Source organism: Triticum aestivum, chromosome 6A (genome assembly GCF_018294505.1).
Source record: "Triticum aestivum cultivar Chinese Spring chromosome 6A, IWGSC CS RefSeq v2.1, whole genome shotgun sequence".
NCBI lineage: Eukaryota > Viridiplantae > Streptophyta > Magnoliopsida > Poales > Poaceae > Triticum > Triticum aestivum.
This window is the reverse complement of record NC_057809.1, coordinates 438,243,707-438,315,795: the sequence shown is the minus strand read 5'-3', so window position 1 is coordinate 438,315,795 and position 72,089 is coordinate 438,243,707. Positions and strand designations below refer to the sequence as shown.

The 72,089-nt window shown below is 42.8% G+C and overlaps 2 protein-coding genes, 1 long non-coding RNA gene and 1 pseudogene across 5 annotated transcripts; 3 read left to right on the top strand and 1 right to left on the bottom strand.

Moving 5' to 3' along the window:
* Window positions 1–40,393: 40,393 nt before the first annotated feature.
* On the top strand, window positions 40,394–44,571 carry LOC123127790 (uncharacterized). Of its 2 annotated transcripts, XR_006462794.1 has the most exons (3): window positions 40,412–41,952; window positions 43,614–43,822; window positions 43,920–44,571. It is a non-coding gene; the product is annotated as an uncharacterized lncRNA (long non-coding RNA). The 2 variants fall into 2 exon arrangements; XR_006462793.1 differs by having other exon boundaries at window positions 40,394–43,822.
* A 748-nt stretch (window positions 44,572–45,319) lies between these two features.
* Window positions 45,320–50,482, top strand: LOC123127789 (calcium uptake protein, mitochondrial). 2 transcript variants are annotated; one of them, XR_006462792.1, is made up of 9 exons: window positions 45,437–45,750; window positions 46,103–46,170; window positions 46,245–46,468; window positions 47,368–47,451; window positions 48,604–48,817; window positions 49,338–49,514; window positions 49,602–49,721; window positions 49,920–50,195; window positions 50,298–50,482. XR_006462792.1 is itself a non-coding variant. In XM_044547634.1 (8 exons), exons 1-8 carry the CDS (start codon window positions 45,456–45,458, stop codon window positions 50,133–50,135), a joined length of 1,398 nt encoding a protein of 465 aa, XP_044403569.1. In that variant the 5' UTR covers window positions 45,320–45,455; the 3' UTR covers window positions 50,136–50,482. The 2 variants fall into 2 exon arrangements, 1 of the variants encoding a protein (XP_044403569.1); XM_044547634.1 differs by having other exon boundaries at window positions 45,320–45,750; window positions 49,920–50,482.
* Window positions 50,483–51,258: 776 nt separating this feature from the next.
* Window positions 51,259–53,984, bottom strand: LOC123127788 (probable glycosyltransferase At5g20260; annotated as a pseudogene).
* A 244-nt stretch (window positions 53,985–54,228) lies between these two features.
* LOC123127787 (uncharacterized) lies at window positions 54,229–57,030 on the top strand. Its single transcript, XM_044547632.1, has 3 exons — window positions 54,229–56,089; window positions 56,200–56,318; window positions 56,414–57,030. The coding sequence occupies exons 1-3, from the start codon at window positions 54,229–54,231 to the stop codon at window positions 56,972–56,974; spliced, it is 2,541 nt and encodes an 846-aa protein (XP_044403567.1). The 3' UTR covers window positions 56,975–57,030.
* Window positions 57,031–72,089: the final 15,059 nt, after the last annotated feature.

Sequence of the window (72,089 nt, the reverse complement as noted above, 5' to 3'; positions counted from 1 at the left end):
TCTCAGATGTAAGAAAATATAATCCATTACGTTGTCTTCCTTGTCCAACGTCAACTCTTTAGCATGTCATACTTCAATGAGTGCTCACAATCATAAAAGATGTCCAAGATAGTATATTTATATGTGAAGACCTCTCTTTATTTATTACTTCTTATTAATTGCAACGATGGCCAAAACTATGTTTGTCAACTCTCAACAACTTTTATTCATCATACTCTTTCTATGTGAGCTCATTACTCTCCATAAGATCCATATGATCTCTTTTATTTCTTTTTATTATTTTTCTCTTTTATTTTATTCACTCAAGATCATGGCAAAATAATCAAGCCCTTGACTCAACACTAATCTTTATTATATATAGCTCACGGACTCGATTATATAGAAGGATCATAAAGCAAAACTCACAACTAGATCATACTAAGAACTTTTATTCTACTAGATCAAAATATTATCAAAAAGATCAAACTAAGAAAAACGGTAAAGATAAAAGTGATGGTGATACAATACCGGGGCACTCCCCCATGCTTGGTGGTTGCCAAGGGGAGTGCCCATACCAGATACTCAGTTCTTCTTTGTTGGTGAAGAAGGTGATGGTTTTGTTGATGGCGTAGGCTTCTTCCTTAATTTGCGCTTGAGTATAGAATTTTGGTCCCTTAGGTCCTCGATCTCCTACTCCAGGCTCAGTATCTTTTTACATAGTTCCTGCTTGTTTTCCTGCAAGATGCGAAAAGGGATAAACTCGATCTTAGGTTTCTTTACTCTATTAGGGATGCATGTCCCCAGGTTGAGGTAGTGGGACTTCATCTTCATCTGAGCTCGTCTCCTCCTTTCCCTTAGGTTCATAGTCCTCTTCTTCTTCCATAGTCCAACCACAATACTCCACATCCCCGTAGACTTTAGGATCCGCAAGGTAGTCAGCCACATAGCTCTCTCCTTTCGAATCCTGGGACGACATGTTGCTCAAATCTGCAGCATGACAGCTCAAAACAAAGACAGGAGATATTTGTGTGATACGGTGGTCAAAACCTTCGGGAGATTATATAATGAATTTTTACTGACCAAAATACGTGTCGTGTAAGAAAACGGAGTCCGGAGAGCACACGAGGTGCCCACGAGGAAGGGGGCGCACCCAGGGGGGAAGGGGGTGGAGGGCCCTCCACCCTCGTGGAGCCCTCGTGTCCTTCTAGGACTGCTTCTTATTTTTCTATTTTTCTAAATATTCCAAAACGGAAGAAAATTTCCATTAGAACTGTTTTGGAATCGGATTACTTACCGTACCACATACCTATTCCTTTTCGGAGTCTGAAACGTTCCGGAAAGTGTCCCTTATGTATTCCTCGGGGTTACGGTTTCAATAACATTGGTTTCAACATTTATAGGATTACCTGAGATATAATGTTTAATTCTTGGACCGTTGATGACCCACAAGTATAGGGGATCTATCGTAGTCCTTTTGATAAGTAAGAGTGTCGAACCCAACGAGGAGCACAAGGAAATGATAAGCGGTTTTCAGCAAGGTATTCTCTGCAAGTACTGAAATAAGTGGTAACAGATGGTTTTGTGATAAGATAATTTGTAACGAGCAACAAGTAACAAAAGTAAATAAAGTGCAGCAAGGTGGCCCAATCCTTTTTGTAGCAAAGGACAAGTCTGGACAAACTCTTATATAAGGAAAAGTGCTCCCGAGGACACATGGGAATATCGTCAAGCTAGTTTTCATCACGTTCATATGATTCGCGTTCGGTACTTTGATAATTTGACATGTGGGTGGACCAGTGCTTGGGTGTTGTTCTTACTCGAACAAGCATCCCACTTATGATTAACCTCTATTGCAAGCATCCACAACTACAACAAAAGTATTAAGGTAAACCTAACCATAGCATGAAGCATATGGATCCAAATCAGCCCCTTACGAAGCAATGCATAAACTAGGGTTTAAGCTTCTGTCACTCTAGCAACCCATCATCTACTTATTACTTCCCAATGCCTTCCTCTAGGCCCAAATAATGGTGAAGTGTTATGTAGTCGACGTTCACATAACACCACTAGAGGCTAGACAACATACATCTCATCAAAATATCGAACGAATACCAAATTCACATGAGTACTAATAGCAAGACTTCTCCCTTGTCCTCAGGAACAAACGCAACTACTCACAAAGCATATTCATGTTCATAATCAGAGGGGTAATAATATGCATAAGGGATTTGAACATATGATCTTCCACCAATTAAACCAACTAGCATCAACTACAAGGAGTAAATAACACTACTAGCAACCTACTAGCACCAATCTCAGACTTGGAGACAAGAATTGGATACAAGAGATGAACTAGGGTTTTGAGATGAGATGGTGCTGATGAAGATGTTGATGGAGATTGCCCTCTCCCGATGAGAGGAGCGTTGGTGATTACGATGGCGATGATTTCCCCCTTCGGGAGGGAAGTTTCCCGGCAGAACAGCTCTACTGGAGCCCTAGATTGGTTCCGCCTCGTGGCGGCAGAGTTTCGTCCCGAAAGGTTGCTTCTGGTTTTTTTCTCGACGAAAGACTTCATATAGCAGAAGATGGTCATCAGAGAGCCACCAGGGGGTCCACGAGGTAGGGGGGCGCGCCCTAGGGGGGGCGTGCCCCCCACCCTCGTGGAAAGGGTGTGGGCCCCCTGGTCTTCATCTTTGGCGAGGATTTTTCATTATTTATTATAAGGTATTCCGTGGAGTTTCAGGACTTTGGAGTTGTGCAGAATAGGTCTCTAATATTTGCTCCTTTTCTAGCCCAGAATTCCAGCTGTCGGCATTCTCCCTCCTTATGTAAACCTTGACATAATGTGAAATAACAACCCATAATGCAATAAATATCGATATAAAAACATGATGCAAAATGGACGTATCAACTCCCCCAAGCTTAGACCTCGCTTGTCCTTAAGCGAAATCCGATAACAATAAATATGTCCCCATGTTTAGAGGTAGAGGCGTCGATAAAAATAAAATACAGACATGAGGGCATCATGATTATTCTCATAACAGCAACATAGATATAGATATTGTCATATGATTACTTATGTTCAAGTGATGATCTATTCACAATGCAAAAGTATGAATCAGAAACCTTATTGAGAACCAACAAACTATAACCTCAGTCATTGAAGCAATTGCAATTTATCATAACATCAGAAAGAGTCTATGTCAGAGCTAAAAAGCAAGTCCACATACTCAACTATCATCTAGTCATTCATAGTTGCTAACACTCACGCAATACTTGTGGTTACGGAGTTTTAATCGGACACAGAGAAAGATAGGGGCTTATAGTTTCGCCCCACAACCTTTTACCTCGAGGGTAATTTCAACAATAATAACTCATGCCCCCTACATCCAATTAGATATATATATCAGGTTCTTTCCAACATGCTGGGCTTGCCAAAGGATAAAATGAAAAGGGGAGAGGTGAAGATCACCATGACACTTGCATAAGGTAGAAGATAATAATAAAAGATAGGCCCTTCGCAGAGGGAAGCAGAGGTTTCCATGCGCTTTTATGGTTGGATGCACAAAATCTTAATGCGAAAGAACGTCACTTTATATTGCCCCTTGTGATATGAACCTTTATTATGCAGTCTGTCGCTTTTATTACTTCCACATCACAAGATCGTATAAAGCTTATTTCTCCCACACTAATCATACATATTTAGAGCAATTATTATTGCTTTGCATCGATGACAACTTACTTGAAGGATCTTACTCAATCCATAGGTAGATATGGTGGACTCTCATGGCAAAACTGGTTTAAGGGTATTCAGAAGCACAAGTAGTATCTCTACTTGGTGCTGAGAATTTGGGTAGCATGAGGGGGGAAGGCAAGCTCAACATGTTGGATGATCCATGAAAACATAGTTTATCTCAGATATAAGAAAACATAACTCATTACGTTGTCTTCCTTATCCAACATCAACTCTTTAGCATGTCATTGTTAACGCTCAAAAGTGGCAAATCATAAAAGTTGCTTAAAGCTACGTCAAGATTAATTCAAAGTTATGATTGGAAGTCATCGTGGTATAGCTCTATTCGAGAAGATTAAGATGGATTTGAAGATGGTCTAAAACGGAGCTCAGATGCAAAAGTTATGACAAGTTCGGAGATGCGCATATTGACATCAGGTTATAAAATGGCCATAAAATCGATTGAGATGGCCTCTGATGGAAAATGTTTCAACATGAAAGTTGTGCGTCTCGTCGAATTGGTTGATTTTGATATAAAAATGGTCTTAATCCGAGGTCGTATGCAACCTGTGGAGGCAAAATAAGGTCAAAAACAGAAACTGCAGAGTCATTTCGGACCGACCGAATTGATTTGATCGGTGAGACCGAGTTTGTCCAAAAATTTACCAAAAAGTTGGCAATGTTGACTCGGTAGGACTGAAGCAAACCAATCAGTGAGACTGAGATTGATCCGGAAATTACAGAAGGTTACAGAGAATTGGCCACGTTCACTCGGTGGGACCGAAGCAAACCAATCGGTGAGACCGAGATTGGTCCGGAAATTGCCAAAGATTCCTATCCGAGTTAGGTTAGGGTTTTTGATGTTTTGGACGGAATTTTTAGTCCTTTTCTTGTAGGGAAAGTTCAGCCACCTCATAAATAGACGGGAGGTGACAGTCGATTGAACAACACACAATTGAACAAATATATATACATCTTTTACCTTTACTTTTCCTTCTCCCTTGTTCTTCTTCTTCCTCGTTCTTCGTCCGTTCTTCATTTGCAGGGCAGCGAACCTCGAGGCCCTAGGGGCGATCAGGTCGACCTAGGGCAGCCCATAGCCGCCGCCCGCCCTGACGGGGTCCCTCCCGGGCGTGTGGGGTTTCGGGTCCTCAAAAGCGCCCGCCGGATTGTTTTGCGTACCGCGCTTCCGGCGGGTCTCCTTCGACGTGAGATGCGGTGCATCACCCCCGGCGTCGAGGGTGCGCGGTGATGTGTCCGTGTGTGAACACACTTTTTGGCGACTCCGCTGGGGACGAAGCTTTGAACGGTCTCCAGCCCGTTCTTGCTACGAAGAGATCGTCATCAAGTTGTTGTAATCTACAAAGGTAATATGAATACCCAATTCCGCTTTGTAGATGCAAATAATCCATGTGTTGTTGCTGGATCATCTAATAAGCATAATGTATCGGCTAGCCCTAGTTTTATCAATCATGCATCTAATTATGCGCAAGGGCCGATGCAAAGCAATCTTCATGCTTCAAATTCTTATGATTTTAGCAACGTACAACATATGTATCCAAACTCTCATGCATCGGCAACCCACAAATCCATATGCCGATGAACAACATGATGGGTTTGGTTAATCAATTTGAAACACCTCATGTTAAAATTTCCAATAGCATACAAGAAAGTGTTTCATCTTTTTATTCATCGGCAACTAATTTGCAATATGTGAATTCAACCTTGCCGATGGATGGGAGAATTGGCCATGCTACTACTAGTTATTCGGCCAGTTACTCTCAACCATCATATGCTACACATCATGTTAGTAATTTGTCAGCACCATATGCAACTGTAGATGTTCATAATTCGGCCTCGCATCTTCATGGTCATAGCCGAATAAGTGAAAATTTTACAGGAACACATGTGCCATCATCAAATATTGTAGCATATAATGCATACTCCATGCAATTCAAGAATTTTGGCAACACTCACGAATCATTGCCGAAAGAATCTGGAAGTATTGTGGAGCAATCCCTTCCAGAAGCGGTTGTGGCTGCATTAAAAAGAGCTTGACACAAAACAAGAGAATTAGTGCTCTTTGCCTTGAACAATATGAAAAGGGGTTGTTTCCTGATTGTGCCGCAATAAAAGCTAGAGTTTTGCAAGAAGATGAATCTTTGCCAATTGATAAAATTGGCGAGAAAAAATATATTTTTACAACACACTACTGCAAAATTTCGGCAACACCCGTGTGTCATTGCCGAAAGAATCTAAAAACATCGGGGGGCAATTGTATCCGGAGTGGGCTGAAATTGAGAAAAAGCTTAAAGCCAACTTTGCCGCTCGCCGCCACAAACAAATAGAAAAAGAATTGGCTCAGATAAAGAAGCATTGCCAATGGGTAGTATCAATGAAAAGAAGGATGATTCGGAACTTGAAAGTGCTTCGGTTGAAAGCCGAATCAAGTAGTATATATTCTGAATCCATCAAATCCAAAGAGGCAAGTATTATTGAGAAAGGGCATGGCAAGCATAGCAAAACAACCATGCTTGATTTTTCTGAAGTTAATGGAACCTACTTCCTGCCCTATGAGTTTCGTGCCACAGAAATTGACAAGCTTCAAGGACAAGAACAAGTACCCGAACAACGTTCGATTGACAAAGATCTTCAAATTTATGATGCACGAAATCAAGAAGAAAATTGTGACATGGTGTTGGGAAGTCATTCAGAAGCAAAGCACAATATTATTCATCATATGCAATCATCATGCTCTCCCAACATATTTGAAGAGGTATGTCTAGCAAGTAATTTACCTATTTTTAGATTTGGTCACAACTTTATTGTTGATGCATCTATTAGAAAAATTCTAGTAAGTAATTTCCAAAGACCAATGAAGAAGGGAAATTTACTTGTTAGCAATAAAATTGTTACTAAGCATATCGGCCAATATATTGTACCATTCAAAGAGACCGATAATGACTTATTACTGCGGCCAAAGCTTTTCCCATTGCTTTATTTAAAGTTCATATCTAATTGGGTAGATTTTCTTGCTTCATGCTTCGCTTATGCATGGTCTCAATTGAGACATGTATGTTCTAACTACTTTGATTTCAGAAATTTAAAGCCAAGGTTAAAATCTTTTGGGAAAACCGATGCTAGTATAGTTTCTTATTTAATGACATCGGAAAAAGTATGCGAAAGAGAATTCATAGCCGAATGGGAAGATGCCAAATCTGAACCATTCGTTTGCTTAACTCCAAAGTCGTTCTCACAACAAGATCGGCTAGAAAACAAAAAGTATACCTTCAATTCAAACATGTGTGATCAAATCTTTGCTTTGTTGTTGAAAAATAATTACATTAGAATTCTTGATCACCATGTCAAGCCATCTATCCAAGGACGAATGTATTGTAAGTTGCATGATTCGTCCAAGCATAATTTTGAGGACTGCCACATGTTTCGTCAAATAGTTAAATCGGCCATTGAAAAAGGACAATTGAAATTTTTTGAAACACCAAAGGATGACCAGTCTATTCTGATTGGTCTTGATGGCAAAAAGTTTTGCATCGGCTACTTCAAGCTGATCCATCTAAAGAGAAGGTAAAAACTGCAGGTGATGGGATCAAGCTTTCAAGTAAAGAAGTAGTTGAAGATCACAATGAACATGAACTTGAGGGTGAGAATTCCATCGAAGCTACAATGAAGACGCTAAGGACTGGGAGGCAACAAGGAAATCCAATGATCGATGAAAGCAAACCAAAAGAAAACAAAAGCCGAAATAAGCGCAAGTGTAAGAGATCAAAAATCACCTTCGCTGAACTATTGGATAAATATCAAAAAAAGAATGGAGAGAAGAATGCTTATCGGCCAAATCATGCAAAGAAACCAAGATCACCCCCAAGGCGCAAATATGAGGATCGGTATTGGCAAAGTGAGTATTTTAGTGCAACATATTCATATCCTTATTTTGGGCCGCCAGTGCCAATGTCGTGGATGCATCCCTATGCTCATGTAGATCCATATCCATCATGGGACAGGTATGATACAAGGGCACACTCTCCATCTTATTTTAGACCATCTAACCAATATTATGCATCTCCGAGAATATCAACATTTGAACATCATATGTTAAAGGCCGTTTCAATCATAAGGAATCGGTCCGGAGCTCAAAGAAGAAGAAAGACGTGGTCAAGAAAGTGTACCATGTTAAAAGAGATGGTCGTAAGAGTGCAACTTCAGATTTGATCTCAAATGAAAAAGAGCCAATTAACGTGTTGACATTGGCTACTAAAGGCAATGAGACGAAGCAACCAATTATCAAGAGTCAAAGTGCCAAATCTGAAGAAAAAAAGAAGTTGACAGTGCACAAGGTAAAACAAGAATTGCCATTGCTTCAAACAAAATCACAGCCAGGGTGCCCACTCGGCTTATCGTATTGGCGAAAGAAGAAATTACAAAAACTTAGTGCACAAGAGCTGAAAAAGAAGAACATGGCATGGGTTCCCAAGAGGAGCAGTCAAAATAAAAATGATGTGCAACCTTCTATTGCAACAAGTGTTATAAAAGTGAAGAAAGAGAAGGATGGGAACCAGAAACAATTAAGCCGAAGGTTTGCATCACCCCATCAAAATCTTTGGTTAGCACATCATCCATGTTTTTCAAACATACCATTGATGCCTTTGCCATGGAATTCATCATCAGGTATGATAAATTACCCTCCCTGGATTTATTTTGATCCATGGAAGCGACATAATTTTCTGCATCATGAGAGGGTATTACAAAATCTCTATACAATTTATTAGCTACCTTTTTTCTTGCTAATCCAAAGGGCCGAAATATTTGATTGCTATTTCATATGTTTATTTCGGCTATACATGATTTGGTGAATGAATTCTACATGGACCTCATGGTAATGGCCGATACTTATCTATCGCCCTTAGAATATATGTAAGAATGGCCGGTGTGGTACTCTAGCACCGTCTTTAGTTTGAGTAGAGATTGAGATAAGTGCTTGCAAAGGAATTTGTCAAATTGATGCCATTGAGGATATTATGCATAGACCAATTCACCAAAATTGCAAAGTGAACTTATGTTTTTATTGGGTGTGCTTTCGCTTGTTAGTTTTCAGAACTTACGTAAGGCCAAATCATGGTTGATTTTATTATTGAGCATCATGTTGACATCATGCATAATATTGATTTTAGCTTGATCTCTTTAGTACCATGGAGATTATATATTGATGGTTAAATTTGTATCAATGGCCAAAGTGTTGGTGTTGTTTATATATCTCCTTATGGTGCTATTTTGTGAAGTCTCATGCCGCTTAAAATATTTTTGCACAATGATCAAAGCCGAATATGCATTGTCATTCGGATTGGAGCTTTGCCTTGCTATAGGTGTTGTACATATTGAGGCTTCTGGTGATTCGTTATTAGTAGTGCAACAAATATCTAAGGGTTATCAATGTTTTGACGAATCACTTATAATTTATCTTTTGGTATCTCTAGATATAAATTTACCTTGGGTTGCTTTAATATTTCTCATATATCTAGACATGAAAATTGAAGAGCAAATGAGTTGGCGCAACAAGCATTCGGCTACCATGTAGATCATGGTGTATTGCACATCTATCAATAGCCGATGCTTGATCTCACCGACATAGGTAAGGCCGAACCAAAGCCCATTGCTTCGGCCACTAATGAAATTTGTATGCAGGTGAAAGAAAGGATTAGAGGGAGCTCATTCTTGATTATCTGCAAAATCCTAGCAAAAGGGTTAACGATATGGTTCGGATGATGGTTTTGATCTATGGAACCATATCACCGGATTGTTATAGAAGTTGAGAAGCTTTTCACCCAAGTTTGCATCAAGAGGTTCAAACAAGCAATGGCCGATATAGAAGTATCGCCCTAAGCATGAACATGGCCGATATATATTTATTGCCCTAAGCATATATAAATGACCGATGGAGTGTTGACATCGTCCTTAGAGCCAACACGGTACAAATTATTTTTCGGCACGCTAGCTTTGCCGAAAAACAGGGGGGCATGTGTTGACGCTCAAAACTGGCAAATCATAAAAGTTGCTTAAAGATATGTCAAGATTAATTTAAAGTTATGATTGGAAGTCACCATGGTATAGCTCTATTCAAGAAGATCAAGATGGATTTGAAGATGCTCTAAAACGGAGCTCGGATGCAAAAGTTATGACAAGTTCAGAGATGCGCATATTGACATCAGATTATAAAGTGGCCATAAACTCTATTTTTATGGCCTCTGATGGAAAATGTTTCAACATGAAAGTTGTGCGTCTCGTCGAATCGATTGATTTTGATACAAAAATCGTCTTAATCCGAGCTCGTATGCAACCTGTGGAGGCAAAACAAGGTCAGAAACAGAATCTGCAGAGTCATTTCGGACCGACCGAGTTGATTTCATCGGTGAGACCGAGTTTATCCAAAAATTTACCAGAAAGTTGGCAATGTTGACTCGGTAGGACCAAAGCAAACCAATTGGTGAGACCGATATTGATCCGGAAATTACAGAAGGTTACAGAAAATTGGCCACGTTCACTCGGTGGGACCGAAGCAAACCAATCGGTGAGACCGAGATTGGTCCGGAAATTGCCAAAGATTCCTATCCGAGTTAGGTTAGGGTTTTTGATGTTTTGGACGGAATTTTTAGTTCTTCTCTTGTAGGGAAAGTCCAGCCGCCTCATAAATAGACGGGAGGTGACAAACAATTGAACAACACACAATCGAACAAATCTATATACATTTTTTACCTTTACTTTTCCTTCTCCCTTGTTCTTCTTCTTCCTCGTTCTTCGTTTGCAGGGCGGCGAACCTCGAGGCTCTAGGGGCGATCAAGTCGACCTAGGGCAGCCCATAGCCGTTGCGCGCCCTGACTGGGTCCCTCCCGGGCGTGTGGGGTTTCGGGTCCTCAAAAGCGCCCGCCGAATTGTCTTGCGTACCGCGCTTCCGGCGGGTCTCCTTCGACGTGAGCTACGGTGCATCATCCCCGGCGTCGAGGGTACGCAGTGACGTGTTCGTGTGCGAACAGTCATATTTTGATGAGTGCTCCCAATCATAAAAGATGTCAATAATAGTATATTTATATGTGAAACCTCTCTTTCCTTATTACTTCCTATTAATTGAAAATATGACCAAAGCTATGTCTGCCAACTTCCAGCAACTTTTAATCATCACACTCTTTCTATGTGAAGTCATTACTATCAATAAGATCAATATGAACTTTTGTTTCTTCTTATTCTTTTTCTCTTTTCTTTTATTCACCCAAGATCATAGCGAGAAAATCAAGCCCTTGACTCAACACTAATATTTATTATATAGCTCACGGACTCGATTACATAGAGAGATCATAAGGCAAAACTCAAAACTAGATCATGCCATCAACTTTATTCTACTAGATCAAAATACTACTAATAGGATCGAACTAAGGAAAACGGTAAAGATAGGAGTTGTGATTGTGATACGATACCGGGGCACCTCCCCCAAGCTTGGCGGTTGCCAAGGGGAGTGCCCATACCCATGTGATTATATCTCCTTGGTTGGTGAAGAAGGTGGAGGTGTTGTTGACTTAGTTGATGGCTTAGACTTCTCCTTTAATTTACGCTTGAGGACGGCATTTTGATCCCTCAGATCATCAATCTCCCACTCCAGGGTTAATATCTTTTTGCATAGGTCCTGCTTATTTTCCTGCAAGAGACGAAAAGGGATAAACTCAAATTTTGGTTTCTTTACCCTATCAGGGAGACTTGACTTTTTGAATTCCACGTGCATATCCCCAGGTTGAGGTAATGGGGCTTCATCTTCATCTGAGCTCGTCTCCTCCTTCCCATTGGGTTCATAGTCCTCTTCTTCCTCCGTGGTCCAACCATCGTGCTCCACATCTCCATAGACCTTAGGATTAGCTAAGTAATCATCCACATAGCTTTCTCCTTCCGAATCCTAGGAAGACATGTTGATCTAATCTGCAGCGGGACAACTCGAAACAAAAACAGAGGATAATTGCGTGATACGGGAGTCAAAACCTTTGGGAGAATATATAGTGAATTTTTACCGACCAAAATACGTATCGTGCAAGAAAACGGAGTCCGGAAGGCACACGAGGTGCTCACGAGGTAAGGGGGCGCCCAGGGGGGTAGGGCGCGCCCTCCACCCTCGTGGGGCCCTCGTGTCCTTCTCGGACTGCTACTTAATTTTCTATTTTTCTAAATATTCCAAAACGGAGAAATATTGCCTTAAAAATTGTTTTGGAGTCGGTTTACTTACCGTACCACATACCTATTCCTTTTTGGAGTCTGAAACATTCTGGAAAGTGTCCCTTATGTATTCCTCCGGGGTTACGGTTTCAATAATATTGGTTTCAATATTTATGGGATTACCTGAGATATAAGTTTAATTCTCTGACCGTTTACCACCTTCGGATTTGTGCCTTCGAAGTTGTTGTTTTTTATGGCACGGGAACGATAGACCTCCTCGATAACATAGGGGCCTTCCCATTTAGAGAGAAGTTTCCTGCAAAAAATCTTAAACGAGAGTTGTATAGCAATACATAATCACCTACATTAAACTCACGCTTTTGTATCCTTTTGTCATGCCATCTTTTAACCTTTTCTTTAAACAACTTGGCATTTTCATAAGCATGGGTTCTCCATTCATCAAGTGAGGTAGTTTAAATAACCTCTTTTCACCGGCGAGTTTGAAATCATAGTTGAGCTCTTTAATAGCCCAATATGCCTTATGTTCTAGTTCGAGAGGTAAGTGACATGCTTTTCCATATACCATTTTATACGGAGACATACCCATAGGATTTTTATATGCAGTTCTATAGGCCCATAATGCATCATCAAGTTTCTTGGACCAATTCTTTCTAGACCTATTGACAGTCTTTTGCAAAATTAATTTGAGTTCTCTATTACTCAATTCTACTTGACCACTAGACTGTGGGTGATATGGAGATGCAATTCTATGATTGACGTCATATTTAGCAAGCATATTACGGAAAGCACCATGAATAAAATGTGAACCACCATCAGTCATTAAATATCTAGGGACTCCAAACCTCGGAAAAATAACTTCTTTAAGCATTTTAATAGAAGTGTTATGATCAGCACTACTAGTTGGAATAGCTTCTACCCACTTAGTAACGTAATCAACAACAACTAAAATATGTGTATATCCATTAGAGGCAGGAAAAGGTCCCATATAATCAAAGCCCCAAACATCAAACGGTTCAATAACAAGTGAATAATTCATAGGCATTTCTTTATGTCTACTAATATTACCAATTCTTTGACATTCATCACAAGATAGGACAAACTTACAGGCATCCTTGAAGAGAGTAGGCCAATAAAAACCGGATTGCAATACCTTATGTGCAGTTCTATCTCCCGTGTGGTGTCCTCCTTAAGTTTCGGAGTGGCACTTGCGTAGGATCTGTTCCTGTTCATGCTTAGGTACACAATGTCTAATAACACCATCTACTCCTTCTTTATAAAGATGTGGGTCATCCCAAAAGTAATGTCTCAAATCATAGAAGAACTTTTTCTTTTGTTGGTATGTGAAGCTAGGTGGTATGAATTTAGCAACAGTGTAATTAGCATAATCAGCATACCAAGGGGTACTACGAGAAGTACTTATGACATTTAATTGTTCATCAGGAAAGCTATCATCAATAGGTAGTGGGTCATCAAGAACATTCTCTAACCTAGATAAGTTGTCTGCAATAGGGTTCTCAACTCCTCTTCTATCAACAATATGCAAATCAAATTCTTGTAGCAAGAAAACCCATCTAATAAGTCTAGGTTTAACATCTTTCTTCTCCATAAGATATTTAATAGCAGCATGATCAGTGTGGATAGTTACTTTAGAATCAACAATATAAGGTCTGAACTTATCACAAGCAAATACAACTGCTAAAAATTCTTTTACAATAGTAGGATAATTTCTTTGAGCATTGTCTAGAGTCTTACTAGCATAATGGATAACATTTAATTTCTTATCAACTCTTTGACCTAGAACAGCACCTACAGCATAATTGCTAGCATCACACATAATTTCAAAGGGTAAATTCCAATCAGGTGGCTGAACAATAGGTGCAGAGACTAATGCTTTCTTAAGTATTTCAAATGCTTCTACACAACCATCATCAAAGACAAATGGTATATCTTTTTGTAATAAATTAGTCAGAGGCCGAGAAATTTTTGAGAAGTCCTTAATGAACCTCCTATAAAATCTGGCGTGACCAAGGAAACTTCTTATACCTTTGATGTCCTTGGGACATGGCATCTTTTCAATAGCATCAACCTTGGCTTTATCAACTTCAATACCTCTTTCAAAAACTTTATGCCCCAAGACAATACCCTCATTAACCATAAAGTAGCACTTTTCCCAATTCAAGACAAGATTAGTTTCTTCACATCTCTGCAAGACTCGATCAAGATTGCTCAAGCAATCATCAAAAGAAGATCCATAGACGGAAAAGTCGTCCATGAAAACCTCACAAATCTTTTCACAAAAGTCAGAGAATATAGCCATCATGCATCTTTGAAAGGTAGCAGGTGCATTACATAAACCAAAAGGCATACGTCTATAAGCAAAAGTACCAAAAGGGCATGTAAAAGTAGTCTTTGATTGATCTTTAGCCGACACAGGTATTTGAGAGAACCAGAATAACCATCTAGACAGCAGTAATGCATATGCTTGCATAATCTTTCTAGCATTTGATTGATAAAAGGTAAGGGGTAATGATCTTTCTTAGTAGCCTCATTTAATTTGCGGAAATCAATTACCATCCTATAACCTATAATAATTCTTTGTGGAATCAATTCATCTTTATCATTAGGAACAACAGTAATACCTCCCTTCTTAGGGACACAATGAACAGGACTTACCCACTGACTATCAGCAATGGGGTAAATTATACCTGCCTCCAGAAGCTTTAGTATTTCTTTTCTTACCACTTCTTTCATTTTAGGATTCAGACGTCGTTGAGGATCACGAACTGGTTTGGCATCTGCTTCCAAATTTATTTTATGTTGACATAGAGTGGGACTAATGCCCTTAAGATCATCAAGAGTATATCCAATAGCAGCATGGTGCTTCTTCAGAGTTTTCAATAATCTTTCTTCTTCATGCTCTGAAAGGTTAGCACTAATAATAACAGGATATATCTTCTTTTCATCAAGATAAGCATATTTAAGATTATCAGGCAACGGTTTAAGCTCAAACACGGGATCACCCTTAGGTGGAGGGGGATCCCCTAGGATTTCAACAGGCAAATTGTGTTTCAGAATAGGTTCCTATTTAAAGAATACTTCATCTATTTCCCTTCTTTCATTCATAAACATATCATTCTCATGGTCTAGCAAATATTGTTCTAAAGGATCGCTAGGAGGTACGGCAATAGAAGCAAGCCCAATAATTTCATCCTTACTAGGCAATTCTTCTTCACGATGTTGTTTACTAAATTTAGAGAAATTAAACTCATGAGTCATATCATCTAAGCCGACAGTAACAACATCCCTTGTGCAATCTATGGTAGCATTAACAATATTTAAGAAGGGTCTACCAAATATAATGGGACAAAAGCTATCTTGTGGGGAACCAAGAACAAGAAAATCAGCAGGATATTTAGTTTTCCCACACAAGACTTCAACATCTCTAACAATTCCCATTGGTGAAATAGTATCTCTATTAGCAAGTTTAATAGTAACATCAATTTCTTCTAACTCAACAGGTGCAATGTCATGCATAATTTCTTTGTATAAGTCAATAGGTATTGCACTAGCACTAGCACCCATATCACATAAGCCATGATAACAATGATCTCCTATTTTAACAGATATAACAGGCACGCCTACCACAGGTCTATTTTTATCTTTAGCACAAGGTTTAGCAATTCTAGCAGTTTCACCGCAAAACTGAATAACATGCCCATCAATATTATCAGACAAGAGATCTTTAACAATAGCAATATTAGGTTCTACTTTAACTTTCTCATGAGGTGTATATGTTTTAATATTGCTTTTACGAACCACAGTTGAAGCTTTAGCATGATCCTTTATCCTAACAGGGAAAGGTGGTTTCTCAACATAACAAGTAGGAACAATAGGATCATTATAAGTGACAGTATTTTCTTCAATTTTATAGGTGCAACTACTTTTACTTCTATGGGAGGATGATATTTAAACCACTTCTCCTTAGGGAGATCAACATAAGTAGCAAAAGATTCATAGAAAGAAACTACTATCTCAGAATCAAGTCCATATTTAGTGCTAAACTTACGGAAAATATCAGTATCCATAAAAGATTTAACACAATCAAACTTAGGTGTCATACCTCACTCCTTACCTTCTCGAGACCCCAATCTTCAGAGTTGCGTTTAATTCTATCCAATAAATCCCATCTAGATCCAATAGTCTTCATCATAAAAGAGCCAGCACAAGAAGTATCGAGCATGGTGCGATTATTTTCAGAAAGCCGAGCATAAATTTTTTGAAGAATTGTTTCTCTTGGGAGCTCATGATTGGGGCATGAATATAACATTGATTTAAGCCTCCCCCAAGCTTGAGCGATGCTTTCTCCTTCGCGAGGCCAAAAATTATATATATAATTGCGGTCACGATGAACAAGGTGCATAGGGTAATACTTTTGATGAAATTCCAATTTCAATCTTCTATAGTTCCATGATCTCGTATCATCACATAGCCTATACCATGTCAATGTGTCTCCCTTCAAAGATAAAGGGGAGACCTTCTTCTTAGCAACATCATCGGGTATACCTGCAAGCTTAAATAATCCATAAACTTCATCCACATATATTAGGTGTTCATCAGGTGCTTTGTTCCATCTCCTATAAAAGGATTAGCTAGCAGTTTTTCTATCATACCCGAAGGATACTCATAAGGAATTTCATTTTCAATAGGTTCAGTAGGTTGAGGAGCAACTCTTTGCTCTACTGGTTAGGGTGAAGATACCCCGAACAAGCCCCTCAGGGATTACTTTCCATAGTAACAAGTGACAGTAAATTTCAGCACACTATATAAATTTTCCTTACCAAATTCCACCTACCAAAGGTGCTTCACTCCCCGGCAACGGCGCCAGAAAAGAGTCTTGATGACCCACAAGTATAGGGGATCTATCGCAGTCCTTTCGATAAGTAAGAGTGTCGAACCCAACGAGGAGCAGAAGGAAATGATAAGCGGTTTTCAGCAAGGTATTCTCTGCAAGTACTGAAATAAGTGGTAACAGATGGTTTTGTGATAAGATAATTTGTAACGAGCAACAAGTAACAAAAGTAAATAAAGTGCAGAAAGGTGGCCCAATCCTTTTTGTAGCAAAGGACAAGCCTGGACAAACTCTTATATAAGGAAAAGCCCTCCCGAGGACACATGGGAATATCGTCAAGCTAGTTTTCATCACGTTCATATGATTCGCGTTCGGTACTTCGATAATTTGACATGTGGGTGGATCGGTGCTTGGGCGCTGTTCTTACTTGAACAAGCATCCCACTTATGATTAACCTCTATTGCAAGCATCCGCAACTACAACAAAAGTATTAAGGTAAACCTAACCATAGCATGAGACATATGGATCCAATACAGCCCCTTACGAAGCAACGCATAAACTAGGGTTTAAGCTTCTATCACTCTAGCAACCCAGCATCTACTTATTACTTCCCAATGCCTTCCTCTAGGCCCAAATAATGGTGAAGTGTTATGTAGTCGACGTTCACATAACACCACTAGATGCTAGACAACATACATCTCATCAAAATATCGAACGAATACCAAATTCACATGACTACTAATAGCAAGACTTCTCCCTTGTCCTCGGGAACAAACATAACTACTCACAAAGCATATTCATGTTCATAATAAGAGGGGTAATAATATGCATAAAGGATATGAACATATGATCTTCCACCAATAAAACCAACTAGCATCAACTACAAGGAGTAATTAACACTACTAGCAACCTACTAGCACCAATCCCAGACTTGGAGACAAGAATTGGATACAAGAGATGAACTAGGGTTTTGAGATGAGATGGTGCTGATGAAAATGTTGATGGAGATTGCCCTCTCCCGATGAGAGGAGCGTTGGTGATGACGATGGCGATGATTTCCCCCTCCGGGAGGGAAGTTTCCCCGGCAGAACAGCTCTGCCGGAGCCCTAGGTTGGTTCCGCCTCGTCGCGGCAGAGTTTCGTCCCGAAAGGTTGCTTCTGGTTTTTTTCTCAACGAAAGACTTCATATAGCAAAAGATGGTCATCGGAGAGCCACCAGGGGGACCACGAGGTAGGGGGCGCACCCTGGGGGGCGCCCCCACCCTCGTGGAAAGGGCGTGGGCCCCCTGGTCTTCATCTTTGGCGAGGATTTTTCATTATTTATTATAAGGTATTTCGTGGAGTTTCAAGACTTTTGGAGTTGTGCAGAATAGGTCTCTAATATTTGCTCCTTTTCTAGCCCAGAATTCCAACTGCCGGCATTCTCCCTCTGTAACGCCCTCGATGCGGCTATATCTCCCACATGTCGAAGCACGACTTAGAGGCATAACCGCATTGAAAGCAATGTCGCAAGTGAGGTAATCTTCACACAACCCATGTAATACATAAGGGAAAGAGATACATAGATGGCTTACAATCGCCACTTCACACAATCACATGAATAAAGCATTACATCAACCAGATACAATCAAGGTCCGACTACAGAACCAAAATAAAAGAAGACTACCCCAAATGCTACACAGATCCCCGATCGTCCCAACTAGGCTCCACTACTGATCGACTAGAACGAAACAACACAAAGGACAAGATCTTCATAGAGCTCCTCCTTGAGCTTGGTTGCGTCACCTGCACGATATCATCGGCACATGCAAAATGGTTTTGGAAGTATCTGTGAGTCACAGGGACTCAGCAATCTCACACCCTCGCGATCAAGACTATTTAAGCTTATGGGTAAGGTAAAGGTATGAAGTGGAGCTGCAGCAAGCGACTAGCATATTTGGTGGCTAACATATTCGCAAAAGAGAGCGAGAAGAGAAGGAAAAAGCACGGTCGAACAACTATGATCATGAAGTGATCCTAGAACAACCTACATCAAGCATAACTCCAACACCGTGTTCACTTCTCGGACTCCCCCGAGAAGAGACCATCACGGTTACACACGTGGTTGGTGTATTTTAATTAAGGTCAACTTCAGGTTTTCTACAACCAGACATTAACAAATTCCCATCTGCCCATAACCGCGGGCACGGCTTTCGAAAGTTCAAATCCCTGCAGGGGTGTCCCAACTTAGCCCATCACAAGCTCTCACGGTCAACGAAGGATATTCCTTCTCCCAAGACAATCCGATCAGACTCGGCATCCCAGTTACAAGACATCCTCGACAATGGTAAAACATGTCCAGCAACACCGCCCTAATGTGCCGACAAATCCCGATAGTAGTTGCACATATCTCATTCTCAGGGCACACTCAGATGAGCGCTCCATACAACTAAAACCAAACCTTGAGTTTCCCTGCGGGGGCGCTGCACAGGGCTCTAGTTTGGACCAACACTCAGAGGAGCACTAGCCCGGGGGGGTTTAAATAAAGATGACCCTTAAGTCTGCAGAACCCAAGGGAAAGAAAAGGCTAGGTGGCAAATGGTAAAACCAAGGTTGGGCATTGTTGGAGGAGTTTTATTCAAGGCGAACTGTCAAGGGGTTCCCATTATAACCCAACCGTGTAAGGAACACAAAATCCGGGAACATAACACCGATATGACGGAAACTAGGGCGGCAAGAGTGGAACAAAACACCAGGCATAAGGCCGAGCCTTCCACCCTTTACCCAGTATATAGATGCATTAATTAAATAAGAGATATTGTGATATCCCAACAAAATGTCCATGTTCCAATAAGGAACAAACTCCAATCTTCACCTGCAACTAACAATGCTATAAGAGGGGCTGAGCAAAGCGGTAACATAGCCAAACAACGGTTTGCTGGGACAAGGTGGGTTAGAGGCTTGGCTCAACAATATGGGAGGCATGATAAGCAAGTAGTAGGTATCGCATCATAGGCATAGCAAAAGAGCGAGCAACTAGCAAAGCAAAGATAGAAGTGATTTCGAGGGTATGGTCATCTTGCCTGAGATCCCGCAAGGAAGAAGAACGAGTCCATGAGGAAGACAAACGGACGAAGTCGAACGGTTCCTCACAAACGCGACGTTATCGGAACCAACCCAAAGAAGCAACACCGTAAAAAAGTACACAATATAGTAAACAACCAACACATGAACATGGCATGATTTGCGGGATGCGGAATGCGATGCATATGCATGATTTGGAAATGAATGATTGAACCTGGCCTCAACTTGGAAATCCAAGAGTGCCACTGGAAAGGTGAGGTGATTTCGGTCGAAATCGATATAAAGATCACCGGAATCAGATGCACGGTTTGAAAATGGCAAGCAAAACAAATATGGCACCGGTCTGCGATAAACAACAAGTAGCCATCTAAATGCAACAAGATAAATATGCTACAGCACTCAAACATGGCAACAAAATACATGGCAGGTATCCACTCATGATGCTTGACAAAATATGAACACTGAGCTACGTCTAATTCACTCATTAACAGGCTCAAACAAGCATGGCAAAAGTGCAAACGATAACATGTTACAGACTTGGTGAAATTATCAACAAGTCAGGAATTTATCATCAGGAAGCAATGTTTAGAGCATAAAAACTACATGCTATAGGAACATATCATGGCAAAGCAAGGCATGGCATGAAGCTACTCAAAGCAATTAACAAAAGTCCCTTAGTGACCATGAGCCAAAAGGGGTCAGAAAATACAATTGCAAGCATGTGAACATAGCAAAAACATAAACAGATACAGACTTGGTGAAAAACTGGAGCATGCAAAACAGATTAACGAGTAGGCATGTTTACGAGCTCGATGCACTCACTCCGAGGCATTGCATAACAAACTAAGCATACACCCATGAAGAAAACATGGCATAGAAGCTAGACATGGCAAGAACAACAACATGTCATGCATGGATCAACAACAACAAGCTCGGCAAAATTGCTAAACATGTTAACAATCTGCCAGGAACAATTTATAGCAAAAGTAGAGCTCGATTGACTCAAGCTAGGGTGCTCCATAAATGCAAACAAAGACATGGATGGATAGAGCACCACAATATTAACAAAACATCCTTACTGATCATCCCCAAAAGAGGCATAGATCACTAGGAAACAACATGAACATATGGCATAACAACAAAATCAGGACAAGGACTTAGTGAAATTCTAAGTCTCTGAAATCAGCATCAACGATTACGCTATTTTGCATGCTTGTGCTAGTCACCACATAGATCACAAAAATATATGGCAAGCACCTCTGTAAAGATAACATGGCATATAACAAAACACATGTAGAGCTTAGGATCATAGTATGCACACATTAATCATGGCAAAAATGACAAAAGGCCATTTGCTGAAACAGATCTGACATAATCATCACATAGCCCTCTTCCAATAGCATTTCGGGCATCAAGATGAGCTCAAATGAAAATGATGGAATGAGATGAAATGATGTACTCGTCGAGACGAACATTTTGATATGCTACACATGAATCGGAGCAACGGATGATGAGTTATGAGCTGACCAAGAATGCATAAAATAATTGGGAGTTGGGGAGAAAATCAACCGAGATCTAGGGTTCTTCGGCACGTGGACCGAGGCGGCGGTAGATCTCGCCGGAGTTGAACCGGAGCTCGCTGGAGTTGCAGCGGGGAGGCGCGGGGAGGTCATCCCGGCCCGGATCTGACCGGATCCGGCCGGCGGCGAGCTAGGGCGACGCCGAAGGGGCGACGCCGGCGACATGGCGAGGCGGGGAGGCGCGGCCGGCGATGGGAGGAGCTGCGGCGGCGGAGATCCGGCGGGCTCGCATCACGGCGGCGAGGTGGCGGAGCAGGGCAGAGGCGGCGGCCACTGGGCGAGGCGGCGACGGAGCGCGGCGCCGTCGAGCGGACGCGGGCGGCGGGGCGCTCAGGCGGCGGCGGGCGAAGCGGGCCGCGGGGGCCGGAGGCAGGGCCGGCGGCGCGGGGGCGGCGGACGCGCCAACGGGGCGGCGACACGTTGCGGCGACGGAGCAAGCCGGACACGTTCGGCCCAAATCGGACGTGTCCGGCGGCGAGAGGTGGGAGGAGACTAGGCTAGGGTTGGAAATGACCTAAAATTTCGGGGAGAGCCACATATTTATAGGTAGAGGGAGCTAGGAAGCTCCAAATGAGGTGCGGTTTGCGGCCACGCAATCTTGATCGAACGCTCTAGATGATGGAGGAGGTTTAGGTGAGTTTTGGGCCACTTTGGAGGGGTGTTGGGCTGCAACACACACGAGGCCTTTTCGGTCCCTCGGTTAACCGTTGGAGTATCAAACGAAGTCTAAATGGCATGAAACTTAACAGGCGGTCTACGGGTAGTAAACCAAGGCCGCAAGACAAGTCTCGGTCCAATCCGAAAACGTTTAACACCCGCACACGAAAAGAAGTAGAAAGGGACACCGGGTGACATAGGAGCGCCGGATTGCAAAACGGACAACGGGGAAAATGCTCGGATGCATGAGACGAACATGTATGCAAATGAAATACACATGATGACATGATATGCCATGCATGACACGCAAGCAATGACAAGGCAACAACAGCGAATAACTAGAGGACACCTGACACATCGGTCTCGGGGCGTTACAACACTCCACCACTATGAGAGGATCTCGTCCCAAGATCTAGGATGGCACCGGAGGGAAACGGAAGAGGAAGAGAAGAGGTAAAACTAAGTTGCTTCTTTGACAAACGAGTGAAACCAAAGAACCTTTAGAGGTTGAACAAATTGAAAGAAAGAATACAACGAAGAAGAACAAAGTTGAAAGCACTCCGTGAGGAAAGAGGAACAAGGAAGAACAAATTCGGACAACACTCTGGTTGACAAGAGATGCAAGACTTGAAAAGGCGAAAAGAACTTGAGCAGAGGACACAACACTCTGGTTAAATGGATAAGCAAGAAAAGAACAAGGTCCTGACAAGAACAAGAAGAAGGGTAGCAGAGAGTAACATCACAATGCCTCCGGAAGAAAAGAGAGAATGGAATGGAATGAACGAAGTAGAAAACAAGATCTTGGCAGCGCACGCTTACAACAAATGCTAGAACGGAGTTGTTGGAAAACCAACAACGAAAAGAATAAGCTTGATATGGTCTTATGGAATACATCTCAAAATATGAGGTGACAACCTGCCACTCATGGGAAAAAGAATTGGATTGATAAGAACAAGGAGATGAGAAACTTATTTCACCGCGAGGATAAAGAAGAACTTGGGTCCTTTATAAGCATCATAAATAGCAACAATCCTTAGGGAAAGCTTTAGGTGAAATATAAACCAAGATAACTCGAATGAAGAGATTGGTGGATTTAAAATATCTCATTCTTAACAACATGTGGATCATGAAACATGAGCTCAAATTATCAAGAATGACATAATACCACCTCCACTAATACGGAAGAAAGAATTGCACTCCGGATTGCAAGATGAAGAATGCTTGAACTCCTTAGAAAAGAATCTTGATGAACACTTCGAGAAGGAAATTAAATCCTTGATGAACCATCATGTAGAACCTTGATGAAGAACTCCGGTAAACAAAAGAATGATCAAACGAAAAGAAAGATGAAAAGAGTAAGGTTGAATCCTTGCAATGATTTAGATGGAGCTTCGCAGCGAGATAATGCGGAAAAAAACTTGGAACTCCAGAAAAGAAAGATGAATAAAAGAAATCAAGAATTTTGATGAACCTCCGGAATAAGGAATTAATCACTTGGATGAAACAAGAATAAGAATTACATTATGCTTATCCTTCATCAATTAAATTGATGACAATCAACGGATTTGGCATACTACTTATTCTCGTGGAAAGGATTAAAGAGAGGTATAACTTAAGCTTGAGAAGGTCTTCAACGATCCACCGGTAGAATTTGGAAAACACGAATGCATTTATATGATAAACGAAGGAAGAAGAAACTTGGAAGAACCACCGTAAGAATTGAACATGAAAATAGCAAGAGCACAAATTCACCAGGAAGAATTGGAAAACAAAAGAAGATACTTGAAGGAATTTAGATACGAGAAAACGAATAGATCACGAGCTGATTAGAGGATATTTGAGCGATGCACCGGTAATATTTGGAGAATGATAGCTGAAAGCTAAGAAAGAATAAATCTAAGATGATGGGATCTGGATGATCAAACTGAAAATACTCCTGAATTTGCTCCGGATAGGTGAAAAGAATTCTCACAATCCAAAAACAACTATGAGAGGATGGCAACAAGCTAGAATGATGAATCTTTGAGAGAACGGATAAGTGGTATATGGATAGTAGATAATAGTTTTTGTAATCTGAAAATATCAAAACAGCAAGGTAACTAATGATAAAAGTGAGCGTAAACGGTATTGCAATGTGTGGAAATAAGGCCTAGGGTTCATACTTTCGCTAGTGTAAGTTCCCTCAACAATAATATCATAATTGGATCACATAACTATCCCTCAACATGCAACAAAGAGTCACTCCAATGTCACTAATAGCGGAGAACGAACGAAGAGATTATGGTAGGGTACGAAACCACCTCAAAGTTATTCTTTCCAATCAATCCGTTGGGCTATTCCTATAAGTGTCACAAACAGCCCTAGAGTTCGTACTAGAATAACACCTTAAGACACAAATCAACCAAAACCCTAATGTCACCTAGATACTCCAATGTCACCTCAAGTATCCGTGGGTATGATTATACGATATGCATCACACAATCTCAGATTCATCTATTCAACCAACACATAGAACCTCAAAGAGTGCCCCAAAGTTTCTATCGGAGAATCGCGACGAAAACATGTGCCAACCCCTATGCATAGGTTCATGGGCGGAACCCGCAAGTTGATCACCAAAACATACATCAAGTGAATCACGTGGTATCCCATTGTCACCACAGATACATACGGCAAGACATACATCAAGTGTTCTCAAATCTTTAAAGACTCAATCCGATAAAATTAATTCAAAGGGGAAACTCAATTCATTACAAGAGAGTAGAGGCGGAGGAGAAACATAAGATCCAACTATAATAGCAAAGCTCGTGATACATCAAGATCGTACCAAATCAAGAACACAAGAGAGAGAGAGAGAGATCAAACACATAGCTACTGGTACATACCCTCAGCCCCGAGGGAGAACTACTCCTTCCTCGTCATGGAGAGCACTGGGATGATGAAGATGGCCACCGGAGAGGGATTGCCCCCTCCGGCAGGGTGCCGGAACGGGTCTAGATTGGCTTTCGGTGGCTACGGAGGCTTTTGGCGGCGGAACTCCCGATCTATTGTCTGTTCTGGAAGTTTAAGGATACGTAGGTATATATGGGTGCAGGAAGTACGTCGGTGGAGCTTTGGGGGCCCCACGAGGCAGGGGGCGCGCCCTAGGGGGGTGGGCGCGCCCCCCACCCTCGTGGGAACCTCCCTTCTCTCCTGACATGGGGTCCAAGTCCATCCGGTAGCTTTCCTTCCAAAAATAACTTCTCAAGTTGATTTCATTCCGTTTCAACTCCGTTTGATATTCCTTTTCTTCGAAACACTGAAATAGGCAAAAAAACAGCAAATCTGGGCTGGGCCTCCGGTTAATAGGTTAGTCCCAAAAATAATATAAAAGTGGATAATAAAGCCCAATATTGCCCAAAACAGTAGATAACATAGCATGGAGCAATCAAAAATTATAGATACGTTGGAGACGTATCAAGCATCCCCAAGCTTAATTCCTGCTCGTCCTCGAGTAGGTAAATGATAAAAGAAAGATTTTGATGTGGAATGCTAGTTGGCATAATTTCAATGCAATTCTTCTTAATTGTGGTATGAATATTTAGATCCAAAAGATTCAAGAAAAAAGTTCATATTGACATAAAAATGATAATACTTCAAGCATACTAACTAAGCAATTATGTCTTCTCAAAATAACATGGCCAAAGAAAGTTCATCACTACAAAATCATATAGTTTAGTCATGTTTCATTTTTGTCACACAAGAATGCTCTCATCATGCACAACCCCGATGACAAGCCAAGCAATTGTTTCATACTTTAGTAATCTCAAACTCATAAACTTTCACGCAATACATGAGCGCGAGCCATGGACATAGCACTATGGGTGGAATAGAATATAATGAGGGGGTTATGTGGAGAAAACAAAAAAGGAGAAAGTCTCACATCAACAAGGCTAATCAATGGGCTATGGAGATGCCCATCGGTTGATGTTAATGCAAGGAGTAGGGATTGCCATGCAACGGATGCACTAGAGCTATAAATGTATGAAAGCTCAACAAAAGAAACTAGTGGGTGTGCATCCAACTTGCTTGCTCACAAAGACCTAGGGCACTTGAGGAGGCCCATTGTTGGAATATACAAGCCAAGTTCTATAATGAAAAATTCCCACTAGTATATGAAAGTGATAACATGAGAGACTCTCTACTATGAAGATCATGGTGCTACTTTGAAGCACAAGTGTGGTAAAAGGATAGTAACATTGTCCCTTCTCTCTTTTTCTCTCATTTTTTTGGGCCTTCTCTTTTTTTATATGGCCTTTCTCTTTTTGGGGGGGCCTTCTTTTTTTATGGCCTTTCTCTTTTTATGGCCTTTCTCTTTTTTATTTTTTTATTCCTCACTTGGGACAATGCTCTAGAAAATGATGATCATCACACTTCTATTTATTTACAACTCAATGATTACAACTCGATACTAGAACAAAGATGACTCTATATGAAGGCCTCCGGCGGTGTACCGGGATTGCGATGAATCAAGTGTGACATGTATGAAAAATTATGGACGGTGGCTTTGCCACAAATACGATGTCAACTACATGATCATGCAAAGCAATATGACAATGATGATGCGTGTCATAATAAACGGAATGGTGGAAAGTTGCATGGCAATATATCTTGGAATGGCTATGGAAATGCCATAATAGGTAGGTATGGTGGCTGTTTTGAGGAAGATATAAGGAGGTTTATGTGTGATAGAGCGTATCATATCACGGGGTTTGGATGCACCAGCGAAGTTTGCACCAACTCTCAATGTGAGAAAGGGCAATGCACGGTACCGAAGAGGCTAGCAATGATGGAAGGGTGAGAGTGCGTATAATCCATGGACTCAACATTAGTCATAAAGAACTCACAAACTTATTGTAAAAATCTACAAGTCATCAAAAACATCGGCACTGCGCGCATGCTCCTTGGGGGGTAGATTGGTAGGAAAAGACCATCGCTCGTCCCCGACCGCCACTCATAAGACAATCAAATAACACCTCATGTTTCAAATTTGTTACACAACGTTTACCATATGTGCATGCTACGGGACTTGCAAACTTCAACACAAGCACTTCTCAAATTCACAACTACTCAACTAGCACGACTTTGATATTATTACCTCCATATCTCAAAACAATCATCAAGCATCCAACTTCTCTTAGTATTCAACACACTCATAAGAAAATTTTATTATTATTGAATACCTAGCATATTAGGATTTTAATAAAATTACCATGCTATTTAAGACTCTCAAAATAATCTAAGTGAAGCATGAGAGTTCATCTATTTCTTCAAAATAAAACTACCACCATGCTCTAAAAAGATATAAGTGAAGCACTAGAGCAAACGACAAACTACTCCGAAAGATATAAGTGAAGATCAATGAGTAGTCAAATAATTATGCAACTATGTGAAGACTATCTAACATTTAAGAATTTCAGATCTTGATATTTTATTCAAACAGCAAGCAAAACAAAAGGAAATAAAATGACGCTCCAAGCAAAACACATATCATGTGGTGAATAAAAATATAGCTCCAAGTAAAGTTACCGATGAACGAAGACGAAAGAGGGGATGCCTTCCGGGGCATCCCCAAGCTTAGGCTCTTGGCTATCCTTGAATATTACCTTTGGGTGCCTTGGGCATCCCCAAGCTTAGGCTCTTTCCACTCCTTATTCCATAGTCCATCGAATCCTTACCCAAAACTTGAAAACTTCACAACACAAAATTTAACAGAAAACTCGTAAGCTCCGTTAGTATAAGAAAATAAATCACCACTTCAAGGTACTGTAATGAACTCATTATTTATTTATTTTGGTGTTAAAGCTACTGTATTCCAACTTATCTATGGTTCATATCCTCCGATACTACTCATAGATTCATCAAAATAAGCAAACAACACATAGAAAACAGAATCTTTCAAAAACAGAACAGTCTGTAGTAATCTGTATGAAACGTATACTTATGGAAATCATAAAATTCTCAAATAAATTGATGGATCTGAGGAATTTCTATATTAATCATCTTCAAAAAGAATTAACTAAATAGCACTTTCCAAATAAAAATGGCAGCAATTCTCGTGAGCACTAAAGTTTCTGTTTTTTACAGTATGATCAACAAGACTTTCCCCAAGTCTTCCCAAAGGTTCTACTTGGCACAAACACTAATTAAAAGCATAAAACCACATCTAAAAAGAGGCTATATGAATTATTTATTACTAAACATGGACAAAAAGTAAAGAACAAGAATAGGATTGGGTTGCCTCCCAACAAGCGCTATCATTTAACGCCCCTAGCTAGGCATGATGATTTCAATGATGCTCACATAAAGAATAAGAATCGAAACATAAAGAGGGCATCATGAAGAATATTACTAGCACATTTAAGCCTAACCCAATTCCTATGCATAGGGATTTTGTGAGCAAACAACTTATGGGAACAAGAATCAACTTGCATAGGAAGGTAAAACAAGCATAACTTCAAAATTTTAAGCACATAGAGAGGAAACTTGATATTATTGCAATTCCTACAAGCATATATTCCTCCCTCATAATAATTTTCAGTAGCATCGTGAATGAATTAAACAATATAACCAGCACCTAAAGCATTCTTTTCATGATCTACAAGCATAGAAAATTTACTACTCTCCACATAAGCAAAATTCTTCTCATGAATAATAGTGGGAGCAAACTCAACAAATAATTATCATGTGAGGCATAATCCAATTGAAAACTAAAATCATGATGACAAGCTTCATGGATATCATTATTCTTCATAGCATACAATTCATCACAATAATCATCATAGATAGCAACTTTGTTCTCATAATCAATTGGAACATCTTCCGGAATAGTGGATTCATCACAAAATAAAGTCATGACCTCTCCAAATCCACTTTCATCAATATAATCATCATAAATAGGAGGCATGCTTTTATCATAATAAATTTGCTCATCAAAACTTGGGGGACAAAAAGTATCATCTTCATCAAACATAGCTTCCCCAAGCTTGTGGCTTTGCATATCATTAGCATCATGGATATTCAGGAAATTCATACTAACAACATTGCAATCATGCTCATCATTCAAATATTTAGTGCCAAACATTCTAATGCATTCTTCTTCTAGCACTTGAGCACAATTATCGGAATCCTTATTCTCACAAAAGACATTAAAAAGATGAAGCATATGAGGCATCCTTAATTCCATTTTTTTGTAGTTTTCTTTTATAAACTAAAATAGTGATAAAACAAGAAACTAAAAGACTCGATTGCAAGATCTAAAGATATACCTTCAAGCGCTAACCTCCCCGGCAACGGCGCCAGAAAAGAGCTTGATGTCTACTACACAACCTTCTTTTTGTAGACGTTGTTGGGCTTCCAAGTGCAGAAGTTTGTAGGACAGTAGCAAATTTCCCTCAAGTGGATGACCTAAGGTTTATCAATCCGTAGGAGGCGTAGGATGAATATGGTCTCTCTCAAGCAACCCTGCAACCAAATAACAAAGAGTCTCTTGTGTCCCCAACACACCCAATACAATGGTAAATTGTATAGGTGCACTAGTTCGGCGAAGAGATGGTAATACAAGTGGTATATGGATAGTAGATAATAGTTTTTGTACTCTGAAAATATAAAAACAGCAAGGTAACTAATGATAAAAGTGAGCGTAAACGGTATTGCAGTGTGTGGAAATAAGGCCTAGGGTTCATACTTTCGCTAGTGTAAGTTCCCTCAATAATAATATCATAATTGGATCACATAACTATCCCTCAACATGCAACAAAGAGTCACTCCAAAGTCACTAATAGCGGAGAACGAACGATGAGATTATGGTAGGGTACGAAACCACATCAAAGTTATTTTTTCCAATCAATCTGTTGGGCTATTCCTATAAGTGTCACAAACAGCCCTAGAGTTCGTACTAGAATAACACCTTAAGACACAAATCAACCAAAACCCTAATGTCACCTAGATACTCCAATGTCACCTCAAGTATCCGTGGGTATGATTATACGATATGCATCACACAATCTCAGATTCATCTATTCAACCAACACATAGAACCTCAAAGAGTGCCCCAAAGTTTCTACCAGAGAATCGCGACGAAAACATGTGCCAACCCCTATGCATAGGTTCATGGGCGGAACCCGCAAGTTGATCACCAAAACATACATCAAGTGAATCACGTGGTATCCCATTGTCACCACAGATACGCACGGCAAGACATACATCAAGTGTTCTCAAATCTTTAAAGACTCAATCCAATAAAATTACTTCAAAGGGGAAACTCAATTCATTACAAGAGAGTAGAGGCGGAGGAGAAACATAAGATCCAACTATAATAGCAAAGCTCGCGATACATCAAGATCGTACCAAATCAAGAACACAAGAGAGAGAGAGAGAGAGATCAAACACATAGCTACTGGTACATACCCTCAGCCCCGAGGGAGAACTACTCCCTCCTCATCATGGAGAGCGCCGGGATGATGAAGATGGACACCGGAGAGGGATTGCTCCCTCCGACAGGGTGCCGGAACGGGTCTAGATTGGCTTTCAGTGGCTACAGAGGCTTCTGGCGGCGGAACTCCCGATCTATTGTCTGTTCTGGAAGTTTTAGGATACGTAGGTATATATGGGTGCAGGAAGTACGTCAGTGGAGCTTCGGGGGGGCCACGAGGCAGGGGGCGCGCCCTAGGGGGGTGGGCGCGCCCCCCACCCTCGTGGGCACCTCCCTTCTCTCCTGACGTGGGGTCCAAGTCCATCCGGTAGCTTTCCTTCCAAAAATAACTTCTGCAGTTGATTTCGTTCGTTTCGACTCCGTTTGATATTCCTTCTCTTCGAAACATTGAAATAGGCAAAAAAATAGCAATTCTGGGATGGGCCTCCGGTTAATAGGCTAGTCCCAAAAATAATATAAAAGTGGATAATAAAGCCCAATATTTCCCAAAACAGTAGATAACATAGCATGGAGCAATCAAAAATTATAGATACGTTGGAGACGTATCAGGACTCCGTTTGATATTCATTTTCTTCGAAACAGGCAAAAACAGCAATTCTGGGCTGGGCCTCCGGTTAATAGGTTAGTCCCAAAATAATATAAAAGTGGATAATAAAGCCCAATAATGTCCAAAACAGTAGATAATATAGCATGGAGCAATCAAAAATTATAGATACGTTGGAGGCGTATCAGACACCGAGTTGGGTCCAATATCTTGAGGATGGAGCTGGAAACTGGCAAGCACATCCCGGAAAAACTTTGACCCGGGCGGTTTGAAACCACGGCCTATATGGTCAACAAATACCACTACCTCACCCTGCTTAAGGGCTGGAGGATTCTCCGATCTAGGAACTTGCCACCGGATCTCATTCTTTTTAGGCAACGTACCAATCCTGACCATTCCGTTAAGCTGTTCTTCGGTAACCCGGGAAGGGAGCCCAGTTGCAAGCATAAAACTGTTTGGCCATTTCAAACGAAAAGCTAAAAGAAAATACCGGTTTACAAATCATTCATGGTGGTACATAAGATGCGACGGAACAAAGACATACAAGTATGTAAATTGTGTAAACCGGAGGTTGATACTACAATAAATGTCAAGGCAACATCAGAACAAAGGAATGTGTATACTGTTCAACCGGAGTATAACAACGGAGGTAAAAGGCTTGTCCGGTTCACCAGAGGGCTAATGGTATATGATAGATTGCTTTTACAAAGGTAAACCGCCTATATGGTAAAGAGGATACAGATCTAAGGCAAGAATGACTAAGTAAGGTAAAAACAGATTTCATAAGGTTGCAGTGAAATTTTGGATCTACCATAAGACAGGAAAATAAAAGGATTTAGACCTAAAAGGTTGATCTCGAAGTAGTTCACAAGGGACCAGGTTAGTGTTTTATGCGTATAAATGTTTGTTTTGGTAACAGAAGATAAGCCATTACGTGGAATACATCAGGTTTGAAGTTTTTATCCATGGACTAAGAAGAAACAAGGGAAGAACAGCACCGGAGTCTTGATGAACTTCGACAAACGAGGAAAACCTAGATAGATCTACAACGGAGAAAGGAAGGGACTTACAGTGGCTGTTGAAACAGCGGAGGTATGCCGCGGTTCTCTGGTGCAACCAGGTTGATGCGGCAGCCAGCGGAGAGATGGAGGCGAAGCTTGGTGACAGTGGCGGCGCTCAGGGGCAGAGATGTCGCAAGGAGGAAGAAAAAGTGAAGGAGATGAAGGGGAAAAGGAGAAGGGCCCGTGGTCCTATTTATAAGGCGAAGCGATAAGCGACAAGTACAGGAATCGAGGAGCTCCAAAATGGATACTTAATAAGGATGTCGCCTCGATGGTTGGATATTCATTAAGGAAGGGAATCTTCAGCTTCAACGGATAGATGACATCATGGCGGTTTACTACGGATCTAAAGGATGACATCACGATGGTTTAACCAGATCTATATGAAGATGACAGGGCAAGAATTTTTCTAAGTATTGAAGATTGACATGAACAAGTTCAAATCAATCTGGGGCCTAATGTTGGGGATATGATTACTGGAGGTAAACCGGCTAGGAGTGGCCGGGTTAGCTCCATGAAGATAGAAGCCCATGAAGACGTGAAGATGGTGGCGCTTTACAAAGGCCCAAGGCCCAAAGGCGGGTTAAAGCCTATAGATGTAAACCGACTTTGTCATGTAACTTGTATTGTAAGTTAGAGGAATAGAGACCGAGCCGGACACTTCTATGATCCGGCCTCGGGACTCTGTAAACTGGCGGGCGTCAACCTATGTATATAAAGGGACGACCCGGCCGCAGTTTAGGGACAACAGACAACAACTCGAGAACTAGGCAAAGCGGATTCGCTCCCTGGTCATCGAAACCCTAGCAATACCAATCATAACTAGATGTAGGCTTTTACCTTCATCGAAGGGGCCAAACTAGTATAAAATCCCTCGTGTCCCTTGTCCGGTTTAACCCCTTTAAGCTAACCCATAGCGATGGCTCCACGACTAAGTCCTTTCACGAGGACATCTGCCGTGACAAACCCACGACATAACTCAAATATTTTACCTCTGTGATCATATCGTAGAAACTTTTTTTTTCTTGTTACGATGATTCTCCACTTCACTCTGAAATTCTTTGAACTTTTCAAATGTTTCAGATTTGTGCTTCATTAAGTAGATAACCCATATCTGCTCAAATCATGTGTGAAGGTCAGAAAATAACGATACCTGTCGCGGGCCTCAACACTCATCGGACTGCATACATCAGTATGTATTATTTCCAACAAGTCTGTTGCTCGCTCCATTGTTCCGGAGAACGGAGTCTTAGTCATCTTGCCCATGAGGCATGGTTCGCAAGCATCAACTGATTCATAATCAAGTGATTCCAAAAGCCCATCAACATGGATTTTCTTCATGCGCTTTACACCGATATGACCTAAATGGCAGTGCCACAAATAAGTTGCACTATCATTATCAACTTTGCATTTTTGGCATCAATATTATGAATATGTGTATCACTACGATCAAGATCCAACAAACTATTTTCATTGGGTGTATGACCATCGAAGGTTTTATTCATGTAAACAGAACAACAATTATTCTCCGATTTTAAATGAATAACTGTATTGCAATAAACATGATCAAATCATATTCATGATCAACGCAAACGCCAAATAACATTTATTTAGGTTTAACACTAATCCCAAAAGTATAGGGAGTGTGCGATGATGATCATATCAATCTTGGAACCACTTCCAACACACATCGTCACTTCACCCTCAACTAGTCTCTGTTTATTATGTAACTCCTGTTTCGAGTTACTAATTTTTAGCAACCAAACAAGTATCAAATACCCAGGGGCTACTATAAACACTAGTAAGGTACACATCAATAACCTGTATATCAAATATACCCTTGTTCACTTTGCCATCCTTCTTATCCACCAAATATTCAGGGCATTTCCGCTTCCAGTGACCATTTCCTTTGCAGTAGAAGCACTCAGTTTCAGGCTTTAGTCTAGCTTTGGGCTTCTTCACGGAAGTGACAACTTGCTTACCATTCTACATGAAGTTCCCTTTCTTTCCCTTTGCCCTTTTCTTGAAACTAGTGGTCTTGTTAATCATCAACACTTGATGCTCTTTCTTGATTTCTACCTTCATCGATTTCATCATCATGAAAAGCTCAGGAATCGTTTTCGTCATCCCTTGCATACTATAGTTCATCACGAAGTTCTACTACCTTGGTGATGGTGACTAGAGAATTTTGTCAATCACTATCTTATCTGGAAGATTAACTCCCACTTGATTCAAGCGATTGTAGTACCCAGACAATCTGAGAACATGCTCACTACTTGAGCTATTCTCCTCCATCTTTTATCTATAGAACTTGTTGGAGAGTTCATATCTCTCAACTCGGGTATTTGCTTGAAATATTAACTTCAACTCCTGGAACATCTCATATGGTCCATCAGGTTCAAAACGTCTTTGAAGTCCCAATTCTAAGACGTTAAGCATGGTGCACTAAACTATCAAGTAGTCATCATATTGAGCTAGCCAAATGTTCATAATGTCTGCATCTGCTCCTGCAATAGGTCTGTCACATAGCGGTGCATCAAGGACATAATTCTTCTGTGCATCAATGAGGATAAACCTCAGATCACGGACCCAGTCCGCATCATTGCTACTATCATCTTTCAACTTCATTTTCTCTAGGAACACATATAAAACATAGGGAGCAACAACGCGAGCTATTGATCTACAACATTATTTGCAAAATACTATCAGGACTAAGTTCATGATAAATTAAAGTTCAATTAATCATATTACTTAAGAACTCCCACTTAGATAGACATCCCTCTAATCATCTAAGTGATCACGTGATCCAAATCAACTAAACCATGTCCGATCACCACGTGAGATGGAGTAGTTTTCAATGGTGAACATCACTATGTTGATCATATCTACTATATGATTCACACTCGACCTTTCGGCCTCCAGTGTTCCGAGGCCATATCTGCATATGCTAGGCTCGTCAAGTTTAACCTGAGTATTCCGCGTGTGCAAAACTGTCTTGCACCCGTTGTATTTGAACATAGAGCTTATCACACCCGATCATCACGTGGTGTCTCAGCACGAAGAACTTTCGCAACGGTGCATACTCAGGGAGAACACTTATACCTTCAAATTTAGTGAGAGAACATCTTATAAAGCTACCGTCGAACTAAGCAAAATAAGATGTATAAAAGATAAACATCACATGCAATCAAAATATGTGACATGATATGGCCATCATCATCTTGTGCTTTTGATCTCCATCTCCAAAGTACTGTCATGATCTTCATTGTTACCGGCATGACACTATGATCTCCATCATCTTGATCTTTTATCAACATGTCGTCACATGGTCGTCTCACCAGCTATTGCTTTTGCAACTATTGCTATCGTATAGGGATAAAGTAAAGCAATTACATGGCACTTGCATCTTATGCAAATAAAGAGACAACCATAAGGCTCTTGCCAGTTGCCGATAACTTTAACAAAGCATGATCATCTCATACAACAATTTATATCTCATCACGTCTTGACCATATCACATCACAACATGCCCTGCAAAAACAAGTTAGACGTCCTCTACTTTGTTGTTGCAAGTTTTACGTGGCTGCTACGGGCTGAGCAAGAATCATTCTTACCTACGCATCAAAACCACAACGATAGTTCGTCAAGTTAGTGATATTTTAACCTTCACAAGGACCGGGCGTAGCCACACTCGGTTCAACTAAAGTTGGAGAAACTGACACCCGCCAGCCACCTGCGTGCAAAGCACGTCGATAGAACCAGTCTCGCATAAGCGTACGTGTAATGTCGGTCCGAGCTGCTTCATCCAACAATACCGCCGAATCAAAGTATGACATGCTAGTAAGCAGTATGACTTGTATCGCCCACAACTCACTTGTGTTCTACTCGTGCATATAACATCTACGCATAAAACCTGGCTCGGATGCCACTGTTGGGGAACGTAGTAATTTCAAAAAAATTCCTACGCACACGCAGGATCATGGTGATGCATAGCAACGAGAGGGGAGAGTGTTGTCCACATACCCTCGTAGACCGAAAGCGGAAGCGTTAACACAACGCGGATGATGTAGTTGTACGTCTTCACGATCCGACCAATCCAAGTATCAAATGTACGACACCTCCGAGTTCAGCACACGTTCAGCTCGATACGTCCCACGAACTCCGATCCAGCAGAGCTTCACGGGAGAGTTCTGTCAGCACGATGGCGTGGTGACGGTGATGATGTTGTTACCGACGCAGGGCTTCGCCTAAGCACCGCTACGATATAATCGAGGTGGAATATGGTGGAGGGGGGCACCGCACACGGCTAAGAGATCAAGAGATCAATTGTTGTGTCTAGAGGTGCCCCCTGCACCCGTATATAAAGGACCAGGGGGGAGGCAGCCAAACAGGGGAGGGCGCGCCAGGGAGGGGTCCTACTCCTACCGGGAGTAGGACTCCCTCTTTTCCTAGTTGGAGTAGGAGGGGAAAGGAAGGGAAGGAGAGAGAGGAAGGAAAGGGGGGCGCCGCCCCCCTCCTTGTCCAATTCGGATTAGAGGGGGAGGGGGCGCACGGCCTGCCCTAGCCGCCCCTCCTCTTCTCCACTAAGGCCCATCTTGGCCCATTAAACTCCCCGGGGGGTTCCGGTAACCCCCCGGTACTCCGGTATACGTCCGAAACTCCCCGAAACTATTTCGGTCTCCAAACATAGTCATCCAATATATCGATATTTATGTCTCAACCATTTCGAGACTCCTCGTTATGTCCATGATCATACCCGGGCCTCCAAACTACCTTCGGTACACCAAAACACAAAAACTCATAATACAATAGTCACCGAAACTTTAAGCGTGCGGACCCTATGGGTTCGAGAACTATGTAGACATGACCGAGACATGTCTCCGGTCAATAACCAATAGCTGAACCTGGATGCTCATATTGGCTCCTACATATTCTACGAAGATCTTTATCGGTCAAACCGCATAACAACATAAGTTGTTCCCTTTGTCATCGGTATGTTACTTGCCCGAGATTCGATCGTCGGTATCTCAATACCTAGTTCAATTTCGTTACCGGCAAGTCTCTTTACTCGTTCCGTAATACATCATCCCGCAACTAACTCATTAGTTACAATGCTTACAAGGCTTATAGTGATGTGTATTACTGAGTGAGCCCAGAGATACCTCTCCGACGATTGGAGTGACAAATCCTAATCTCGAAATACACCAACTCAACAAGTACCTTCGGAGACACCTGTAGAGCATCTTTATAATCACCCAGTTACGTTGTGACGTTTGGTAGCATAAAAAGTGTTCCTCCGGTAAACGGGAGTTGCATAATCTCATAGTCATAGGAACATGTATAAGTCATGAAGAAAGCAATAACAACATACTAAACGATCAAGTGCTAAGCTAATGGAATGGGTCAAGTCAATCACATCATTCTCCTAATGATGTGATCCCGTTAATCAAATGACAACTCATGTCTATGGTTAGGAAACTTAACCATCTTTGATTAACGAGCTAGTCAAATAGAGACATACTAGTGACACTATGTTTGTCTATGTATTCACACATGTATTATGTTTCCGGTTAATACAATTCTAGCATGAATAATAAACATTTATCATGATATAAGAAAATAAATAATAACTTTATTATTGCCTCTAGGGCATATTTCCTTCAACCGAGAGGGTCCAGTGATACCTCTTCGATACACGGAGTGACAAATCCTAATCTCGGTCTATACCAACTCAACAAACACCATCAGAGACATCTGTAGAGCATCTTTATAATCACTCAGTTACGTTGTGACATTTGATAACACACAAGATGTTCCTCCGGTATTCGGGAGTTGCATAATCTCATAGTCTGAGGAACATGTATAAGTCATAAAGAAAGCAATAGCAGAAAAACTAAACGATCAGCATGCTAAGCTAACGGATGGGTCTTGTCCATCACATCATTCTCTAATGATGTGATCCCGTTCATCAAATGACAACACATGTCTATGGTTAGGAAACTTAACCATCTTTGATTAACGAGCTAGTCTAGTAGAGGCATACTAGGGACACTCAGTTTGTCTATGTATTCACACATGTACTAAGTTTTCGGTTAATATAATTCTAGCATGAATAATAGACATTTATCATGATATAAGGAAATATAAATAACAACTTTATTATTGCCTCTAGGGCATATTTCCTTCAGCAACTTGCCGCCCCTAGTCGTCGCGTGGTTCAGCAACTCGCCGCTCCAGGGCCACTCGATGAGGAGTGGTGAGTTGCTCCACGACAGCATGATGAGGAGCACGGCGACACAGACGTCATCGCTACCATCGACGACCACGCCTCCCGTGTTTGCGACCGCTCCTCTCGTGACTGTGACCGCGCCTCTCATGCCTGCGACCGTGTCATGTAGGCAGAGACATAAGTCGGGTGCATAGAGAGCGATGAGTCAGTGGCCGCTGCCATTATCGAGGAGAAGTAGAATACGAGAGTCCGTCCCCGCTTGGTTCCCATGAAGGCCACCGCCTAGGCGACAACGACGTACGCAGCTGGAGTCTTGCCCGGTTCTTCTCTTTCAAGAACCTCCGTCGATCCCACATGAGCTCCATGGAAGAGAAGGCGCCATCTTCCCCTCCCACGGAAGCATCACGCGGAGGTTTCACTCCGCTGAGTGGTGGAGAAGCGAGCCATCCTTTCCGCTGAAGCATATACCTCCGAGGATCCTGACAGAACGGTGATCAGGCTGCCGGACATGAAGAAGGCAAAGGGATCCGCGGGCAGCGATTTAGATTATGTATTATTATACCTCCAAAGCCGGACTAGCCATGTTGATGTAAATGTACTGAAATCCGTCATATTTATATGAAAATCCGGCTTTTTATATAAAATCAATCATGTTTATACAAAATCTGGCCGTATTTGCATGAATAGTTGTTGTAAAAATGTATATGGCTGCTGTTGGACGGCATCTTCCGCATCCGTGTCTGTAGACTGATCCTCTTGTTTATGAACAAATGCGGAAGGATTTTTCGCGTGTTGCCCGTTGGAGATACCCTTAGTACGGCGAAAGAAAATACTAGCATGTTGTCATGTTGCCGATCAGGATGAGTTTCCCAACGTCGCATGTGAATGTCGTGCTGTATGTCCGGAGATCGAACCCGATTCCATGGGTGAGCACGGCACGTCCTCGGCACGCAGACCAGAGGAGAGGAGGGTGAGCACGTGATAGCCGTATTAGCAAAAGAAAAACAAAGAGAAAATTCCTTATTTGACACTGTCTTAAAATCTGGTTCCTTATTTGATATTGGAAAAGTTTTTCTTCCCTATTTGACAATAATCCTAAATTTTATTCCCTATACGACACTTCCGTCCATTTTGAGCCTAAATGACACCTAAAAAAATGATTTTGCCCCTCATGCGGTATGTGTGTGCGCACGCGTGTGTGTTGTTGCGTGTGTGGGTGCACGCGCACATGTGTGCTGCCGCTGCATGTGTGTGTGTGTGTGCATGTGTGCTGCAGTGTGTGTGTACGTGCGCGTGTGTGTGTGATGTTGCGTGCCTATGTGCTGTCTGCGTGTGTGCGCGTGCATGTGTGTTGCTGCGTGTGTGTGTATGCACGTGCGCGTGCGTGTTGTTGCGTGCGTGTGTGCACGTGCGCGTGCGTGTTGTTGCGTGTGTGTGTGCGCGCGTGTGTGTGTGTGTGTTGGTGCATGTGTATGTGTTGTTGCATGTGTTCTCCTGCCCTCGCACTGATGTTGCGTGTGTGCGCTATTGCCCCCCACACACATACCACATGAGGGGCAAAAGAGTCTTTTTAGGTGTCATTTAGGCTCAAAATGGATGGAAATGTCATATAGAGAATAAAATTTAGAACTTGTGACCATTGTTGAGTAAATCGTTAACTGGTAGCTGCTCGGTTGGCTAGCGAGTAGGGGGTTAATTGGCTAATCGACAAGTTAATCGGCCATTTAATCAATTAATCAGATGATTTTTTGGTTTATCGGCTACTCGGTGACCCTATGAGTAGGGATTAATCGGCAAGTTAACTGGTTAATCGATGAATTCTTGAACAGGGCTTGTGACAAATAGGGAAAAAAACTTTTTCAGTGTCAAATAAGGAAGCGGATTTTAAAATAGTGTCAAATACTCTCTCCGTCCGCCAAAGAGTGAACGTCTGGCTCGAGTAATTTTCCCAAAATAAGTGAACGTCTGGCTCCGCAGCGATCCACCGAGGTAATTTTACGTTCACCCCCTCGATCGACGCCTCAAGGCAACCGCAGCGGTCCACCACCCAATCCACTCGTTCTCACCCCCGACGACCCAATCCACTCGTCCTCTCCCTCAAAATTTCCCCAATCTTCCTCCTCTCCCCCAACGTTTCTCCTCCCCCGATCCAATCCCAGTTCGCTAGGAGTCAATCCTCCAATCCAATGCAGTTGCTGGTCATCGAGAGAGTAATGGCGGCCAGTCTATATAAACTCCCAGTACGGTGTGTGCCTCACTGGAACCATGGCGGGCGGCGGAGCGGGCGGATGAGCGGAAGTCGGCGATGGACAGCGAGTCGAGGCCTTCGTGACGGCCGGCGGCGCAACACGCGGCCGCGGAGGATCTGGTTCTGGAGGCCCTCACCGTGCTCGTGCAGCCAAGTTTCGACCGCGTTTGCCCTCGTACATCCGTCGGCGGCGGCAATTCGGTTGCGGCGCCAAGATCCTTGACCTGGACGAGGACGTAGGGACTGATGGTGAAGCAGGTGTAGGCCGTGGAGGCGCTGTACCCGGCGCTGCAGCGGGTCATGCGGCTAACCAGGTCGGCACGGCAGCAGGTGTTGGGCAGGTCAGCGCATCCGTAGGTGTTGGGCAAGACGGCACAGCGGCATCAGTGCGTCCCGCGGCTGACCATGACACAATGGCCGCAGGTGCTGGGGATGTTGTGGAGAAGATGCACAAGCACTACTAGCTCCATAAGTTGGCTGGATGCAATCTTCAATTAGTTTGGCTGGATGTAGTAAGTATGGCTAGATATTTTTATGTTCTGCAAGTATGAAATATGTTCTGCAAGTATGAAAATCGATTCATACTATTGGAGTATGGAAGATATTATTACTATGGATGATCTATTGTTATGGTGATTAGTGTCCTGGTCTCTAAAAATATTTTTTGGTTATGGATGATCTCTTGTTACGACAGTAATTTTAAGTTGGATAAATGGTACTATGTTGATGAATAAACAATCAAGTCCTGATCTCTAAAATTAAGGCTTGACTGTTGTAATACACTCTGTCTCTGTAACTACTTCGAGTGCACAGATGATGGACTTTTAGATTGTCAAATTTGTTCAACTGATTTGACATGAAAATAACTCTGACTATGCATGGATACTTTAGATTGTCTATTTTTCTTAATAGAACTGGGATGAAGATTACTTTCGCTATCGATGTTAGATGATGCATAATTTCAGAATTTTCATTTTGTTCCAATTCTAAGTTGGATAAATAATTGGATAAACAAACAATGAATTGAATAAGCAGTTGGATAAATAATTTTAACACAATGTCCAGCATTACAAAAAGCTACCACTTCTACTAGTACAACTTCTAGGCGGCTAAGGTCTGCATCATGCTCTCATACAGAGATTGTAGTGCTATTGTTACAACATTTAGTTGGATAAATAAGGTATTATCTTGATGAATGAACAATCAATTCCTGGTCCATATAGCTACTTCGATTGCACAGGTGATGGACTTTTCGAGTGCACAATCATGATGATCTCTTGTACCAGATGATGATTTTGATCAACTGATTTGGTACGAAAATTACTCTAGCCATGGATACTAGATGACGGATAATTTACATTCTTTATTTTATGATGCATGGCCAGAGAGTAATGCTGGAAGTGGCATGAAAATTACTCGATTCTAGATGATGCATTTTTTTAGATTTTCAATGTTGTTCCAATTTTAAGTTGGATAAACAAATGATGAACTCAATAATAGTTGGATAAACAATTTCAACCCAATGTCCAGCATTACAAAAGTAGTCACATCTAATATTAGAACTTCTAGTCGGCTAAGATCTACAAGATGTTCTCATAGAGTTCGCGATCACAATCTAAAACATTAGGAAGATTTCCTGCACGTTCTAGGCCATCCTTGTACATGTGAGGGGTCTTGTAGTCGTTGCCTCCACCTCTCTTCATGACCTTAATTAAGCAGCTTTGTAGTGTAAGAAAAATCATGTTTATCTTATCGGCATCATAGGCATCATATTCCTACTGCACATTGCTGATTAGCTGATCTAAATTGTTAGAGACCAATCTATCTGACATGGACTGTAGTGAGGAAAATAGGCCAAGGTCTAGGATATTCATATCCGTGAGTTCGAAGGCTGTTGCATGAGGCAAATATCAAGCCCAGTTTGGGCAACAACATTAAGGAAACCTGGGTCATTACTTGGGACATGTGAGGGTGCATTGTCTTGCTGGATCCATATCGTCTCACCTGCGAGCTCTTAAGGCCAAACTGCTTGAATAGCTGGTAGTACCTTTTGAATCAAAAACTCCCTCGATACATCTCTCTTAACTGAGATTGTTTTCGTGATTAGTGTCCCTCTTGGACGGTAATCACTTCTCCTTGGCGCCGGCTCCTACAACCACCAAAGCAACTGAAGTTAGATCAAGTACTGATGTGCATAATAAATAAAAGGACTACATGTTCAAATTAACCTTTTTGATAAAGGGCCAAATGCCTATCTTCCCATCAAAATGCAAATACCTTCTGCATTGTATCTAGGCCTGGCTATAGCAACCAAAAACATTATTTTGCCAATGGAGTTCTTATTTTGCACGGTCCTATGTGGCTCTTCTTCCGATGGCAGCTTGTAGAATTTCATAGTCTTTTGAGTGGTGTTAAACCACTTTTCATCTATATGTATTATGTTACGCATATCTTTGAACGTCGGCCTATTTTGCAAACTTTGTTGGTCAAACATAGAGAGACAAAACCGCATCCTAGCCTTTTTGTTTGCTTCCTTCAAATATGGTTTGAGTGAGCTTGAATGCCTATCGAGCAAGCCGTCCGTAAACATCCTATGTAGTGTGCTTTTCTTCACACCCAAAGCTCTTGCAAGACTGCGTATAGTTCTCCTTTGGCTGCGAGGAATCTCAGGAACCATACTGAGGTCAACTACAATCCTTTTGCGCCCACAGTTTTTCGGCTTCCTTGATCTTACATCAACGGGTATGCCTTGTCGAAGGCACTCCTTCACTCTCCTCCAAACACGTCTGACCTTCTGCACCGAAACATGGAACATGTTTGCAACTTCTCTGGTTGTGGTCTTCTTTAATTTCCGATTGACACTTCTTGCTAGCAATTCTTCATAAATACCGGTCCTTTGCAAATCTGTTAAGTTCTTGTATTTGCCTTCATTATGAATTTGCTCATTATCTTGTTGCTCTTGCTCCACATAGATGTCTTCTTCTGGTGCTGAATCATACATGGCTTCATCTGCTGAATCGTCAAGCTCTTCTTCCTCAAATTGAATCTCTATATCGCCTGCATACACACCATAGTCTTCCTCGTCAACTCGAAGGTTATGTAGAGCTTCATCCATTGCTTGCACTTCCTCTTCCATGCTCTGGAAAACACCGCCTTGGCCTTCAAGTTCATGGTCTACAAGGTGAGGTTATGTGAGTAGTTTAATAAGATTATAATTAAGCATTCATATATGCTATAACTAAATTATTTTACTAACCCGATTCATCTGATTCATGCAGGTTCTCTTCTCCACGGGCAACATCGGCATCATGTTCCTCTTCTCCATGGGCAATGTCAGGCTCAAGTTCGTCCTCTATGGCGAAGAAGAATCATCAACATGTGCACATGAACAAGGAGAACAAAGGAGTAGATGATCAAGATGTACCTGGGTCCATGTTCAGATCGATTTGGTGACCAACCTGGAGCTCTTCCTCATGCAAGGGAGACTCATGTTCATCTTCTCCGGCGAATTGGTGGCCGGACTGGAGTACTTCATGCAAGTGAGGCTCAAAACCGACATGGAGTTCTTCATGCAAGGCAGCCTCAAGTTCGTCCTCTATGGCGAAGAAGAATCATTAGCATGCGCACATGAACAAGGAGAACAAATGAAAAGATGGTCAAGATGTACCTGGGTTCAAGTTCAGATCGATTTGATGACCAACCTGGAGCACTTCTTCATGCAAGGGAGTCTCATGTTCAACTTCTCCCTCTTCTGGTGCTATGTTCAAGTCAATGGCCATGGTCTGTCTGTGTGTTGTACTACTTGGTCTGGTGCTAGTGTGCCAGCTTTATAGCTGTGTATAGTCTCTTGGCCTTCTAAATTTGAAATCTGGGCTCAATTATGTAATCTGGCGCTTCTAATTCTATAATATGGCGCTTCTAATTCTATAATCTGGCGCCATATTGTACTAGTACTCCCTCCGTTTTTATTTACTCTGCATATTAGAGTTGACTGAAGTCAAACTTCGTAAAGTTTGACCAAGTTTATAGAAAACAATATAGACATTTATCATAATAAATCTATACGATATGAAAGTATATTTAAAAATAAATCTAATGTTGTTGATTTGTTATTGTATATTTTAATATTTTTATATATAAACTTGGTCAAAGTTTGTAAAGCTTGACTTTAACCAAAGCTAATATGCGAACTAAATAAAAACGGAGGGAGTACTCAGCTACTAGTTGTACATGGCGGGAAGTGCTGTGGCGGGAAGAAAATTCTGTTGGCAAACTTGTGTTTTACTACCCCTTCTCATTTATTATCAACGGGAATCGAAGCTTTGGTAAAGCTGTTGGCACCTTAATTGAGTGATGGGAGGGCTTTTTTGCAAAATATTTAATTTGTCTTGGAATACCCAGACGTTCACTCTTTGGCTGACGGAGGGAGTAAGGAATTTTCTCAAAAACAAACGGGATGCTGCACAGCAACCGGAGGAGAGGAGGTGCAGCGAGAAGAAGAAGCACACGGGCAGGGAGGGCATTTCTTCTCTTGTTTTCCTCACGAACCAATGGAATAAAAGCAGCAGCACCTGGCTCGGTTGTGCTCGTGTCGCATAGGCCGAGGCGATGGCGCTAGAAAACCGGTCGGGTCGTCGTCTCGCGACCGACCATAAAAAGGGCCCCAATAATGGCAGCTTTTAGCCCCACGCTAATCTCCCGTTCCTTGCCTCACATTTCGGCCAGGCCACCGCGTCCCACCCCGTGCGCCCCCGCATCGCCGCTTCCTCTCCTCCCCTTCCCTTCCGAGAACGCACGTCAATCCCGCCATCGCCATGGCCGCGCTGGCCCGCGCCTCGCTCCTCCGATCCGCCGTTCGACGGCTCCGGGCCTTCTCCGCGGCCGCCGCCGAGGGCGCCGCGCCCCGCCGCGACGCGAGGGCGGCCGATGCCGCCACGGTGGCGGCCGCGCTGGCTGTCGGGTCGGGGCTGGGGATCTGGCTGCTCCCCCCGTCGCCGCAGCCGCTCGCGGACTCGGGCCAGGGGGACTTCGCCGTGGCGGACGCGGGCTTTGGGGACGTGGGCGCCGCGGAGGAGCGCGAGGAGGAGAAGCGCAGGTTCCTCTTCCGCGGTGCGTGCCCTTGTTTTTGATCTCTCGTACGGCTGCACCCATGCATTATATAATTCGCAAAAGCTTTACAGCCTGATCAATTCATGTGCCTCTCACGCCTAGTTTCTGGTTGGAATTTTGCGAAGTTTCCGTTTGGAATTTTGTGAGCCAAGTTTCTGCTTGGAGTTTTGTGAGGAGAGAGAAACGATTTCCGTATGGATCGGCCACCGGACGAATAGCGCTTTTCCTCCGATCATATGCCGAGCGAACATTCTCGCCATTTGTTGTCCTCAATCAATCCTAATGCTCATATGACGGATTCCTGTAAGCGGAGCAATTGCTCACCGTCCTTTTTCTTCGCTTCACTTTGCAGACTCATATCGCAGAAGGGTGTTCTTCAACTATGAGAAGCGCATTCGGACGCGCAGCCCTCCTGAGAAGGTAACGATGTCATGCTGCATGCTATGTGATTCGATAAACTAGTACTGTTCTAATTGTGGTGTTCTCCTTGATAGATCTTTGAGTACTTTGCGTCCATCCGAAACCCGGAGGGCGAAGTCTACATGTTACCTGCCGACTTGATGAGGGCTGTTGTTCCCGTTTTCCCTCCATCCGAATCTAATATTGTAAGGGAAGGAAGACTCAGAGGGGAGCGCAACCCTGGCGAGCTACAGTGCGCTCCTTCTGAGTTTTTCATGCTGTTCGACACAAACGGCGATGGGCTCATATCCTTTGCCGAGTAAGTGGTTCTGACTTCAGCTGAAATGCCTAGCATATTTTCCATTTGATGTGGTATCCAATTTTCTACCAGATAGGAAGGTTTTTGTAGTTTGTTCAATTATTATCATACACTTTGTAGTGTAATACTCCCTCCGTTCCTAAATATAAGTCTTTTTAGACATTTCAAATGGAATACAACATACAGATGTATGTAGACATATTTTAGAGTGTAGATTCACTCATTTTGCTTCGGATGTAGTCACTTGGTGGAATCTCTAGAAAGACTTATATTTAGGAACGGAGGGAGTACTTCACAAGCCTATTGCGCTTGAATTTTCTTAACGAGCATGCATGCTTATAGATAATAATACATGTAGGTATATAGGTGCCACTATGGTATTAGGGCATTGAGAATGGGTTTTCAGCTCCCAGGTGCCTAGTCACCCTCTATTAACAGTAAAATAAAAAAATAGAAAAAATCAAAAAATTCTGAAACATTGCAACATCAAAGATGATCAAACTTTGTAGGTGCTTGTAAGTTTTCATGCCGGAAAACCATTCGAGGAGCTCTACACACGAAAAAGATTTCAGTGCTTGAAGTTTTGAGCACTTTTAGCACTGAAATCTGAACTCGTTTGCACACATTTCTCTACATGATATTTTGGCATGAAAACTTGCAAGAACCTACAAAGTTTGACCATCTTTGATGCCGCAAAGTTTCAGATTTTTTTCCTCTTTGTTTTTTGAATTTACTGTTCATAGAGGGTGCCACCCGGGAGCTGTTACACTTTTCTCTTAGGGCATTAGCATTTGCATGCCGCTACCTGTTAGTCTTACAAGTGTGGTTTCATACTTTCTGCAACCATTAGTGATATCAGCTCAATGCATTTCTTTAACTGCTTATGTTGCCTTGTGCAGGTATATCTTTTTTGTGACATTGCTTAGCATTCCTGAGTCGAGCTTCAATATAGCTTTCAAGATGTTTGACCTTGACCACAATGGGTAAGCTATCTTCCAGCCGCTGGAACCAATTTAAATGTATCATTTCACTCTTGAGATTGATATAACTCTGTTCTTCAAATAGTCTTATCTCAGATTAACTATGATGTTGATTTGTAATCTTTGTAGCTAGTGACATGTGAAGAAAATAAATATTCCTGCATTTTCTTTTCTGTTGAGAGCATGGCTAATAATATAACCACTTGCTGGCTCTCTCATTGCCACATCATTTCCAGTCAATCTAATAGCCTACTCATATATGTAATAGTTAGCCATAGATATATACTATGTAATTAGTTTATGTCCCACCTCATTCTCTCACGAAGTCATAAATCTACAGCGCACTCTTCTTCTCTCTCTTTTCCTCTCTCCTCCAACTCATCTCAAATCTGATGTGGTAACTCTTATAGCCTGCTTATGTCACCTTATTATGCTTCCTCTGGCTGGACTTGATAAGTTTTGGCGATTAGAATTTCTGATATGCTCTGGTAGCAAACAAATGACTATACATTTAGCATAAGTTCAGTAGAAGCGCATGCCAACTGAAAAAGTACTGTGTCCATGCGGAAACCATACATTAGATGTGTGGGGCTGACCTACTACCCATTTTGCTTTTCTTAGTAAGAAATCCAGCCCATTAGATTTATCAAGTCACTATATCATGGTTCTATTTTCAACATAGACCATACATTGAGTCCAAGAGGCCTGCGAATAATTTTGCGCAAGCAGATCACTGAGGCAATTTAAGCCTATAGATAGTATAGACCAAGTATCTAAGAATATAGCCCTTAGAATACCATGCTTTAGAGTCCACCTGGAACAAATTCTGATAGGGAAAAGAAAGATGTGGCACTCCTAAGTGGCAGTTCTTTCTTTTGCATTTGTTTTATTTTTTAATTTTAAAGCTCACTGAAGCCGTTAAAGGTATGCTTTCCTCTTTTCTATGGGATCTACGCAAGGATCCATTTAAATATTTCCGTGTTTGTGCTTTATTGTTGTTTACATGTCACCATTGGCGTGCAGAAAAAGACCTGCTTTCTGATCCGTGTTCAATCATCTCACTTGTTATTTCATGATGCAGAAGGGTATGAACCAAATTTGGCAAGATTTTTCTCTGTTAATTCAGTATTCTCATATGCTATTTATCATTCTCAGGGAGATAGATAAAGAAGAGTTTAAGAAAGTAATGGCTTTGATGAGGTCCTATAATAGGCAAGGAGCTGCCCACAGGGATGGGTTACGTATTGGACTTAAGGTTGGTCAGCCAGTGGAAGATGGTGGATTGGTTGAGTACTTTTTTGGCAAGGATGGCAGTGACCATCTACACTATGAAAAGTTCTCTGATTTTTTGAAGCAATTACATGACGAGGTGATTTTTTTCCTTCTTAATCTTTTGTTGAAATATTTATGTTTCAGCATCTTATTACTGATGCAACATTCTCAGTACTCCTGTGTTGTGGGTCATGTAACCCATTTTGTGCGTGCATGTATTCATGGATATTGTTCAGTCACCCAAAAATCCAGCATTCTGTTAACATATGTGCCAACTCAATTTCTAAGCTGCACGGTTGTCTCTAGGAACAGTGATAAACACAAGTAGGACATATCTTCAAATTGCATACTTAGTACAAAGAGTCAAAACACAAGATGTACTGAACTTGTTTTTGTGTTGTTTGATGTGTTGTCTCGGAAGCATAAAACCGTGTGATGGTCAAAATTTTGACGACACTAATGCTCCATCAATTTTATTTTGCACTAGCAGTGAAATTAGTGAAGCTTGTTTATTTTATTCTACCTTCTAATATCCACAGTGACCAACCCCCACAGAGACATAAATCCAGATCTATAAACCCTTTTAATGGCATTGTTTTTTGTTCAATCATCTTCAGATTGTTCGCTTGGAGTTCAGTCACTATGATGTAAAATCATCCAAGACAATATCTGCGAAGGACTTTGCATTATCCATGGTTGCTTCTGCTGACATGAATCACATAAACAAGCTACTTGACAGAGTTGACGATTTTGATGAATCTCCTGATGTCAAAGATCTGCGCATTACCTTTGAGGTTTGACAGTTTGCTATCCGATATCCCGGTTATATTTCTTGAGCCAACCGTGTTTTAGAAGATCGTTGTTGTTATTTGGAAATTCAGGAGTTCAAGGCTTTTGCTGATCTGCGGCGAAGATTGGAACCATTTGCAATGGCTATCTTCAGCTATGGAAAAGTAAACGGTTTGTTGACAAAGCAGGATCTGAAACGTGCTGCAACTCATGTATGGTCTTCCATAATTGTACTTATAGATGTAGTCTGAAATACCTAATTTCACTGGAATTATTTCTCTTGAGCTTTCTAACGACAATCACTGGCCTTCTCCCACCGTATAGCCATTCTAAGCTAGCTGGACAGTTAGCTGATACCACTTGGTTATTAGTTCGGATTTTTCAATTGTTTTAATGATCTTTTTTTACAGGTTTGTGGGGTGGACTTGACTGATAAGGTGGTGGATGTCATTTTCCATGTGTTTGATGCAAACTGTGATGGGAACCTAAGCTCAGAGGAGTTCTTGAGGGCACTACAAAGACGGGAAAGCAATATTCGGCAGCCCACCACTCCAGGTTTAATGGGGGTATTCTCCTGCTGGCTGAACTGTACGAAGTGTTCTTTTCAACAGATGCTGCTTCAGTAGAATATATCTTGATACTAACAAGATTAGCCTTCTGTCGCCCTGGGCCACTCTCTATTTGATGTACGTAGGCCACGCTCAACCTATATGAAGTTAGTTACTTCTGTCGCATAACATTCCACTTGCATACATAGCTGGTGTCTCTGATGGTTTTGGTCATGGCAGGAGCTGGAGAACGAGTACAACAACCGCTAGATGTCAGCAGACACTATTTTGTTGTACATATTGTCCTGCTGATCAAAGTTGTCCAATTATGTAGTAGCTGTAAATAACCCAATTCTGTTCTGGCCCAAGGGCTCAGTTGACAGATCTCTCCCACTGATGTAATGAACCTGTGACTTTGAACCTCGTTTACTGTCTCCCAACTCCCTGTGTCCTTGTGTTCTCATGACGGCAAGGGCTTACTACCAGACAAACATATGCAAGAATAGTCGACTAGATCTTTTGTACTTTTATCTTCAAATTTCTCCTGTTACTCATCAGGTTAGAAACTATACTCCCTCCGTAAAGAAATATAAGAGCTTTTAGATCACTATTTTAGTGATCTAAACGCTTTTATATTTGTTTACAGAGGAGTAGCTTTGTGCGCTTCCACTTTTTTTGGGTGTCAAATACACCCTGCGTGCATATTAGGTTTTCCAAAAGTCAAATATTTCTATGTTCGACCAGTTTCTAGAATAAGTTATATCAACATTTAAAATACTAAATAAATAAAATATAAAAGTACACTTCGTAAATCTGATGGTACTAACTTTGTATTCTGCATGTTGATATTTTTTTTCATATGTTTTGTCCCATCGTTTGCAACATTTTTCCTATCGGTTGCAACATCGTCTTGCTAGTTGTAGCATGTTGTCCGTCACTGCTTGTAGCACGTCATCTCACCGGTTGCAACTTCCTTAATTGACGGTTCTAGCATTTTTTAGTTAGAATGGTTGTAACATTTGTTGTTATAATACCGTCGCAATATTTTTCGTTGCCGTTTGTAGCATCCAGCCGCGTGGCAAAGAAAAAGAACTATGCGGATGTCACTCGATTGATACTTTGTTCAGTAGTATTTGTCGACCGAGTTTTAGGCACATCCTTTGTCAAACATAGACACGTTTGACTTTTAATAAACAAAATATGTACTAGTAGTGTTCAATTCAGTTTCATGCAAATAGCACTGTGACCAAAATTTCTTCCGACCGATAATTCCTACAAAATCAAATACTACACACGATAGATGTACATACAGACACCGACACCGGGAATCAGTATGGTAGCCTGACGTTGAGCCTCCTGAGCCAGATGGAGTGCAGCACCATGTGAATCATGTCGAACCGCCTCGCCGGCCGGTGGAGCACGAAGTGCCGCTGCGCCTGCAGCACCCTGGCATGCAGCACACGGTACCTCCTCTCTGACACGCCCCGCAGGATGACCTTCAGCTCCGGTATCCTAGCCGCCGGCACCGTCACCGACATCTTGCTCCAGTCCGGCACGTCACTGAAGGGCAGCGGGTACCCCTCCGAGATGATCACCGGCACGCAGCCGGCGAAGACAGACTCCACCACCCTCGGGCTCGCCACCTCGAAGCCGCTGGGGCAGAGGCAGAACCGCGCCCTGGCCATGAGCGCGTGGTAGTCCTGCCCGGCGTGGAGGTACTCGTGGACGTGCATGTCCGGGTCCTCTGCCGACCCAGTGCTGCAGGAGGCTCCTGCGTATCTCGCCGTGCATCCCGCCGGCGAAGAAGGCGAGTGTCGTCCGGTTCTCGGGCGGCAGGCCGAACGTAGGCCTGCGGAGGACGCCGTCGGCGAGGTTCACCTCCGGCAGCGTCGCGTCCTTCCTGGGCCTGAAGCCCTCCGACGTGTTGGCGTTGCACAGAACCCGGATGGTGTTGCTGTAGAGCTGCCGGTTCCCCTCCGAGACCAGCGGCGCCCAGTCGTGGCACGACACGAGGACGTGGTCGGCGCCGCCGGACCGGTTCCAGTACGGGTGCCTCTCGGCGACGACGTGGACGTAGTCCGCGACCAGGCGGCGCAGCGGCGCGAGGTAGGCGGTGGTGTTGAGGCGGTAGACGTAGTGGACGAGGTTGCACACGCTGATGGGAAGCAGGAAGACGTTGGCCTCGACGGGGCGGCGCGCGGCGAAGCGGTTCCGGGGGTCCTCTATCTCGTACAGGAACTGGCCCTCGATGGAGTAGATGTCGGTGCCCGGCAGCCCGGGCCGAGGTGCGCCAGCGGCGGCTCCCCCTCCTGGTACGTCCATATCTTCATTCTCCTCTCCATCTCCACGTAGCTCCTGAGTCAGATTCACCGCAAAACATCAGTCGCTTAACTTTTTTTTAATGACGATACATCATCGCCGTTGTTTCCTAAAAAAAAAGCTACAGCTAGACAGGTACGACGTACCTGTGGAAGGCCATGGCGTTGCGGTAGATTGCGCCTCGCGGCGCAAAAGCGTCGCCGACGTCCCTGAAGCTCCGTATCCGGCGGACGCTCTCGTCCCTGGGCGCGCGAGTCGCCCGGCGGATGGCCGCCCGAGACCGAGCCAGGCCTTCCTCGATCACGCCTTCAACCACCTATACTAGATCGGAAGCGCGCCTTGGCACGCGTTGCCCGCCTGAGCACCGTGACCCAGCGTGTACAGATCTTGTACATTCAAGAAAAATCACAGCATTCTTTCAGTACTAAGGAGCTTAGTATAGAGCACAAACAGTAGAGATATACCAAAAGCATGGTAATCTGAGTATACTAAGTCAAAAGGATAATTAATTTGCAAGCACATGACAAAATTTGTTCCAAAAAGCCAGTGCCAGATAGGACAAATTGTTTGCATCAAGTTTAGTAGAAAGCAAAAAGATTCAAGATACCAAAGCCTGAATGTTAATCTCCAAATTCCAGAACCATACATCATTGACAACATAATATAATTAAAATAGGAGAACTTAACATATATGCCATTTCATTATTTATAAGACATAAACAGAACAAATAGTCTCATATTAAAACTATCAGTAGCATGACAAAATAAAAGGAGATTTATGTACATATCAGAACTGAGACTCTAAATCCCATGTCTCAGTCATGAAATATATTCTTTATCAGATTTGAAGTACCATAATGGGCTAATAATCACCGTCAATGTAGTACATCATGCCTTTTTTTTTCTTCATATATGAACTGGACTTCTCTCTTAAATACTCAAATTTCATATCAATGTCTCAGTCGTGAAATATATTCTTTATCAGTTCTCATCGAAACCACTCCATTAGTAATTCGAAGCTATGTTTTCAAGGCGTCGCCTAGGCGTCGCCTAGGCGTCAGAGCGCTCGCGAACGTCAAGGCGTCGCCGTCGCTTTAGTTTTTTGTCTAAGGCGTCCGCCTTGTGCTGTTGAGGCGTCCAAGGCGTCGCCTAGGCGTCCAAGGCGCCGCTTTGCTTGATTTTGGACGCCCTGGACATGCGCGGGCAGGTTGAGCGGGAACCAGCAGCTGGCGCGCGCCAGAAAGAGGAATTGGCGGGAGGGAAGAGAAATTGGGCGGGAGAGAGGGGGTAAACAGAGGCAGGAGAGAGAGGGGAACACACCTGTGACTCCAAATCGAGGGGAAAAGAGAGAGGAGCTCTCTCCTCTCAGTCTCTCACGCCGCCGGCCCAGATCCGTTCCTCCTCCGCCGGCCTCCCCCTGTCCGGCCAAGCTCCTCCTCCGCAGGCCCTTCCCCTCTCCGGCCAAGCTCCTCGGCCGCCGGCAGCCCTCTCCCAAGGTACGGCTCCTCTCTGCCTCTCTTTTCCCCTCACCTGCCCATGTTTTCTGATGGTGCTGCTGCTTGTGCCTCACTGCTTTGCCTCTAAGCTAGCCCTCTGTTTAGTATATGCATGTGTAGATGTGGTGCTGTGCCTCTGCCCTCTGCCCACTGCCCTCTATTATAGTAGTGTTAGCTGCAAGTTGTGATTAAAATAGATGCTGATTGTCCTTGTTAGCTGATTAGAATAGTAGGTTAGTGGATCTTCTTTATACTAGCTTATTATTAGAATAGTAGCTGTTTGTCCTCTGTGGCTCTGCCCTCTATGGCTGTATTATATTGTTAATTGTTTGCACTTTGCACTTTGCAGTCCCACAATGGCAGATTCAGGAGCTGATGGGGGTGGTGATGCTTATGATCCAATGAAAGATCCAGAACGCAGGCCACGGAGGTCAAATGATCCAGGCTGGAATTATGGGTATTGGTTGACACCTGGCAACAGCAATAATGTTGTGTGCAATCTTTGTGGCAAGATAACTAAAGGAGGGATCAGGAGACACAAAGAGCATCTTGCTGGCACCGGTGGGGATGCAACGGGTTGTCCAAAGGCTACCACACAGCTTAGGAGGGAGATGTTAGAATATTTGGAAAAGAACAGGAGAAACATAGGACAGCCAGATGATGATGATGATGTAGTGGAGGTAGATGTAGCAGGGACAGTTCAAAGCTCCACTAATGAAGCAACAGCTCAATGCTTCGCTACAAGACCAAGTTCAGGGACAGCAGCCAAGAAGAACAAGAAAGCCTTTGCAGTAAAAATATCAGGCAAAAAGTGTCAATCTGTTGCTCTCAAGTCAATTGTTTCCATGCTTAGGAAGAAACCTGAGGATGTTGTCGATGAAAGACGCTCCGGTTGCTCTCAAAGCACCATGGAGTCCAGCACAAAAACACCGGAAGAGAGGCACTATGTGAGTATGCAGTGGGCATTGTTTTTCTATGAGTGTGGCATTCCTTTCAATGTTGCAAGCTGTAGGCAATTCCAGATTGCAATAGAAGCCTCTTGTCAATATGGCCCAGGTTACAAGCCTCCTTCTCCTCATGAGCTGCGAGAGCCATTGCTTAGGGATTGTGTCAAGGAAACAAAAAAGTTGAGGGTGAAGCACGAGGTAGCATGGAAGCAATATGGCTGCACACTAATGTCAGATGGCTGGTCCGATAAAAGGGGACGCCACTTGATCAACTTCCTTGTAAACAGCCCGGCGGGCACTTACTTCTTGGAGTCGGTTGATGCATCAAGTGAATGCCAAGATGCTCGGATGATAGCAGATTTGCTAGAGAAGAGAATCGAGGATGTCGGTAAAGAGTATGTTGTCCAAGTTGTCACCGACAATGGTGCTAACTACAAGGCAGCGGGTAAGATACTAATGGAAAGGATTCCTACACTATATTGGAGTCCATGTGCATGCCATTGCTTGGACCTGATGTTGGAAGATATAGGGAAGCTAAAGCCATTTAAGAGGCCTATTGCACGGGGTAGACGAGTCACCACTTTCATCTATAGGCATGGCAGAATTCTTAGTCTAATGAGGAAGGCAACGGGTGGGCTGGATCTTGTGAGACCCGCAGCCACTCGCTTTGCCACATCCATTCTTGCTCTTAAGAGTTTGGTCAAGCACAAGCAAGCATTGAGGAGTCTATTTACATGTCAAGCATGGGTTGGAAACAAATTGGCCAAAACTGCAGCCGGTTTGAATGTGCAAGACATTGTGCTTTCAGCAGATTGGTGGCATGCAATTGAGGACTGCCTTAGAGCTTCAGGTCCACTACTTCGAGTGCTTAGGGTAGCGGATGGTGATGAGATTCCTGCCATGCCAGAAATGACAGCACTAATGAGGTTTGCAAAGGAGAAGATCAATCAAGGTTTCCCCCACCAAAACAAGCAAGCTTTGCTCAAGAAGATCATTGACATTGTTGACAAACGTTGGGAGAATCAAATGGATCATCCATTATATGGGGCTGCTTTGTTTTTGAACCCTGGAAAATACTTCTCTATTGCTGAGAGTGGTGATGATGCCCTAATTGGGGAGCTAAGAAGTTGTTTTAATGATGTCCTTGCACGAACAGTACTTGATGTCAATACTCGCAACAAGATTGATGCACAAGCCGTTCTCTATGAGGACAAGAGAGGACCCTTTGCTAATCCGATGGCAATCGATAACATGGTCCAGAAAAACCCTCGTAAGTGAACTAAAGTTAATTTCAGCAACAAGCAAGTTAATTTCAGCTTGTTATTTTCTGTACAAAGTATAAACTCCTAATGCATGTGTGTGTTTATTTTACCATTTTAGTTGATTGGTGGCGTTCATATGGTGGTCGGGCAGTTGAGCTACAAAGGTTTGCAAAGCGTACTGTTAGTCTTTGTGCTTCATCATCCGGCTGTGAGAGGAATTGGAGCGCATTTGAACATGTGAGTAACTTCTTTGTCTTTATTTCATCAAGAGAAAGTTAGTTTCAGCAAGTAATCTCAGCAAGTTATTTATTCACTCTATTTGCTATTTGTAGATCCATACCAAGAAAAGGAACCGGTTACAACACCGACTCTTGAATGACAATGTTTTTGTTTCATACAACCGGAAGAACTTGGATAGGTTTCAAAAGAGGCGTGAGAAGATGGGTGGCAATAGCTATGACCCTCTAGTCATTGAGGATTTTGATTGGGGCAATGAGTGGGTTGACCCAACAATACCTCCACCCCAAGGTGCTCGAGGGTGTCCCGATGACATTTCATGGGAGCTTGTTGATGAGGCTGTTGGTGCAAGTTCGTCGCTGCAAGGTCGCAACTTTCCTAGAGCTAGCACCATGGCAAGGGGGGCCTCAAATGTTAATGTCCAGTACCAAAGGCAGCGCAAAAGGGCTGCTCCGTCACCAACATTTCTTCATGAAGATGACGAAGAGGATGACCAAGAACAACAACCAAGTATCCCCAATGGAGAGGATGATGATTCAGACTTTCTTCAAGATGATGTTGATGTGACCGATGATGATGAAGATCCAACTAGTGCTGACCAAGATGGCGAAGACAACACAAATACTACCATCGATGAGTTCGATGATGGCTATTGAGAATTGAGTGTGGCCAGCCTTGCTTATGATCATGTGTTTGCCTGTTTGGAAGCTAAATTTATGTTGTGAACTTGTGAACCTAAATTATTGTGTTGTGGACTTAGTTTATGTAATATGTAATGCACTCATGTTTGTCATCTTGTTTTGCACTTGCTCTGTCATCTACTCTGTTTTTTTACCAATGGTGATCTATTAATTAAGTTTAGTTTTAACCATATATGATATATGTTCATCTTTATGCAGATTTCTATTGTGGAAGGCAGAAATGGGAAACAAGATGGGAGGAATGGATGCTATGTGGGCTCAACAACCAGGAAATTCAAGGTATGAATCAGTTACATGTCCACTCATGGCTGCCATATTAGTACCCCTAGCGCCTAATAATAAGTGTCTAAGGCGTCGCCTCGCCTCACGCTTTGAGCGCCTAGGCGTTGAGGCGCCCCCCCAGCGCCTTAAAGCGCCTGGACGCCTTGAAAACATAGATTCGAAGCAACAATTTTTGTTTCACTTTGTCACATTAATGAAGTACTAAAACCCTTGTACCTATGTAAGGCTAACTTGCAACGACCAGGACTGTAAGCCAAATGGCAGGCTGGCTGGAGACCCCATCCGGTTCCGGCAGCAAGCTGCAAGTCAATACAATGGGAGGAGCAGAGAGAGAGAGAGAGAGAGAGAGAGAGAGAGAGAGAGATGTGAACCTGGAGCGGCGTGAGTAAACGGGGGCGCCCCTCACTAAACTTTCACATATTGATTAGGTCTGGAAAAGATTTTAGAACATAGATGTAATCCGACAGAGTATATGTCCTGGCAAGAAGAGAGAAGGAGGTGGAGCACCACATTACATAATTTATTAGACTAAAGGGCAATATACAATATCACAATAATTTGAAGGAGTAATTGCATGCCTAATCATGATCTCAAGAGATGTGACTCTGTACATGTATTTCTTTGATCATTTTTCATTTGAATAATCACGATCTTAAAATTACAATAGTTTGGTTTGATTATAATCAAATAAATCAACCAGCTATGCAAGTACAATAGTTATCTACAGATAGTCACCTCACGCGAGTCATAAATTTCAGGATAGGTACTTACTATATTTTCTAAGATTGGCATGCATCTTGTTAGAACCAAGGAATACATATATACGCCAGCAGCTAGTGCTCCCAGGCGACTCAAGTATGCTTATGCAACATCATGAATATCTAAATATATGCGTTACTGAATATATACGATGGATTTACTCTAGTTGTCGTGGTAAAAAGTTCTAAACCTGACTTATATTCTACAAAAAATGCATACCCGATGTGATCCAATGTGTTGTTGGAAATACAATTTTTTAATAAATCATTTGCACACCTCTGACCTCTATGCTCTAGCCATGATTACTATGTAATTACTAAGTTCTTAACTTTCTCTTCATTTATAATTAGAACATGGCATTACTTTGATATATCCCCACCTTGACACGGAGATCCTAAAAAAACCAGGCACATAAGCCTAAAAACAAAACAGTGGTAATTACCTTGAGAAAAGACTAATTTGACCCTTGTATCAATCAATAAACCAAATTCTACTCTAGATGGCCACATATTGCCCATTCATAATTTTTATAAGGTGTATTGACCCGGTAACCGACTTTTAGTTATATTAGGTACTGAGCATTGGTCGATGCAACATCAAAGAGCAAAATTGGTTCCTTAAATAGAGAAGCTTTTTGGAAAATTCACATGGAGAAAGCAAGGAATTTAAACCATGCTGCCAAGGTAAAGCATCCGACAACGCAGAAGGGACAACATAATCCAGAAGTAGAACAACAATTGTAAGCCATATTTTTTTATACAGTTGAGCCCAGAAGGGCTATTAAGCTAAGTTAGAAATAGTAGTTAGAAGTATAGAGCAAAAACATTAAAGACTACTAAAACCAAGGTATAGTCAACCTACGGGATAATTGATCTCAAGTTGGGTGTCCAGGAACTGATTTGCATCAGGATGTGTGCCGCCTGTCCAGGAAGTGATTTACATCAGAAAGCGCAACGCGTAGTGCCTGTGTAAGGCAATGGTCAAGCGTCTCTCATAGAAGGAGCTGGTTCAACAGAATGCATCAAAATACAGTGCATAGTAAAATATTTATAATAATAGTGGTTAAGTAAAAAAGCATCAAGATTTGACAGGATAACTGATTTGCACCAAGATTCATTACATTCCAAGAGAATGGCACAGTGGTAGCCCAGGATAATCGATTTGCATAAAGATTCGGTACAAAGCAAGATTTACAATATACTAAAAGCACGGCATAATTATAACACAGGATAACCAATCTATTTGATTCTATTATGGTATAGTAATATATTTTATAGTAGACCACATATAGAGAGAGCTTTGATTGAACGCCTTGTCATGTGACTCGCTCAAGCGTGGCGATGTAACGACCTGTTTAACACTGACTGCTAAATTTTTAGTAAAATCACATAGTGCTAAAACAGTATCTAAATCGACAGGCAAACCATGGACCAGGCGTGGAAGTGCAGTGAAGTTATACAAATCCATGTTGATATTAAGGCTCTGGCTTTGATCCATGTAGCAGCCACGATCGACAGCCATGTCAACAACAATTTTCTGGTTGATCTCCCAAACAGTTCTAGTTCAATGATGTAGAAAAATTTAGACACATCTGTAAATTGACGCCTTGTTGAAACTAAAGCGAGGGGTGGTCATATTTCCCGCATCTAGGATCTCGGTGATCTTTTGGACAGAGCCATCTTTCTAGATAACATTATTTTTCAGGACAACAGAGCACATATAAATTTCAGCGATCTTTCAATGCGTTTCAAAGGATGTGAAGAAAAATTGCAGAGTAGGGGGCTCACCTGCTGTTGTAGGCCTTGCTTGGAGGTGCCGGCAGACAGACGGGCTGTGTTGGCCATCAGATCCGGCGCACGCGCGAGCTCGACGGGAGCAGCGGTGCGAGAGCTTCGATGCTGCGGCAGCTCACCTCTTCTTCGTCCATTTTGTGCCGGCGGCCATGCTTTTTCTGGAGACTAATCATGTGGAACTTAGAGAATAATAAATTATGAACAGACATCTTCAGAGACTAATCTTGGGTCTAGCTGCTTGTCGACAAAAGGATCACAGGAGGTGACTTTGTTAGAAGATGTGCCAACAACCTGCATACAATGATTTACAGAGAAGGGGATGAGTAAGGTTTGTTTGCTCAGGACTGTGCATCAACCAATCACCTAAAGTAATTTCAATAAATAAAAATTTACAGGCGCGCGTTGCCCGGCCAAGGCATGATCCAAAATAGTATAGTAGCTCAAAGCTTGACACATCAAGTTTAAAAAAAAGAAATAGAACAAAACCTACAATTATAGCAAGTTATTTATACAGAAAGCAACACACCCCACAGGTCTTTCATAATAATTAGATCAAGTCATTTGTACATAATGAGACTGGAGGCTGAGTAATGTATAAACAACTGAAAGCCCTTTTGTGCAGCTTCAGTTGCAATAACAATAAACAGTTTTAATGGCACATACAGTATAGACTACATAGTCTGTTTCAGAGCAAGATACCCTGTCCTGAAACAACTTCTGTCTGTTTATCATCAATGGGAGGAGCACACACAGAGAAGAGAAGGAGGAGGTGTTTTGTCACCAGATGATCCTTTTCGTCGGAGACAAAGATGAGGAACTGTGCTTGTTGCCGGCGTCGTCCGTCCCGCTGCAGCTGCCATCACCGCTCCAACCTGGACATGGCTGCACGCATGACAACAGGCCAAGTCAAGAAAAGGCGGCATCTCCCAAACAAAAAGGATGCATGGGAAGGAGGGGCTCACCTCGGCTTGATACCAGACCGGGGTCCGCTTGCTCCTCCTACAACGCACAACACGTTGGACAGGGACAGAGGTTGCACAAATACTTTGCCCTGTATCTTATATGAACAACATTATAGGTACAGTCATCCGTAAAATGTGATACTTAAAAAAACATTATAGCTATGAACAACATCCTTGAAAAAGTAGAGCTACACTCAAAACATAATCATGTTACATTGGTTAGCTGCTTGCATATGAAATAAGAAATGTCGGGGAGACTGTAGATAATGTCTAATGGAGAACCCAATCATACTGGTCACTCCAAATCCACAACTTGAGAAAATGTACGGAAATGCAGATATCCGTAAGAATAGAAAGCTTGAAAGGCCTTTAGAAACTGAATACAACTATAGAAGTAAGAAAAAACAATTGTAACTTCAACAGGGTGCATATATCCATCTTTACCTTCTTTTCGAGACATTCAAGCATCAAAGTGGAATTGAACCGTCAGCTGATCAAATAATCGAGATGATTAAATAAATAAGCATCTACTGATAAGATGCACAAACGAGGAGTGGAACAGTAGGAAACTTCTTGCAGACTACAATAAAGTTCAAGGTACATAACTAAACATCCATGCACGGTTAGTTATGAACAACCACTTCTGAGTTACCAACGAATAATTAACTATGTAAAACAGATTTTGGACTATCCAGTGGACTACTAAAAGAATGAAACATCATCTTTCATCCAAAAAAACATCTAAATTCTGAACGACAATCATTAAGCGGGTAGAAAATTTTTATGAAGGGCAAATAACTATAGAAACACAGATGTGCACATTCTATCCATTGTTATATGTCGAAGAAAATAGTAGTACATACCACTGAAGGCAAATCAACTTTTAAAAAGGTGATGATATTCATACAGTAGTCTGTATAGATTCTATTCATCGGTGGACAATGCAATGTGATAAAACCAGAAAATTTCATGTAAAATGGGCTTGCATATGGTTTAAAGTAACTATTGTTTGGTATTGCGGGGAGGTTTAAAGTTACTACTTCAACATATATACCAATGGTAGATCTGTTTACACAAAAAATTCCTAGATGCAACGGCGAAGTAAAACAAAATGTGATAAGAAGTTTAAGGATAAGACATATCATGCATATGAGTCATCAAAAGGGAAAGCAACCATGAGAACAATTAGAATAGTCATAAGCAGATATATTGCCATCATGGAGAAGTTGTAAGGTCACAAAACATGCAGACTGGAAGAACAGAAGAAAGCATTTTGTAATGATAGATAAATGTAAACTCACTCACAGTTAGTGAAGACAATATCAAATGAATTAAACCTCCAGTCAAGTGTCCAATGTATGCAGTCCTTTCTGCAAAAAGATACCGATGTGTAAACAACTTTCATATGATATAAAATAACAAGGGACAAAATTAATGAGATGATATTATTAAGTTCCATTGAAAATGAGAAGGGCAGGAAGCGTACAAATTGACAGGTTACCAACAAAGTAAAACATAGCACTAATGTTTTAGATTAAGTACAAAATCAAAACTTCACCATATGAAAAATGCCAACACTATGTCGTATACTAAATTTTCTTTCCTTCCTATATTACATGGTGTTGCTAGGCATTTGGTCCACCAGAAAAGTTGGATACACTGAGGCAAACAGTAAACCAAATACTGCACTTGGGTAAAAGCTTGTCCAAAACATTACAAAGTGGTCTTAAGTTTCAAGAAGCAATGTCATCATATAAATCAGAGCAAACATTAGCATACTTTGTTTCTTTGTTATTGACTTTTTGCACAACCATACACTTGATTCTTGTTTTTTTTTCTGGATGTGACTTCCCCTTGGAATCCAATGCACAAGACACTTGCATCCATTCTTGTGATAGAAACAAAATGTATTTTAGTCTTTCTCTGTTAAGCTAAACAAAAAGCTCTTTTATTTTATTTCTGCTCTATTTTGCAAAAAGCTTCATATACGTATAAATACAATCTACAGAATCACATATACTATGAATTTCTCACGATTCAACAGTTTGGTATTTTTAGAGTGTATCTGCAATCTATCAGGGCCTTGTATCACGTTAGAGCTAAGACGTGTGTTGTTGACCTGAAGCCATGACCCCTAACTCCAGCCTAGTCATATTGCAAGGGAGAGGCAAATTGTACCTGTAAGGAACTCAAGTCCAGCTCGCCGTTCGACATGTACCGGACGCCAAAGTCTGTTAACAGTAATTCTCTCGTCACACTCTCTGCATTATATTGGTTCGTTTGCAAAAAGCGAGATGCAGTGTAGGGGTGTGGTATATATGTACTCACGTAGAAGGCGACGACGATGCCGGCGGCGTAGTCAGAGGGCAGCTTGATGCTGGCCCTGAAGAAGCCGTGGAGCTACACGCCATGCGATGCAAACCTGGAGCCTGAATATACACCCAAAAAAAGCAAACAGAGGCAGGCGCGATGAGAAACAGAAGGCGGCGACAAGAGTGGGAGGATGGATCGATGGATGGAACACAGCAGGGCGCGTACCTGTCCTCTCGTCGAGGGCGATATGAACTCGCTAGCCGCCGCCATGGAGCCTCAGGTTGTAGTCCCCGCTGACCCTGCGAGATCGATCGAAGGTGGCTCACCTTGGGTCGTCTTCTTCCTGGAGGAGAACGAACGCAAGGACGACGGTCTGGTGCTCTCTCTGTGTGGTCGAACAGGAGGTGTCGACGGCCAGCGGCGGATGGCGGCTCGACCTCCCCTGATCATCCTCCTCCTTTCCGCCGCACTCCTGCTCCTCCTGCGGCTGGTATTGATCCTCGCCGTCGACGGTGGCCGCGCCGGCTTGGAAGAAGGGGGGTCGGGGCCGGGGTGGCGCGGAGCGGCTCGAATCAGACCGGCGAGAGGTTGCTGACGAAGTAACGGGCCACGGTGGAGAAGGAGGGGCCGTGGAGATTGGAACGGCGATCGCCGCCGCCGGCGCCGGGCTAGGGATGAACGGGGAGGATAGGGGAGATGGGATCGGCGGTGAGAGCGAGGGACGGAGGGAGGCGGCTGCGGGAGGAGTGAAAGTGAGCGAGGGAAGAGGAGGCGGCGGCTAGGTTTTAGCACGGAAGCCGCTGTTTATTTATAGTCGTATATGGAATGAGCAAAATATCCTCGGCGGAATCTAGGAATTACGCGCGGTGGCAGCCTGGGGCGCACACTGTTTCAATCCACGGTGTCACGTCTTTATCCGACGGCCGGCGTCTCTCCATCTCTAGATCGGACGGCCCAAAAGGCATCAACCACCAGATCTGACGGTCAGGAATCGCTAAACTCTGAGGAGGCTGGGGTGCTCCCAGTATGTATCTTACGCGATATATAAGCGCAATGTCAGATCCTACCTAGCTAGCGAACAATTCATCACCGTCACTACACGTTGTGCATGCACGCGTGCTGCAGTAGATTACCTTCTTGTTGATGGCCTGAGTAGTCGCCGGTAGCAGCCTCGCTTTCTGGGGCTCGCCCGGGACGCGCCGCACGAAGTGCTCCTGGTGCCGGTACCTGTACTCTCTGCTATGGCTCCCTGTTCTTCCACCTCCGGAGACAGTTGACGGCAGCACGACGGCCGCTGCCGCGATGACGAAGGCGATAAGCGGCACCGCAATGGTCGCGGCGCGTCCGCCACCGTTCCTCTCCATGCATGCAAGGTCGTAGCGATTAGCGAAAGATCCTTCCGCGGCCAGGCCGCCGGCTACTCGCCTCCTCCCTGGTGTGCAGTGCAGGCGTGCGGCGGTAGGCCAGCGTCAGTCCACCAACCGTCCGCGCTGGGCTACGTGCCCTCTTGACTATGAGCTGCACTAGCCGTTTGCGTGCTTTTTTTACGGGTCTAGCCGTTTGCGTGTTAACAAGAGGCTAATCACGTTTGACTCGGTAAATCTGGTAGGTTCGTTGCATTCTGCATTTGAATCCACAGCTCGCGCGGTGCGCAGCTGATCTCGAGAGATATATCTACGTGTCTACTGCCGCCTCAGCACAGCGTGTCACTGTGGCAGAGTAAGATGAGGACCAGAAGGAGCCACCCGCGGCGCATCGCGATCGTTTCGAGTGATGCAGTGGGTGTGGGCGTCGGTCACCTTCTCCTGTTGCGTACCCACGATTTCAAACTTGGGTGGTTTCTTTTTTCGATGTTATATAGTATACAGTATAAAATCACGTACTAGTAGCAAGAGTGTTTTTCCCTATCACAGTGACAATACCTAAAGCAGCTAAAGAAATGATGAAAATTGAAAATTATTTTACCGTGCACTCGTACATTTTTTTCACGGCCACAAACACGGCATGGGGTCATTATGCTTTAGCCTTTAGTTGTGAGAAAATATCTTGCACATCTATACCAATATAAAAAGGCCCAGAGAGGCAGATCCAATAAATCTGGACTATCCATTCGTGTTAATCCAACAGTCATTATTGTTTTAATGGTGAGTACTAAACATGTTTAGCGTTAAACGTCTTTCTTCTGATCCCCTTCCTTTCCTACGAAAAAAAAGGGGAACTGCCGCACGCACGACGCTGCCTCTCTCCGCCCCAACCGCCTCCGCCCATCGCACCTTCCCGCTGTCGCCCCCATCACACCTTCAAGAACGCCCTCACCCATCGCCTCCTCCTGTACCGCCTGGCCGCCCGGCGGGACGCCGCCTCCTAATAGACCTCCTGGCCGGCCATCAGGGCACCAAGATCCTCGAGTGCGTCGAGGAGTACATGGTGTTGATCATGGAGGAGCTCGACCCCAACCAGAACGGCTACATCGAGGTCCATCCTTTTTCACCCTTCATCTCTTTCCGTGGAATATTTTGCTTTATGCACAACTGCTCTATAAGCTTACTTGGGTAGTATATTTATTTGATTGACTGGAGGTGTGCTCAGGTTTTATTATAGCATGTTTAGATTTGATCTGAAACGTATCCTATGTAGCACTAGCCTAATTAGTTCGCCGTGGAAGGGGACGATGGCTGTGGAATTAGTGGCATCTCCTGGATGATGCGCTATGAAACGACTATATTACACAGTGATATGGAACTTTTGGTAGTAGCTAGGTAGTTGATCAGTTGAGCTGATTTGAATAAATTGCGCTTTGATTTTTGGAATTTTCTTTTACCGGCTTGAGGACAAGGTATTTGCCCCCTCCCTTGGTTACTTGCCTGTATCATTAATTACGTCGGATTTAGTACAATTTTAACTCATTTGTAGGAACCAGCTGGTGGTGTTAGACACACAAATACTTTTGGGAGGAGGCGTTTTGGCTCTCGGGTGCACATGCACCCACATGAACAATAAAATCAAAAAATAGTTTCCTTCAAAAAATCAAAAAATAGTATTTTTTTAAAAAAATCTGGAATTTTTCATAAATGTTCATGTTAGTGTCACAAACATGCTTGACGATTTTCATGCAAAACGGAGGAACATCTTTTCGTCGGTGAAAAAAAAAACAAATTTGGGTGTGACATTTTGGTGTAACAATTGATGTTCAATTTGTTTTTTTTTTTTGCACAGGCCAAAATGCTTTACCTTTCTGCCTATATTTTCAGGCAGATTTGGATTTTGCAAAGAACACATACAAATTTTGTTGAGATTTTTTTGATATTTCAAAATTCATTTTCCACAGGTAGGAGCACGTGCTCCCGGGAGCCGAATTGTATTTCCGATACTTTTGGTGCTACTTTTCTACAGAAAATTCACGTATATCTTCAAGCCGGATTAAAATTACACGTGCGTTGCACGTGCGCATTTACTAGTAAAATGTAAAAAGCCATCTTTTCAAGTTTGTTGGTAACTGGGACTGGGGCTAGTGAGAGGGAATCAAGCTAGGGATGCTGGCCAACTGGGTCGTGCAGGAGTGTCACAGTGGTGCAATTTGCCATACTTATAAAGAAAAATATCATCCTTGCGACAACATAATTTGTCATAAAAACATTTTTTTGCCCCACTTAAAAATTTGACGTTTGTTGTTTACCAAATTCCCCTTTTTGATGTAAAGTCATACACCCTAGAAGTTATATGGATCCGCTGCCCCTCGTACCTTGACCCATCCACCACCACCGGCCGACTCATTGTCACTACCACTTGCCGCACCTTGCCCAAATTGCCTCCTTCGTCAAGCCACCGCCTCCGGCATCCAACCAATCCCCTCACACTCTTGCACTGGCACCCTCCCCCCTCCACCCCTCCCTTCCCACACGACATTAAACCTGCACCCATCAACCTATGTCTCACCTAGCATTGTCTCATGAGCAAATGTACATCAACTCTTTGCACGAAGTTAGCAAGCTTTGACAAAAACATAGATGGTTTTTATTTTTTGTTTCGTTTGGGGAAAAAAGTAATCATGAGGATTATCCGAAATATTTTTTAATGTTTGAGGACTACAATGTTTGGCTCAACCTTTGACTGTGAATAGTTACATGCAAGTCATGTAGTTAGTCTTCCTTCTGAACCGCAATCAAACACATGTTTTGATGATGATTGCGTCAAACAATGGTAGGACCTCGTACATTGGAACTCTTGAATTCAGAATATGGGAAAGTAGCTCCGGGTTGGGGAATACTCCTTTTACCATGGCTGAGATGGCTTTATTCACTATATCCCTATCTATCATTTTAGAAATGGTATAATTCTTCCATTTTACTGGATGGAATTTTAACTAGTAGCATCTCATGTCCTTTTCCTCCTAAGTTAGCTACTCTCACTTGACTCTTCTAGTGAGCAAGCAAACTGGTCGGGGAACAGGGTCAGATCACAATAAGGATGGGAATAACAATATTATGGCTTAACCCCCTCCCCTTGAAACAAAAGGGTCAACACCTTATGCCCCACATTGAATTCACATCTTGTATGACGGTGTTACGACCTAAGGGTGGCTCACCTTGTCGGTTGCCAGGCCGAGTAGGCTGGCCCAAGGCCCCTTATGTCGGTTCCGCCCTAGGCCATCAGTCCGGCCCACGGGCCTCGTAGGAGATGACTCTGCAAGCATTGTTGTCCAAGATAAAGAAGCCAAAACCGTGGAGGATTCCCCTCCACCGACGTAGATGACTAGGTTGTGTAACCCTAGGGGCCCTTGTATGTTATATAAGCCGAAGCCGACGTAGTCGATAGATAGATGCTTTGGTTTGTACATGTACTTTGTACACCCCAACCACAATATGCACAAGCAGGAGTAGGGTATTATCTGTTCTCGAGGGCCCGAAACCTAGGTAACTTGGTCTCTTGTTTCCCTCTGACCTAATTGCTACGCCGGAACACCCTACCAAGGGATCTCATAGAATCATCTCCGACATTGTACCTTTTCTGTTAGTCCATAAGGACCAGGGTATCTGATCTATCAAATCGATTCACTATCGAGAATTTAATAGGAATTTTTTCCAAACAAACACCTGAAATGGGATTTGTAAGTGCATCTAGTGCCTCTTAGTGATTTTGGTGTATTGAAGACTTATAGGTTAAGGGACTAATGTGTTTATGACTGTACACAGGTCCATAAGTCTATGAGGAGTTTGATATTTACAGAGAAAGTCGACCCCTAAAAATGAAGTTCTTCGACTGAAGACTTTGGATTTCTGAAGACTTTGAAAGTGAAGAAATTGGTGCAATCCTGAAGACTTGGTATTCATTCGAGGAACATGAAGCATGAAGACTTTTGTTTTCATAGTTTCATTTTATCTTTCTTGAGTCATAGGAAACACCGTACTGTTAAAGGGGGTCGAGGAAATACTAAGGAAAAATTTCCATGTGATGCTCAACTCAAATCCTACACCTACCAATCCCTTCGAATGAAACCATTGGAAATCTCATACAGCTCAGTCAATTTCTTCAGTGACAGAGACGAAGTTCTTCTGGTCTCTGAGGAATTTGTTCTGACTGAGGAGTTAGGAATTCGCTAGTGCGGATTGCCTACACGGTGAGGAACATGATAGCCCCGAGGATTTTGCTACTCAAAATTCCGACCGTTGCTGTGCTATGCGCCAGCTGTCCCAAAATATCTACCCACCTAACGGTCATATCATTGAAGGGCATTTATGTCTTATCATGCCGGGCTGCTCCCTAGGCTATAAATAGCCGCCCCCTACAACCACTAGCTGGTTGGCTGCTCATAGAGAAACTGACACTTGTCATTTGAGAGCAACCCATCCTCCAAGGACTTCGAGTGAAAATCATCAAGTGAGGAAAACCCAAACCCAAACACCTACAAACCCCAAGTGATTGAACATCACTGAAGAGATTGATCCTGCGTGGATCCGACGCTTGTTACCTTTGAAGACTGTGCGTCGTCCAGACGGTTAGGCGTCATGGTGTAGAGCATCCAAGAGGAAATTGTGGATCGCCGAGTGACCAAGTCTGTGAAGGTTTGGAAGTCAGCTGGAGACTTACCACGAGTGATTGGGCGAGGTCTGTGTGACCTTAGCTCAAGGGGAATACGGTGAGGACTAAGTGTCCTGAGCTGCGTGTTCAGGACTGGGTGTCGGGGACTATGTGTCCTCAGGTTTAAATACCTAGCCGCCCTAACCAGACGTACAACTGTCACAACAGTTGGAACTGGTCTACCAAATCATTGTCTTCACCAAGTTACCTGGTTCCATTTCCTCAACCCTTCCATTTCCTCATTTATGTGTTGAGTGCTTGTTCATATCTGTTTGAAGACTTTGACTGAAGATTCTCTCTATTTCCTTAGTTCAATTTCTTCAGTCTGTTTGTCTTATCCTGTGTTTATGCTTTCTGTACTCTGTGCTTGTTTTCATTTCATCATGAAGACCATGCTCATGCACTGTTATGTTTACTTCTGAGTACTTATTCCGCTGCAAGTAGTTCTTCACTCAGGAATTTCCTCACCCGCAAATTCCTCAGTGAAGAATTCATAAAAAATGCCTATTCACCCCCCTCTAGTCGATATAACGCACTTTGTGATTTTGGTTTAACCGCCTGGAGTTTTAGTTATGTCGACCACAAGTATGATCAAGGTTTCTGCTGGACGTCCTTGTTGGAAATATGCCCTAGAGGCAATAATAAATTAGTTATTATTATATTTCTTTGTTCATGATAAATCGTTTATTATCCATGCTATAATTGTATTGATAGGAAACTCAGATACATGTGTGGATACATAGACAACACCATGTCCCTAGTAAGCCTCTAGTTGACTAGCTCGTTGATCAATAGATGGTTACGGTTTCCTGACCATGGACATTGGATGCCATTGATAACGGGATCACATCATTAGGAGAATGATGTGATGGACAAGACCCAATCCTAAGCCTAGCACAAAGATCGTGTAGTTCGTATGCTAAAGCTTTTCTAATGTCAAGTATCATTTCCTTAGACCATGAGATTGTGCAACTCCCGGATACCGTAGCAATGCTTTGGGTGTACCAAACGTCACAATGTAACTGGGTGGCTATAAAGGTACACTACAGGTATCTCCGAAAGTGTCTGTTGGGTTGGCACGAATCGAGACTGGAATTTGTCACTCCGTGTAAACGGAGAGGTATCTCTGGGCCCACTCGGTAGGACATCATCATAATGTGCACAATGTGATCAAGGAGTTGATCACGGGATGATGTGTTACGGAACGAGTAAAGAGACTTGCCGATAACGAGATTGAACAAGGTATCGGGATACCGATGATCAAATCTCGGGCAAGTATCGTACCGCTAGACAAAGGGAATTGTATACGGGATTGATTAAGTCCTTGACATCGTGGTTCATCCGATGAGATCATGGTGGAACATGTGGGAGCCAACATGGGTATCCAGATCCCGCTGTTGGTTATTGACCGGAGAGTCGTCTCGGTCATGTCTGCATGGTTCCCGAACCCGTAGGGTCTACACACTTAAGGTTCGGTGACGCTAGGGTTATAGAGATATAAGTATGCGGTAACCCGAAAGTTGTTCGGAGTCCCAGATGAGATCCCGGACGTCACGAGGAGTTCCGGAATGGTCCGGAGGTAAAGAATTATATATAGGAAGTGCTACTTCGGCCATCGGGACAAGTTTCGGGGTCACCGGTATTGTACCGGGACCACCGGAAGGGTCCCGGGGGTCCACCGGGTGGGGCCACCTGCCCCGGGGGGCCACATGGGCTGTAGGGGGTGTGCCTTGGCCTACATGGGCCAAGGGCACCAGCCCCTAGAGGCCCATGTGCCAAAGGGACAAGAGGAGGGGAGAGTCCTAAAGGGGGAAGGCACCTCCGAGGTGCCTTGGGGAGGATGGACTCCTCCCCCCTTGGCCGCACCCTTCCTTGGAGGAAGGGGCAAGGCTGCACCCTCCCCCTCTCCCTTGGCCCTATATATAGTGGGGGGAAGGGAGGGCAACCATACCTAAGCCCTGGCGCCTCCCTCTCCCTCCCACGACACATCTTCCTCCTCCCGCAGCGCTTGGCGAAGCCCTGTTGGAATCCCGCTACTTCCACCACCACGTCGTCGTGCTGCTGGATCTCCATCAACCTCTCCTTCCCCCTTGCTGGATCAAGAAGGAGGAGACGTCGCTACTCCGTACGTGTGTTGAACGCGGAGGTGCCGTCCGTTCGGCGCTAGGATCATCGGTGATTTGGATCACAACGAGTACGACTCCATCAACCCCGTTCTCTTGAACGCTTCCACGCGTGATCTACAAGGGTATGTAGATCCACTCCTCCCTCGTTGCTAGATGACTCCATAGATAGATCTTGGTGACACGTAGGAAAATTTTGAATTTATGCTACGTTCCCCAACAGTGGCATCATGAGCTAGGTCTATGCGTAGATTCTATGCACGAGTAGAACACAAAGAAGTTGTGGGTGTTGATTTTGTTCAATATGCTTGCCGTTACTAGTCTTATCTTGATTCGACGGTATTGTGGGATGAAGCGGCCCGGACCAACCTTACACGTATGCTTACGTGAGACCGGTTCCACCGACAAACATGCACTAGTTGCATAAGGTGGCTGGCGGGTGTCTGTCTCTCCCGCTTTAGTCGGGTCGGATTCGATGAAAAGGGTCCTTATGAAGGGTAAATAGCAATTGGCATATCACGTTGTGGTTTTGCGTAGGTAAGAAACGTTCTTGCTAGAAACCCATAGCAGCCACGTAAAACATGCAAACAACAATTAGAGGACGTCTAACTTGTTTTTGCAGGGTATGCTATGTGATGTGATATGGCCAAAAGGATGTGATGAATGATATATGTGATGTATGAGATTGATCATGTTCTTGTAATAGGTATCACGACTTGCATGTCGATGAGTATGACAACCGGCAGGAGCCATAGGAGTT

What these genes read in the sequence shown, in the direction of transcription:
- LOC123127787 (XM_044547632.1), top strand. Translation starts at nt 54,229, where the DNA reads ATGGCAGATTCAGGAGCTGATGGGGGTGGTGATGCTTATGATCCAATG. An exon ending in CATGGTCCAGAAAAACCCTC is followed by an intron (nt 56,090 to 56,199) that starts GTAAGTGAACTA and finishes TTACCATTTTAG; the next exon opens with TTGATTGGTGGCGTTCATAT. An exon ending in ATTGGAGCGCATTTGAACAT is followed by an intron (nt 56,319 to 56,413) that starts GTGAGTAACTTC and finishes TGCTATTTGTAG; the next exon opens with ATCCATACCAAGAAAAGGAA.
- LOC123127789 (XM_044547634.1), top strand. Translation starts at nt 45,456, where the DNA reads ATGGCCGCGCTGGCCCGCGCCTCGCTCCTCCGATCCGCCGTTCGACGG. An exon ending in GCGCAGGTTCCTCTTCCGCG is followed by an intron (nt 45,751 to 46,102) that starts GTGCGTGCCCTT and finishes TTCACTTTGCAG; the next exon opens with ACTCATATCGCAGAAGGGTG. An exon ending in TTTGACCTTGACCACAATGG is followed by an intron (nt 47,452 to 48,603) that starts GTAAGCTATCTT and finishes TATCATTCTCAG; the next exon opens with GGAGATAGATAAAGAAGAGT.